Source organism: Magnolia sinica, chromosome 2 (assembly GCF_029962835.1).
Source record: "Magnolia sinica isolate HGM2019 chromosome 2, MsV1, whole genome shotgun sequence".
NCBI classification, from domain to species: domain Eukaryota; kingdom Viridiplantae; phylum Streptophyta; class Magnoliopsida; order Magnoliales; family Magnoliaceae; genus Magnolia; species Magnolia sinica.
Window position 1 is genome coordinate 130,040,872 of NC_080574.1, and position 72,089 is coordinate 130,112,960.

General features: G+C 40.6%; 1 protein-coding gene and 1 long non-coding RNA gene across 2 annotated transcripts; one reads left to right on the forward strand and one right to left on the reverse strand.

Moving 5' to 3' along the window:
- Positions 1-1,137: 1,137 nt before the first annotated feature.
- On the forward strand, positions 1,138-2,440 carry LOC131237644 (uncharacterized). The gene has a single exon (XM_058235534.1). The coding sequence runs from the start codon at positions 1,328-1,330 to the stop codon at positions 2,321-2,323; it is 996 nt and encodes a 331-aa protein (XP_058091517.1). The 5' UTR covers positions 1,138-1,327; the 3' UTR covers positions 2,324-2,440.
- Positions 2,441-44,475: 42,035 nt separating this feature from the next.
- LOC131237646 (uncharacterized) lies at positions 44,476-48,125 on the reverse strand. Its single transcript, XR_009167352.1, has 4 exons — positions 46,747-48,125; positions 46,010-46,386; positions 45,663-45,810; positions 44,476-44,590 (listed from the first exon to the last, which is right to left on the reverse strand). It is a non-coding gene; the product is annotated as an uncharacterized LOC131237646 (long non-coding RNA).
- Positions 48,126-72,089: the final 23,964 nt, after the last annotated feature.

Below are 72,089 nucleotides of genomic sequence, written 5' to 3' on the forward strand. Positions count from 1 at the left end.
TTCCAAGTCTCGGATGGGCCACAAGAACAAAATCATGTTTGAGTGACTAACCGGTGATTTTTAACTGTTAATCTCGGGATTAGCCGGGCGTGCCTAACTGACTGGATATAGGAATCCAGGGATAGAGCAATCCCGTGGATCTCAAGACAATCCACTGACAGCACCATCATTACCTAGAAATCCATGCCATCCATGCTAGTACCATTCAATCCCTTCCAATCCACCCAGCCAAACAGGCCCTTATAGTATCAAACAACCAAGGGATTTGAAATACCCTCAAATCCATGGTGCCAAATGGCCCCTAACTCAACTTGAGTTTCCTAATTGGAAGAGAGAAGTCCCGTGTAACTTATTAGCTTGAGTCATTACAAATGACATGGACCAATAAAAACCGGCAACACTAAAATTTCACGTCCCTCCACTCAAATATAATTTATAATTAACTTATACTGATCAGGCAATTAAGGTCTTACAGGTCAGTGGAGTTGAACCCATCCGACTTTCAACCCTAATTTTTTCACTTCTAAAATGTGTGGCCCATGGTTCGGCAATCCATACCACTTCCTGCTGTGTCATACCTTACGTAGACCACGCCAACAACATCCCCTCCACGCGACAACAATAACAATTTCTGGGAAGCGTCTCCCCATTGTGTAATGCAGTAGAACAATGATCTGGATTACAGAAGCATGGGCCCCACTTGCCCATATTGAAAACCGGTTCAGTTTGTCCAAATGGGACCCATCGAAATAAGACTATATGGTTAACATTTGCGCTGTTTTTGGTTGAAGGTGAACGCTGCTGTGTTTTCTTTCTTTCCCACGTATTGAAGGGTTAGGAATTTTCCATCTGACAGATTTTTAATCCATGGGTCATCCTAATGGGGCCCATCATATCAACGGCTCGGATCACTGAAGAATTGGGCCACGCCATCCGAAGTGAAAAACCAAACAGTTGGAAAACAAACTTTAGGCCGGAGCACCTAAATAAATATCTCTTCGTTAATCGGGCCCTCCATGGTGGGCCCCACCACATGTACGTTCTGGAGAAAAACCACATGATGCACCAAGCCCAGTTCAACGCGACATACCAGAATCCCCCTTCTTTAAAAACCCGACCCATTCTCATCTAGTTCCTTCCTCTCTAAACTTTCCTTCTCTTTCTAGTCATTCTTCTCTGTTGTTTCACCTTTCCACCTTCTAAATCCTCTCTCTCTCTCTCTCTCTCCAAATACTTTCCTTGCAATATCAGCTTAATTTTCATTCCATAACCAGTGGTATTTATACCATACAAGCAAAAACCCCATTCTTTTAATCGCTTCAAAGCCATGGAAATACAACTCATGAATACAATCACCGGATTCGAAGCCGGCATAAACAGCTTAGAAAACCCATCTGTCCTGTCCCGCCTCTCCCCTCTCTCTGCCATCGGAGAATTCTCCAAATTGTACAGCTTCTGGACGTGGGGAGCAATAATTCTCGCCGCCATCGCTACTTTCAGCAGCATATTGCATAAGACGAAGATGTTATTCCTCAGATTGCGCGATTGCAAATCGGTCATTCCGGACACGTTGGTCCGATTCGACGATGACCCATTTGATGAATCTTGCTCATCTTCATCGGAGTCCGACGACGAAGCTGAGCCGTCAACGTTGAAAGGTCGGATCAATGAGAGATCGATGGACGATGAGGATTTTGGAGTAAAGGGTATCTGTAGTTTCGACGAAGATCGGTGCGAAAGCAGTAAATCGAAGTGGTGGTCCAGCAGCGGCGATGAATGGTCTTCCGGTGGTGTTGTTAAATTCTGGGATGAATTAGGTTTTGGATTTGAGAATTCGAGCGGTTTGATTTCGATGTTGGACTTGAACAGAGGAGAGATTATACGGTCGTTTTTGGCCGGAGGGGGTCAGATTCCGGCGATATGTGTGCCCTCTCCGGCTGTCGTCATGTCCGCTGGGGTGGAGAACATGCGGCAGGTAGCGCTGCGTGTTTGGGACGCGCGAGTTGGCGGGCGGGTCCCGTCGGTCGTCGCCGAGTGGCAGCCTCGCCGGAGGCAGGTTGTGGGTATCGATTCCGGTGGGGTGGAGAAGGTGTACGTGAGCGAGGAGGACCGAAGTTCGGTGGTGGTGCGGGACATGAGGAACGCTGGGTCGCCGTTAGAGGAGATGACGGAGTGCGACGGACAGACGTGGTTCGACGCGGATGCGGTGATGGTGGGTGACGACAGCGATGGTGAAGGTTATGACGCCGTTTTAACGGAGGACGAACAAGAGACGTCGGTGGCGACGCGGTGTCGAAACGCTGTACGGTCGTACCTGTTTTAGGTTGTGTCAAAGGTGCAGTTTGCGCGGGACACATTCGACTGTAAATAGATTTTCATTGTCATGCAAGGACTAGTGTTTGGCTGTCACGAGCTATCTTAATTGAATTTTTATCTCCTCGAGGGCCTGTTTGGCCAGTTGCATTGGAAAGGATTGGGTGGGATGGGATTCAAAAAAACATAATTATTACCCCTAGCAGGGATTGTCATCATGGGATAAGCTTAATTCCATGCTTTGTTTGTAATACAGTGGGACATTGAATGGATATATCAACCATCATGAATAACATATGTTTTATATCTAAATTGTTTATTTGTTTTGTAACTTCATTTTATAGCATGGGCTCAAAAATGAGGAAAGAAGTTTCCAACTATAAGTATTCAATGCCGGTTGCTTTCTATGGTAGGGTCCACTTGAGCTTTAGATCTACCTAATTTTTTAGCCATGTTTTAAAATGATCTTGAAAAATGGGTGGATGGTGTGGATATAGCCCACACATCATGGTGGGACCTACACAACTTGCTAACTGTGAGTGAAATTGGCATGGGACCAATGCAATTCCATCTAATCTGCATCCAAGCTTTTCCATTCTTCCCAAACATGGAGTGGAACTGGCACCGGACGAGGACCAATGCAATTCCATCCCACCTAATCCTTCCCAATGCAACTGGCTAAACAGGCCTTAAATTTTGTTGGTTTTAGTTATTTGGTTTTGAGTATGTTTGGCTGCACCGGGTGTCATGAAATGGACGAAATTAGACTGATAAAGATATCATGCATGATACTCTGCTGCAGCCAAACGCAACCTCCGTGGTAAAAAAAAGTGATGTAATGGGGGAATTAGATTGACAGATGATGGTTGGTAGGGCCCACTTGTTTCAAGTGGACCCCATGATGTGAAACGACCGTGAAGGAAGTTCACGTGGGTCGCTGGGGGTTTAAGTGGTCATGGAGATGGGAAGTGGGACTCACTTGATCTGACCTTTGGGAGGTTACTAGGACCAGTGAGTCCCACGTTTGTCACATTGTTTGTCTGTTGCCATTGTTGGACGGTGAGGAGATTTATGCCACATTCATTTTCAAAGAACAATCAACGGTGGAAATCGAAATGCAATGACTTTGCCCAGAAAATACGCCATCTTAAAGGTGTAATTAATACCCATGGAAAATCCGGGTGCCACCACAGACCTTTCAAGCAAAATACTTCAAGAGGTAAAACTCCGACGGCTTCACATGAACCAATTAAATTCTACCATGTTGAGTCACCATTAAGGTAGGTGGTGGCAGAGTCGCCATTCAATCAGCACCTCACAGTACTTATTAGATAGGCACAACTGAGACAAATCGTGTATACTCTCTTGATTTTAATTGCTCTAATTACTAAACTTTTGGTAGGTAGTTGAGAGTAACTTTCATTGATTAAATGTCTATGGTTTTACAACTGCTTCAATTCTTTTATCATGGCACATCCAAGCCGTGCTCTATTGGTTTGACCATCTTGATTGTTAGACGGTCCAGATGGTTTATACACCATGTTTAAGTGTATACTCAATATTGAGACAATAATCATGAAATGGCTGTCCACAGATAAGCCATTGACTGTGTAAACAAGGTTATCAATCATCAATATATTGGATGGAGGAAATCTAGAAGTATTCCCAATCAATGTATTTTAAAGGGATTATATGTTACTCCATCCGAGGCTTGGATCTGGAATAGTCGTGTTTGTTGTTCTGATGAGTGGGGCCCACGATTAAGTAGTTCTGACCATTGGTCTGCTAGATTCCAGCGTACACATACTCCAGCCATAAATAGGTTCAGATGACAATATATAGCAGCCGTAAAAGGTCAGGCTTTAGTGGGCAGGGAAATGGTCCATCCATGGGGAAAACAGCGGTCTAGATTAGGGAACTGTGGGTCCCACTTCTCGAGATTGAAAAGTGGAGTACAATTCATAAAGCCCCTCAGATCGAGGTTGGTGGAATTCCTCTTTATTTATTATTAACTACCGTCAGCCGGCATTGCTGGTCTATGTTGTGTGATGGGTGCGCCCACTTAGCCATTGATAATTTCCATGAAATGGGTGGGTGAGCTACGTTAGGTGCATTGATTGCCATAGTCCAAAAAGGTTTCACTTCTCAGGATGATGCTTCAGTGGTAATTATAAAGAGCTAACCTCAGCTATTCATTGTTTAGTTCTTGTGGGGCCCAGGCTCGATTCAAAAATTTTAATAAATGGTCCAGATTAGATATCAACTGGGAAAATATCTAGGGTTTAAGATTACAAGGTATGGGAGAGAGTTTTTTGGGGTATGCCCACTTGGTGAGGCTCATCAGAACAAAGATCTAGATTGTCAGACAATGGGCCCCACATGTAGGGGGCCCTGCATCTCAGCCAGCTAGACATTCCTTTTCTTCAAGACACCACACACCTAACATTGATTTCTTCTCCACTTATCCTTTTGCCCTATAAGCTAGCTATGATCTAACCCTTGACCTTAAGCTTGCTGCGCTGGCTCCTAAATCACTACGTCATGTTTGTGGGGCCCGCCCAGTTGCCACCCTATTTCTCAACAACTCGATTATGAGTGTGGCCCACTCAATCTGTCATGTGTCAACTTTCAAGTTGATCTCTTTCGTCATCTGTTGTTAGTGGTGATCCAGACCATTCACCCTAGTGAGTTCTATTAGATGGGCCACATGGGCAGATTCCCATTGGTTGGAAATCATCGCCGTCCTGAAGAAGGCATTGAAATGTGGACGTTATTTCTAACCGTCCCTGGTATGGAATATGAAGATCTTTGATCAGTGATAATTTTTGCCACCTGGCCTGTTATAATTGATTTTGCAAGATGAACGTTCTGGATCACAATGTGATGAAGCCATCAGCCACATTGTGAAAATTTCCATCCATCCAATGTCAAGGAGGATCACTTTCTCTAACTCACCTTTGTATGGATAGTAGGGATCTCTGATTAGTAAGGTCTCTGGCTAAGGGGAGGAGGTGTAAAGTCGAGCACAGTCTTTCTTGTAGGGATAACTGTTCCAAATCTAGGGAACTTCTCTAAACTCATATAAATACCTTAAGTGCACGAGGAAAAGAAGAAAATAAAAATAATTTTTAGAAATTCATTAATTGATTGATGATCCAAATAAACGGCTTTACAATCCTTTAAATAGGAATACTAAGCCTTGAAAGAAGTTTCAAAATCACATTATAACAAAAATTCCTACAAATCATGACTTACCATAAATAGTAAACTTACTATTATTATTTATAGCCGGTCATGATTTCTACTGTGCATATGGTTTTTGGCCAAAAATAGTAAGTGTTCAATTTGGTCAAACTATGACGTTCTCCTAATTTCTCTAAAGCACTTTTTTTGTTGGACACAACTCCTAAATCCCAACATAAGAAGAGTTACAATCAAATTGAAATTTAGTAAAGACAGTAAAAATGAAAATAAATAAGAATTTTGATCGTTGATCCAATGGAATCTTGTAAATTTGACCGTGGGCAACTTGGTGTAGTGAGTTGGTTTGTTAAAGTAGCTTGTCGTACTCCAAAAATCATATATGGTACGTCGTCCAGTAACTCATTCTAGTCTATGAGATATGCCTATTTTAAGTTCTGACGGTCCAGATCACCTCCATCTTCGGTCGGGCCTTTTCTGGTTCATCTTGGCAATGAAATTATCCGTGATCCACTCTACATCAATTTCGAACACATGGCCCACATATGGTGGGACTTTCTAGATGAACGGCCTGGATCATCACGTTGTCCTTAACATTTCTATTCATTTTTGTACATTGAATTAAACATATGGTAAAAATTGTCATTTGAGTTTACTGAAAATGTGAGCTTGCTAGCCCCACGCACCTCTCCACACGCACATTTGCATGTAAAGCACGTGCCAACCTAAAGTATGGAGGACATCTGAGTGGCGCATAAGGTGGACCCCACTGGTCAAACATAAAACCGAGCGGGTCCACTCTTCAGGCAGACCACACGCATTCAATATGGACCCTTGGTTAGGGTGTTTTTTTTTTTTTTTTTTTTTTTTTTTAAATAAAATAAAAAAATCTATTATCTGTTTCATTCATTTCGCAGGCCACACTGATGAAATGAGTCCCCCTTTTTTTTCTTACATATGCACTAAACAGATGTATCACACACTTGCTAATTTGGCACGTGTGCTGCGTGTGGATCGGGTGCATGTGGGTCTAGCAGACGTCTGTCATTGGACTCCATGACGTGCATTATTAGTTAACGTAGTGTCCAATCCTCCTACCTTACAAACAGTGACGGAAATGGAAGTAGGCTGGATCACCTGCACCCTTGCAGAATCAGCTTCTTCTACAACTCTTGTTGGTGGGACCACGACCCGTTTTGCACAGCGGTCAAGCCATCTATAAGGGTCACCCTGCCATGAAATTGGGATTTCTCAATCGTTATGCTAATCCAACCCACATGACTAGGAGATATTTTTGAAGTTAGTCCATCTTTTTTAATGGTGTGGACTACCATGTTATTTTTATATATTCGATCCAATCTAACCTGAGATCCTTCATGATAGTAGGATTTTAAAATAATCTTGCCTATGTTAGAATATATGAGGACACATACAACTTTTGGGCTTTCGTGAATGTATTTTTACCTTATGACTTTTCATATTTCAAGAAATGTCTTTTCATCTCTTCTAGAGAATACCTTTCCATATGTCAAGTCTCCTTGTATTTTCTATAATGTATTTATGTATTTGTATTTTGGGAGATGTCTCTTTACATTTAAAGAATGTAAGAATCCATTTCAAGTATAAAAATTTTAAGATTTTTTTTTTTTTTGAATTTTTTAATTAATTAAAGGAGAATGGGTCATGAAATCAATTAGCATTTGATAGATTGGAACAAATCATTTATAAATTTAGAGTCCTTTGTCTCTCTAACTCAACATTACAATTATATGTACCTAGTTTCATTAATGCATTATAGTGAATTAAGGAGAGAAAAGATCAAACCTAATTAATTTTGGCTTTTTATTAATCTAGAGATATTGTGTAGTGAAAATTTAGACCGTTCAAACAATGACTCATCATCATAAAATTTCATCATATAATCTAATAATATAAGGTATGCACTCTTATATATATATAGTTTAATTTTTTGCTGAATGTATCACATTAGGATTCTATTAATTTATATTTTTATAAAACTTCATAATAGCTAATAACCTATACAATTAACATATGGGTCACCTCACATAACAATTTTTTTATTATTTTATTTTATTTTATTTTATTGTAAAAAAAAACAAAAGCAAAACAAAACAAAACCTTGAAATTCCTGTGGTGGCCCACATGATAGTTGGATTCCTCTTATTTTCTACGCAATTGAGCTAACCTTTGGACAGATTTGATGCCCATACATCACAGTGGAAGGCCTCGCACAACTTTTCAGAATAAGCATATTCTAAAAACATTGCGGCCGAAAAGAGGAAATGCATACATGTGATGTGTGTTTTGTGAAAGGACACATGTGAAGGTAACAGCTGATAATGCATTTTAGTGCTGGAGTTTGAATGGTACTTCCACAATGCCTTATCATACACAGCTGGCACTCTATTATGCTGCAAACTAGTTGTGTTGGACATGCGGACAGTCTGATCACTGATCTTGATCGTTCATGGGGCTGATCCCACTCTTAATGGTCCACTTAGCTAAAATTATAGAAATTAGACGGTCGAGTCAGAAAATATATAGTCCATCTTTGGGAGAGCCTCTCTCTCTCTCTCTCTCTCTCTCTCTCTCAAGAATCAGTTTGATCAGACGAACATAACCATACTGCCTGAGGATGAAAACGAACGGTTTTAACAAAAGTACCCCTTGTTGGATGGCTAAAATCATTCACTGGGTGTGAATTTTGAAGAATACCCCATCAAGAGTTTGAAAGGGTAGCCCAGATGGATGTTTTGGACCGGTACAACTCATGCACACCGCTATATGGTACAAACTAAGATATCATAACCCTTTTTTTAACACACGCGCACACACGCGCACACACACCCCACACACTCACGCAATAGTGGGATTTCACCACCTATGGATGCTCGAAACCCTTTAACAGGTGTTGAAACTCCCGAGAGTCTCCCACCGGAGGAAGAGGAAGGATCCATATATCACAATCCCTTCAATAAAGGGAAGTAATTTGATACTCTGGCTGAGTTTGGCGCTTGATGCCAGGGCACTTGGAAATGGTACACATGGCATATATTAACTCAAGGTAGACTGACTAATTTGAAGAACCTAAATCATCTAATTTACAGTCCAAAAATCAAATTGGTTGAATAATCCTCACCTTTGATATGTGGAAACTTGTTAATTTGTTGAAATAAGTACCATTAGATATTTTAATTTTTAGCCATCTAACAAGTATCTATCAATCCACTAATTGGAGAAACAAATAAACATAATTTCCAGTTCATAATATATCTGAACTGGTATACATAATTTGGATGGTTTAATTTATATTATTATATGTGTATATATAATATTTAAGTTATTTCTAAGCGTCTGTGTATCAAGTATCACACTCTTCCAGAGTATTTAAAGTTTTTCTCCTTAACAAAAGATATATGAAAAGTGACACAGGTATCTTTGAAGAGTGGAGAAAGTCATGATTGTGTGGGGTATCAATACCATGCATGTGCAGGTTGTGGTCTGTAGCTTTTCATCTCTGCACCATGCAACTTTTCGGCACCTTTTGGAATTTCAGGGGAAGAGTCACGTGTGGTGGGAGGGAAATTGGATTGCGTACTGAGTAAACTCTGGTGGGCCCACCGTGAATGTATGTGGTTTATCCACACCGTCCATCCATTTTCCTAACTAATTTAAATGGTTGAGACCAAAATTGAAGCAATATAAAGCTGACGTCAACCATACCACAGGAAAAATGTGGGAATAATGATTTCCACCGTTAAAACCTTTCTAGGACCCAAAGTTATGTTTATTTGTCATCCAACCTGTTCATAACATCACATGAACTTTGATGAAGGTAAAAAACAAATATAAGCTTGATCCAAAACTTCTATGGCCCTCAAGAATTTTCCAACCATATTCGTTCAATTTGCACTGTTTTCCGTGGTATGGTCCATTTGAGATTGGATGTAATTTATTTTTGGACTAAGGCCCTAAAATTATATGATAAAATGTATGGAAGGAGGGGATAAAATATATAAATCACAGTAGACCCCACATAGTTTACTCGGTACGCTACTGAGTTACTCACTATGCAATCCGCTTCCGGTGGGAGGTGTTAGGACGCGGATTGCGTACTCACAGCCGTATTAGCGAGGTGGCTACTGACAGTGCTCTGTGGGCCCCACCATAATGTATGTGTTCTATCTGCACCATCCATCCATTTTTCCAGATTATCATAGAGCATGAGCCAAAAAATGAGGGTGATTCAAATTACGAGTTGACTAGACAACAAGAAAATAGTGGTAATTAAATACTCACCGTTAAAAACTTCCCAGGGTTCACTCTAACGTTTATTTGGAAATCGGATTGCATACTGAGTTACTCAGCCTGCTCTTATCGTGTTGAGTAAAATCGATTGGGCCCACTGTGAATGCATGTGGTTTATCCACACCGTCCATCTATTTTTTCAAATCATTTTAGGGGTTAATCCCAAAATTGAAGCATATACAAAACTTAAGTGTACCATACCACAGGAAATAGTGTAATTATTGATTTCCAACGTTGAAACCATTCTAAGGCCCCATTGATGTTTATTTGTCATCCAACCTGTTCATAAGATCAGGCAGACATGAATGAAGGGAAAACACAAATATCAGCTTGATCTAAAACTTCTATGGCTCCCATGAACTTGTCAATCGTACATGTTCAATTCAAAAATTTTCTGTGTGGTCCATTTGAACTTTGGATATGCTTCATTTTTTGTTATAAGCCCTAAAATTATCTGATAAAATGGATGGACAGAGTGGATAAAATGCATGAATTACGGTGGGACCCACAGAGTTTACTCAGTATGCTTAGGGTACCGAGTTACTCAGCACGCAATCCACTTCCGTTTATTTTTCATCTAACCATTTGATTAGGTCACGCACACATGAATGAAGAGAAAATATAAATATCAGCTTAATCCAATACTTTTGTGGCCCTTAAGAAGTTTTTTATGGTGAATAATCAACACTCTTTCCTGTGGTGTGGTCCATATGAAATTTATATCTAACTCATTTTTGGGCTCATGCCATAAAATAGTTTGAAAAAATGGATGGATGGTGTGGATAGGACACATACACCATGATGGGCCCACATAGCACTGTCAATAGCCACCTAGCTACTTAAGCTGCAGTGGCCGTCAGCGTCGGAGATGTTAGACTTTTATTATTTAAAAATTGGTTCGTGATTCAGAGGCGCTCTTAATGTGATGAGGGACGCGGGTTAGCTACTGATGGCCTCAGTAGCTATCTCCCTGCTTAAGTGACGCCATCAAGTTCTGTGAGCCCCACCATAATGTATGTGTTGTATTCACACCATTCATCCATTTAGCGAGATTATTTTAGCATATGAGCCAAATAATGAGGCAGAGCCAAAGCTCAAGTGGACCCCACCATAGAAAACAGTGGGGATTAAATGTCTACCAGTAAAAAGTTCTTAGGGGCCACGGAAGTTTTCGATCAAGCTGATATTTCTATCTCCTTTTCATCAATGTCTGTATGAACTTATGAACAGGTTGGATCTCAAGTAAATATAGTGGTGAGCCCCAGAAAGGTTTCAATGATGTCACTGTCCCCTTGTTTTATGTAATGGGGTCCAGCTTTGGATCTGCCTCAATTTTAAGCTCATGCCCTAAAATGATCTTGCCAAATAGATGAATTGTGTGGAAACAATACATATATCAGATGGCACATTTGTACGAGATCCCCTCACTGTTACCATGCCATGGACAAGAATGATGTTGGTCTGGTCAAACTTGCATTAGAAATATTTTAAACAATTCAGATTTAATGTACATGTGCAGCACACTTGATAAGCTTGTTATTGTGACTTTTGGTACATGGCATGTTCACACAGCTGTGTTTGGCTTGGATCTTTAATGTTGTCGGCTTTCTCACATGCATGGCTTTTTGTGTTAGATTACCATTTTCTAAGGGTCACTTGGGTGGGAGTAAATGAAAGGAATTAGGAGTAAATTAAGTAAAGAGTGTATTTGAATGGGAGTAAATGAAGATAAATGATATTAGGAGTAAATGAATTGGGAGTAAATGGGGCAATGGGGTAAAATGCCTTTTGGCTCCCTTAGAGAATCATATGAATAAACAAAGGTGTCACTACTTGTCTGCCATACATGTAGCACGCAGAAGATACTTTGAAACAATTCAATTAGTAGCTAGATTACTAAAATAACACTAATGGAATCATTCAAAATGTACAAACTTTGGCCATCTAAATGAATGATTAAACAACATTGACAAATTGCTTGTTTGTGATTCTTACATTTGTGGCCCACTCAAGTCTTGGAATTTTCTTGTTTACAGCTAAAGTATAAATTTCAATGAGCCTATTATAATTATTTTGTTGAGTATCACATATGTACTGTAATTTAGGATATTAAAGTTGATTGAGATATCACATATATTCCAATAAATATATTGAAAAATTCAATGCATTTCAATTCCTCCAATTTACTCTCATTTAAACAAAAGACTTCGATTTCAATGCATTTCATTTAATCTAACCCAAACAAAATTGAGTAAGTAGTTGGAATAATTCTGAAACATAAACTCAAAAATAAAAAAAGAAGGAAAAAATGGAACTTTACACTTAGGATAGTTATCATTTTCATAATGAAAACTATTCGCTTTAATGGGCCACATTAAAGTGCATATGAGAAACAAAAAATTAAAGAGAATTTCAAAGGCCTATCAAGGGGCCATCCGAGGTTGGATTCCCTTGCACGTGAGTATATGGAGGCGTGCATAGGTGTTCATACTCTAAAAATTTTTGGGTCAATTTTTCCCACTGAGCTAGAATTGTGCATATACGAGCTTGGGCATAATGTATCACATTCACAGTAGGGTTTAAAAGAGGAATTTTATATACACACAACTCAAATTCCATTTTCATATGATGTGAGATTATTTTTCCCACAAAAGGACAAAAATTAGAAGGGTAACAAGAGAGAAGAGAAAACAACATTTTTTTTTTTTTTCCTTTTTTCTTTTTGAAATATTTTCAACATAATTCACTTACACTTGAAATTGGATAAAATATGAAATGAATTCCATTTAACTCCATTTACAAGCTCCCAAATGACCCTTAATGTGTCTTTGGATACCACCTGTTTGTACGATTCAATCAAACATGAGGCCATATGTGTTAAGAAAGGCCTGTATTCGATTAATGTGTGCGATTAGGATAGTGCAGGCATGCCAGAGTTGTACTCGACTTAAGTTCGATTGAATGTTGGTGACCCTAGCTTTGATATGGACTGATTAAGATTCATTCGTTGGATTGGTTGCCTTCTCAACCATCGATTGCTTCATCAATGAGGCAATTTAAAAGGGTGGAAGTTAGTCATCCTGAATGGATTCTTTTTTCCTTGCATTAAGGACTTTTCTTTCATCGTGATTGCAAGCCTTGTATTTTCTCAATAGCACAATGGTGGATGGACAAAATTAAAACTAGAAAGGCTAACAATGGATATTTTATTTATTTATATTTGAAGCTCAGTACAATCAACAGATAAATGAAATAAACAAAGAAATAAACGAAAGATAAATACATGAGGTTGCCTATATGGACAAACAATCAACGTGGATGGTCAATGGGATGTGACTGTGATTTGATCGTTTAAGTTATGACTTGGTTGATAAAAATTTTGACAACAGTAGGTCACATATATTTATGTTACTCCTAAGTGTATTGTAGCAATGCCGTTGGACGGTAGATATAAGCTAACCTAAACTCTGTCTGTTTTACCGTGTGGCTGGATAGAAGTGGAGGAAGTAGAAACTAAAATAAGAGAGAGAACCACCATAAGTTGACTATTAGGTCTTTGGAACCTAACATGTACAAACCCTAATATTAGAACTCCTGAGATTTAGATGAATACAAAATATTTCTAACCTAACTAGCCTCAAATTGCTAGGAAATTGGAGAACGACACATAAGTATGGTTGAAGAACCTATTACCTATTAGATGAGGGTGAATCCAGCCCAAATCGAAGGTTTCTGCCTCCGAAAAAGACTCCAAATAACTCACACGGCACAAACGTGGAGATAAGCAAACCTGAATCGGCAGACCAACTTCTCCTTCTCACTTTCTCTATTGATTTCTCCTTCTTTCTCTCTCAAACCCTAAGTTTTTGGTGGGTTGCACAAATAAGGGAAAATGTTATTTATACCCTCAAGGGGTTTTCCCTAACTTAGAGTTCACGTATGAGATTTCTGTAACTTAACGTGGCCCATCGGTTGGACTGACAACGATCGATATTTCTATCGATCAAACCGTCAGAACATGGTTTTTACATATTTTCTGTTTGCTCAGGTTGGTCAAACCAACTTATGGGTCAATCGAACCAACAGAGTATTGATATGTCTTCTAACGCAGCCACAACTCTTGGTTTTAAGGGTTGATTTATGTTTTCTACAAGTTATTTTCATGCAAAGTATTGTTGACACTTGCATTTATTATTATTATTATTATTATTTATTTTTATATATTAAGGTTTCACTTACAAATTCTATAATTTCTCGAGTTTTGTACACGTGAGTGTGTCCATGGGCAAACATATACTTTACTCGAAAAACTTTAAGGTAATGCTCGAGGTCATCCAATACTTGAGTATCGGAGGGCTAAGGTGTTACAAAACCCTTGTTGGTCTAAGATCTTTTGTGCTCATGATACGCATTTGTTTATTATTTTTTTTTTATTTTTTATTTTTAAATCATCCCAACCTAGATAAAGAAATCTTTGGAGGTTACGGTTAAAAACCATTTTCAGATCTCTTTGTTAGCATGACTGCAGAGATCTGTGGTTATTGGGAGATCAGTCTCATTGGATTTGGATTCCTTATAGTGTTTTTGATCTTCTTTCACTTTGAGAAGAATCCACTTCTCAAAACGTTGTAATCGCCATGAGAGCAGGGGGATGTCTGATTATGGTAGGATTGTATAAGATGGCTTTGCCAAGCATATGTAATCTGCAATAGGATCCCTATCTCGACGGGTCTTTATATAATTGTCCAGCACACTGACTCGACTACATGTGCCACTCATGTTAGGGCTACGTGTCACTCGTTGCAGTCCTTTACTTGCATAAGTGCATATGACTTTGTTACTTTTGGTTGGTGACATGTCATCGAAGGATGTGGGGTAAAAGATATCTACATTACATGAGTAGGATTTCGTTCATCATTTGGTAGGTAGTGCTAACACATGGTGGCATCTTATTGGTCTACATTTTTATTTTATTTTTGCATATCAACGGGAGCCTAAGGCTATATAGAGCTAGAACTACTTCAGGCTGGGCCTGGGATAAAAAGGGGTGGCCCGCCTATCCTATTAACAAAGGAAAGCAAAAAAATTATACCTTGAGAAGACTAGACCTCCCTTAGGTAGCCCAAACCTACTCTGTCCAGGAACATGTTGCCCTTGATGTTAGTGGGGAGGGACTCCTTAGATCTGAAGATTGTCCCCAATATTTGGGATTCACTCCCTAGCCTGGCTAGCCCATCCGACACCACGTTGGCTTCCCTAGGCGTATGAGAGATCCGAACCTCCAAGGTAAGTCTAAGAGCATCAATCCTTCTGCTCCAGTACCACAAGGCTCAGGACCCGTTCGCTTCCTTGGCGAGGGCCGCAACTGCCGTACTTGAGTTGCTGGATATCTCCACTCTCGAGAACCCAAGGTGGGCACACTGCTCGATGCCATCCAGAATTGCCCTAAATTCTGCCCTCGTATTAGAGCCTCTCCCATACCCAAAAGTGAAAGCAAAGAGGAAATCCCTTACTATCTCTTCCCACTCCATCCCCTCTAGAAAGGCCTAGGTTCCCCTCGCCGATCCATCAACGTTCACTTTTACCCAACCCTGTGGCGGCTTCAACCACTTAACGATAGAAGGAACGAGCTGCTTGGGTGTGGGGATGTTGATCCCAAGCATCTCAAGCGAAAGGCACATAGGTAGAATGAGTGATTTTGTCCTCAGAAGACCCTCGGCTGTGATTTCGACCCATCGGAGAACGTTCCTTATGATCCGCGAGGCAAGCATTCCTTGATTATCAAACCTCGCCTTGTTTCTAGCCATCCACAACTCCCATATGATGAACGGCGGGATCAGCCCTTTGAGAAGGGGGAGAGACCTTGAGGATGGCGAGGATGCCCACCAGCGAGCAACAATGGAAGGAGTAGAGCTTGGCCCCATGGAGCGCACATTACAAGCCCTATTGAAGAAACTCCAAACTTGGATAGCCATTTGACCATTCCCAAAAATGTGATCCACCGATTCCAATTAAGTGCGATGAAAGAGGACAACAAACACACATACATGCAAGGCTGACCCCTTTTTTCTGCATTGTCACCTCAACCGGGACTACCCCATGGAGAATTTTCTAGGATAGGAGGGATATTTTAGGAGGAAGTTTCGCATGCCAAACCCATCTAGCCCAGATTTTCTAATCTGCTCTCGACCTTATGGACCGCCAAGCCTAAGCCACTGTAAGTTCCCTATCGTCTGAATCTAACCATATGCACCTGTCTTTCGTAGGAGATGTACAGAAACCTTCCTTCAAAACATGGTCCACCTCCTGCTAAGGGAGGATACTCCCTACTACGTCCAAGGATATCCAACCAGTGGGGCCGATGAATTCCTTCATCGTAGCAGCAGAACGCGTAGCATGAAGTGGACGCTGACTGAAAGTGCTGAGGGGACCCAACCCCGACCAATCGTCATCCCAGAATTTGATATTACCTCCGCCAATCAACCACCGCAGGAACAGCTCTGCTCACCTGTTTCCAGAATGGTGACGCTGAAACTGGATGGCTGGATTCACTAACAGAGGAGTTGACATCCGCCTTATATTTGACTCTCACAAACTGACACTAGCAACTGTGCACACCCCTAAACCTAACCATCCAACCAAACTTCATCCTGAAGGTCCGAAGCACTGATTTTAGGTTCCTAATTCCCAACGCTCCTTCAAATTTGGGAGGGACAACTTCTTCCAGCTAAGCCAGTGGTATTTCTTCTTATTTCCATCCCAGATTCCCAGAAAAAAAATAAAATCCAAGAATGACCTCTCGAGATCGACCGGAATGCTAGCTGGAATGTCCATGGCTGCTAGCGTATGCACCAGCACACTAGAAAGGACATGATTTATCAATGTAAGCTTGCCTACCTGGGAAATATTCTTGCTCTTCCAGCCAGCGATTTTCTGCTGAATGTTTTCAACCAACCTCTAGAAGTATACTCTCTTCGCCCTTCCTTTGAAGATTGGGATACTGAGATATGTGAACGGAGCTTCGGCCTTGTGATAGCCTAGGATTCTTTTGACAAATCTGATGCGGGCCTTCGATATATATCGACGAAGAAGGAATGAAGAAGCTCTTGTTTATGTTGATTTTTTGGCCTAATTCCTTCTCATAACCCCTGAGAAACTTAGAAGAAGCTCTTATTGATCTGCATGGATGCACTAGGATAGGTGTAAACACCAATCATTTTTATTTCTTATTAAATTTGGAAAAAAAAACTTATTTCTCATTAAATTTGCAAAAAAAAAAAACAAAACATTGTATGTTGAGAAGCTTAATGAGGTTAGTGGAGTGGAAAGAAGGATTAAAAATTAGTGTTGGTATGATGTATTATTCACCACTGATATGGCATTGGATCACCTCCTATCAGGTTGTTTAAGATCAATACAGGCTAATATACAGCTGTATTATTCATGGACGATACTGTATATAATGCACTGGAACATGACCATAATCCAATCCTCGGCGGGGATTGACTTTCTTTTATACACGTTTTTGTTTGTGCCATTGTTATGATATTTGAGGCTCATTTGACATTTGAGTGGGCTATAATTTTAAACAAAAATCCAGCATACGGCGGGGATTGACTTTCTTTTATACACGTTTTTATCTGTGCCATTGTTATGATATTTGAGGTTCATTTGACATTTGAGTGGGCTACAATTTTAAACAAAAATCCAGCTGTTGGTATGCTTCACACAGACAGACATGGAGAAAAATGCGTAAAAATCCATTGTTAATAGCACCCAAACATGCCCTTCTCATAAATCAGTAATTTTCTATGGTAGGATGGGGACTTGGGAAGGGAAATGGATTGGGTCTGCCCCTGGACAATAATCCGTCCAGACAAGGCTCTGCGAGGCTGACCATGATGTATGGGTTTTATCTCAACCATTCATCCATTTTTTCAGATAATTTTAGGTCATGAGCTAAAAACTATGGTAAATATTCTAAGGCCCAAGATTGGGGATTGAATGACCACCATAAAAAACTTCTTGGCAATTGCAAAAGCTCTGTATAACATGATATTTGAGTTTTCCTTTCATGCAGTCTATATAACCTTATGAACAGGTTGGATAGCAAACAAACATCATGGTGTCTCCTAAAAAGGTTTCAGCAGTCGGTTTCATTATCATTACTACTTCCCGCCATGTGGTCCACTTGAGCTTTGGATCCAACTTATTTTTTTGGGCTCATATCCTCAAAATAATATGGAAAAATGGACGGACGGTGTGGATAAAAATCATACATTACCGTGGGCCCACAACGCCCAGGCGGGGGCAGGAAGCAATCCGCTTCCTTGGGGACACGTTTCAAAGGTTTGAAGTGTCTGTTTGTTTGCGTGTTCGGCTCTAAATTAAATGTTTTTCGAATCTAGTAAATGAATAAGCTAAAAGATAATAGGATTGTTGGACATCTTAGTCCATGCTTTCTCCAGTCAGTCTTTTTATTTTATTTTATTTTATTTATTATTATTTTTTAATAGTTTTTATGAATTCGATTGCATTAACGTGTTCAGTAAACTCTTTTCGTCGGAGGTAATGTATGTGGTCTATCTACCAAGTCCATCCTTTTTTCAGGTCATTTTACAGGTAAACTGAAGCATATATAAATTTAAGTAGACCACACGGTCCACACCACAGGAAACCATTAGAATAGTGATTTTCACAGTTGAAACGTTCCCAGGGCCTACATTGATGTTTATTTATCATCCAAAATGCTCATAGGATCACATAGAGGTTCAATTCACACTGCTTCATGTGGTGTGGACCACTTGAGTGTCGAATATTCTTGGTTTTTGGTCCTAAGCCATAAAATGAGGGATAAAATTAATATATTACGATAGACCCGGCAGAGTTTACTTCGTACGCTTAGCGTACTCACCACGCAATCCGCTTCCAGTTTTTACGGGGAGATGTTTGCAACCGACCATGATCCGCTGCAATGTTGCGATAGCCATCAGCTATAGCATCTCAGTTCTTTGGGGCCCACCATAATGTGTTTTTAACCTCTACCTAGTGCATCTGGTGAGACGTCTTATTTTAACCGTACATCCTAAAACTTAGATTGATGCAAAAGTAAGTTGGGCCTTAAACAACATCTGAAACGTGTGTATAGTGTCTTGATTCCCATTATTTCTTATGATGACGTTCACCTGAGTGATATATCTTACTGATTTCTGGTCCCCAAACTTAACATAGATGGTCATACTTGATGGACGGAGTGGATTCAATACAAACAACAGGGTGGGCCCCAAAAATATGAAATGATCAAACACCATGCTATATCACCTAGATCTTGTTGTAGAGGATAATGCCGCCATTCACGTGCATCACGTGTCTCATGCATCACGTGTATCACGCGGTATAACTTTCCCGCCCGTCTCCAGGTGGGAACGGGTAGGAGCTTTCAGCGGCCATGTGATGTATGGGTTTTATCCACACCGTCCATCCATTTCTCTGTGTCATTTAAGAATTTAGTATATATATATATATATATATATATATATATATATAAAAGACACCAGTAGACCACACAATGGGGATTAAAATTTTACCGTCGAAAATTTCTTGGAGGCCACAGAAGTTTTGGATGGAGCTGATATTTGTGTTTTCTCTTCACTCAGGTCCATGTAACTTTATGAATAGGTTGGATGGCAAATAAACATGACAGTAGGCCCAGAAAAGTTTCAACGGTGAGAATCATTATCACTGCTACTTCCTTTGGTGTGGTCCACTTAAGCTTTGGATCTATATCAGTTTCGAGATAATATCCTGAAATGATACGAAAACATGGATGGACCGTGTGGATAGAGAAATCGGATTGCATATTGAGTTACTCAAGTACACCGTCCATCCATTTGTCCTGTTAATTTTAGGGGTCGATCCCAAAATTGAAGTAAATCCAAAGCTTAAGTGGACCATTATACAGTAAACAGTGTGGAATAATTATTTGCTCTGTTGAAAACTTCCTAGGGCCCGTAGTAATGTTTATTTGTCATCCAACCTGGTCATAAGATCACAAGGACACGGATGAAGAGAAACCACAAACATCACCTTGATCCAAAACTTCTGTAGCCAAATCACACTGTTTCCTGTGGTGTGGTCCACTTGAGGTTTGCATATGCTTCCGTTTTCGGCTCAAGCTTTGAAATTATCTATTAATATGTATGAAAAGAGTGGATAAAATAAATAAATAACTGTGGACCCCACAGAGTTAATTTACTCAGTACGCTAATGGTACTAAGTTACTCAGTAGGCAATCCGCTTCCGTGGATAGAACCCATACATCACGGTGGCGGCTGAAAGCTCCCGCCTGTTCCTAGCTAGCTGGAGACGGCCGGGGTTAGGACGCAATCCGCGGTCCTAGGACCGTCCAAATTGCTACTGACAGACTACGTTTGGCTGGTGACCCCAAAACGAGCAAGTTAGCTCGTGTCAAAGTTGTATGAGCCCTACCATCATGTATATGTTTTATCCATGGTGCTTATCCATTTTGCCAGCTTGTAATTTAGGGTATGACCCCAAAAAATGCAGCGGATACAAAGCTTAAGTGGACCAATCTCTCAGGAGAATTGAAATGGAAAGGTTGAGATTGTCAAAGCGGATACAAAGCCAACGTCAATATTTAGGACACATATGGAAAGGTTGAGATTGTGGTAGTTACGAAATTTTAGGGCACAGTACATCCAATATGGGACGCAACAAAATAATTGTCTTGATTACATGATTACAGAACCATGGGACCCACTTGTCATAATTGAAAACCACACGTTTGCGGTAAGAATACGGGGGCTCGTGTATCATCATGGTTCCAGAACCGTAGAAACTTCACCGCGGTGAAGTCTAAGTTACTTCCTCGAAGCTCAATTTCGGTGACTTGCCGGCCAGTTTGAACAGGTTTGCTAATTGCACTCATGTCTAGAGCCGTACACAGCCATGCGTGTCACGTGCTTAAATGTAAAGCACGTGCGTGAGGTCTGACCTCTCCAAAGGGTTGGAAATGATGCTTATCTTATGCCTAAAGAATCAGACAATTTGACTCTTCAGGTGGACCACACTGTACGAAGTAAATTAATGGTTAAGATTTTTTCTAGCTATTCATTTGTTTTGATATGTGACCCAAATCAGTTTGTGAAGTGGCCTGATTTTAATGCCAGAAGATCAAAACAGTGTAGCTCACCTGATGGAAAGCTCAGATCTCACACACTGTCAGATTATGACACGTGCTCAGTTGTGGATGTGGACGGCTCCCACACCCATGTTGAAGTCAGCGAACCTCACACTTTGAATTTACTACCTCACGGGGCAAAGTCTAAAGTGCTGGCAGCCTGTTAGCTGTGTCCACGAGATGTAGGCCTCGTATACCATGGGCGGCCGCGGCCAGAGGACGGATGCACCATAACCCAAAATAAAGTAGAATTTTGTTAAATCGAGTAGCCAGCAAGGGGTTGCAAATGGGTCAGGTCGACTTGACCCATCTAAGAGTCAGATCAGAATTTGGCCCAACTTATCGATATTTGGGTCAGGTTTGAATGGATCTAAGTCAAAAATAGCCAACTAATGCATTTAATAGAATGGTATTATACAGGAAGACCAAGACCCAAGTGGTTTATTATATGGTCAGACATAGGTTTGATTCAGGAAGGGCATGGGTCGAATATAAAGACTACAATTAAGTTTCCATAAAGTGGTGAAGAATAAAATGACCAATATTCTAAATTTCCCAATGGGGACTCAGACTTCCCCATTGGGCCTACATCTAGGACCCACACTGACGCAGGGAAGGACGTGAGGTCGAGCACCATCTTTATTAGGGGGGTAACTATTCCGAATACACGGAACTTCTCTAGACTCCTCACAGAGATTTCTCGAACCCAAGAAAAGAAACAAGAAAATAGAAATAAATTCTAGAAAATTTGTAGTAATTTGATTGATGATGAAAAACAATATTTCACCCCTTTAAATAGGAATACAAAGTTATAGAAGAAGTTTTAGAATCAGATTACAACTAAAACTCATATATTTTGCAACTTACTTTCCTATTTATAGAGGGACGTGATGTCTACGAGTGCGCAAGGTTTTCGACCAAAAATAGTAAGTATCCTATTTGGCTTCACACTCAGTTCTTCTAATTATTTTTCATGCTGGACGCGAACTCCTAAAGCTTAACGGATGAAGAGTTATACTCGAACTAAAATTTATTATAAATAATAAAAACGAAATTAAAACATGAATTTAACCGTCGATCTGATGGTATATATTTTGCAAATTCAGCATGGGCAACCCGACATAGAGGGGTTGGGTGGCTAAAGTAGCTCATCCTACCCCAAAATCATATATGATATGTTTGATGGCTCATTCCGATTTGCGAGATACTTCCGTTTTAAGTTCTGATGGTCTGGATCACTTATGTCGTTAACCGGGCTTTTTTTTTAAAAAAAAAAAAATCCATCTTGGCCATGAAACTGTCCGCAACCCGCTCTACATCACACACTCACTAATTGTCTAAGTTGGGTTGACCCATCTCATCTACACCTATGTGAGTGAGACTCTTGGAGATAAAACACCTAATAGTCGATGGTATATCCACTAACGCCAATCGCACTTCCAATGCAAAAGAAATGATTGACGTGGTGGGCCACTCGGTTGAAGAGGTTAGATGTCAAAGATTACGCTAATCAATCTATCCTAACAACTGTTGGATAACTGAAGATTAGTGGATCCGATGCTGTGAATTTTTAGCCCATGGTCTTTGCTCAACCCATCAGATTGATGGTTCTCATTATCTTGAACATGTGCAGTGTATGTGGTAAAGATGCTGGGAGAGGAGGGCCTGAACTGGGAGCCTTATGGTGGAATTCAAATGGGATTTTGAAATTTTTCATTATGAGTGATTGCAAGGTTGCAGCTAACTACTACCTTTTAATGGTGGAAAATATTGTGTGCACCGACTCTGGCTGGCCAGTGAAGTCATGGTCTACATTTGGAGAGAAGAAGCTATGTCAGAGAGGGATTATAGGCTCTTGATGCGTGATAGTGTTCTGATGCCCTAGTTTTTACATCTAGGGCATGGTTTGCGGATCCCACCATCGATCAGGAGGAATCCATACAGGGTTGGTTATGCAGCGGTCAATGAGTTGGGTTCGGGTCAGGTCCCATGGAGCCGCTGTCACATGATCTCCATAGTATGGTGTTGTCCTCGGGCTGCATGCAAACAGGAGGAACGTGGGAATGGGCAACTCAAGGGTGTCAATGGGCTAGGTTAGGGCCAAGCCAAGCTCAGTCCAAACCCGGTGCATATTTTCAAACCTAGGTCCAAACTTGTCCTGGGCCGTGATAGGCCAAAATAGGTCAGCCCGACTCAGCCCGGAACGATTATAAATGACCCGGTGCAAGGCCGGCCTGAGCCCTAAAAACTAATTTACTTGAGCGTTGCCTCATTTTACAGCATCGCACACACTTAATTTTTATAGAGCCCACCGTTATGTTTACGTGAAATCTACTCCGGCCATCAGATATGTAATGCCATATCGGGCTAATAATATTGAAAACATCAGGTTAACATGTGATTCAAGTGGCCCATACTAAAGGCCCACAGTGACAATTATATATTGTAGACACCCATTTGGATTTTTTTTTTTTTTAAATGGTCGCCCTCCAGCCATTTGTGGGTTCTGGACGCATGTTAGCTGGACTAACCCAATCTGCACACGTTGGCATCTAATGAGTTGGACCCATCCGTTGCTTATATGTTAGTTCGGATCATATGAGCTTCACTTCCACTCAAATTTATGGTTTCGGGTGGTTTCGGTGATGAGCTGAAGCAATCCATGACCGACGTGTTGGTCTGATTCAACAAAAACTTTTATTTTTATTTTTTATTTTTCAAACCAGGAATCTATCATTGATGAACAAGGAGATTACAAAAGGACTGATTTTGGGGTTCCCCAGGAGAAAGAGGACATGGCGAAACCTATCATATCGCTATATAACAAAAGAAATGGGCCAACAAAACCACCACACATGCCGAGGGTGGCCCTGAAACCTCTCTAGGTCTGTCTGATCGTCCCCAGTGCTATCTTGTCAAGAAAAACCAGACCACGGATCTGGGCCGGGAGATCTTCCAGAAGGTCAAACGAGGAAGAGTTCGGAGAGTCACTGCTAGGCGGGCCAATGCGTCTGCTAGGGCGTTCCCTTCCCGAAAGATGTGAGCAAATTCGATTCGACCTCCACTCATCAACGTGTTGATCCATCTTAACCAATAGTTCCACTTCCAACCAGCTTTGTTCTGAGCGTTTAGAACTTTCACAACCTGCATAGAGCCGGATTCAACAATGATCTGCTTGGATCCTCTAGCTAAACATATTCTAAGGCCATCATACACTACCCAGAGTTCCGCGTAGGTGTTTGAAGCACTGCCATAGCTCGAGGAGAATGCAAACAGGAAGTGGCCCTTGTCGCCACGACACACTCCACCTCCACGTGCTGCACCCGGATTCATCCTGGAAGACCTATCAACATTTATCTTTACCCAGTTCCAGCACGGCTTGATCCATTTGACCACCTTAGTAGGCCTAGAGGGGATGGCCCTGGGAATAGAAAAGGAAGGAGGATTCAACACAAACCTCATTTTGATACATGGCCTGTGGCTCATGAGAGATGAGCCTGCCCCTCCAAAATATCTATAAAAGGAGGTTCTCACCTTCAATGCAAGAGAGGAGGGGGATAATTAAGAGTCGAGATAGTCGAGAATCCAAATAGCTGAGAGGCCGAGGAGTCGAGAGGCAGATTCCAGAGAGGAGAGGCATGGTTGAGGCCCTAATTTTTTACTTTTTTTTTTCCCTAATCATTTCTTTCTTTTCTTTCTTTTATACTCTTTCATTATTATAAACTCAGATCTTTATTTCTATTTACATACCAGATACCTATCTTCAATCTATCCTTTTTTGGTTTACATATTTCAACCCCCTACTGAACACCTAAGAAAGTAGGCTCTGTTTTAACATCATGTAAAGTACGCTCTATAGTTGTCTATCTTGAGGATCTTTTGTTTCAGAAAACGTGACTTAATGGATTAATTCAAAACTCCGTGTTCTTTTTCTTTCCTTATTTTTATTGAAAAAAAAATCATTTTTCTACCGTTTTTGTTTCATTTTTAGTTTATCTTTTGTAATTTAAACATTTAAAGCTTAGTATTTTAGTAAAAGTTCTTTGAATTCCCTTTGAAAGTGTACAATCTAGCAAAGTAGAGACCGTGCTTAACACGAGCGGTAAAATGGTGACTAACCTCTTCCTTTTTCGTAACTGAGGCCCTTACCCAGAATCCATGATGCAGACCTATCCAAGAGTCACTTGAGTCAAGAATTGTTTGATTTTCTCGATTTCAAGGTGATCCTACAGATTCTAGCCAACTGTGGATTCTAAAGCCTTTTTCTAGCGAGCGTTGACCCTAAAACATTGCGTAGTGGAGTCATTCTATCCATCTTGTGAAAGGTAGTGTACAAACCATAACCATACCGGGTTGTTGTAAACCGAACCCCCCCCCCCCCCTTTCTACGGGGCTCAACATCCGAGGATACAAGTATGTTGCATGAGAGGTTATGAATGGTATTAGTATAATTATTAGCTTCTCTTCTCAACCTCTTCGTGAGGTTCAGGTATAGAAGTCTTATCTATGGATTCTACTGAATCTGAATAGACTTTAGATCTAGGCATTCATATGTTACTGCCCATATCAACCAAGCATCTAAAAATCATAACCTCTATTCTCAACCCCTCAACGAGGTTCAAGTATGGAGGTCTTAGCTATGTGTTTCACTAGATCTGGATAGACTTCATATCTGAACCTTCTTTCAGTCGCGGCTTAAGGAGGGCGACTGTAATACGAGATTCTTCCACGGTGTTGCCTCCGAGAGAAGTAGGAGAGCAGTCATTTCTAACATCAAATTGGAAGATGGCTCTGTTACGTCTGATCACTCTTCAATCAAATAGGCTGCAGTAGCCTTTTATTCCGCCCTCTTGCAAGCTGATCCAACTCTAGGCCTTGCTTCCCTCCTAGAAGTAATTCCCTCCCTAGTCACAGATGTGGACAACCACTTCCTCCTTGCAGATCCATTCCTCGATGAACTTCTAGGGGGTGGTCAAAGGGGTCCCCATTGATGGTGCGCCAGGCCCAGATGGCCTATCTGGTGCGTTCTTCCTCAACTGTTGGGATACTATCAACCATGACCTCCTTTCAACCATGTGCTCCCTGTTAGGGGTGGACCCATCCCCTGCGCTTTCACATCGATGCTACTCTGCCTCATTCCAAAAACATCATCTTTAGATAAATTCTCTGACCTCCACCCTATCAGTCTTTGCAATTGTGTATGTAAGTTTTTTCCAAATTACTTGCTGATAGATTGGGAAATATTCTACCCAAAATTATATCTATTGAATAGGGAGATTTTGTCCAAGAGAGATCTTTACCGGATAATTGCGCCCTGGCTTAAGAAATCTTCCAAGGACATTGATCGGAAAGTCAGAGGCGGTAACATCCTCATCAAACTGGATATGGAGAAAGCCTATGACTGGCTTGATTGGGGATTGCTCAAGGTCATCCTGCGCAAATTTGGCTTCAATGATAAATGGATCGCCATAGTGGAGCGTTGTTGGTCAAACTCTTGGTTCTCGGTCCTCATCAAAGGGGAACCCGACGGCTTCTTCAAATTGTCTAGAGGCCTCCGCCAAGGCGACCCCATCTCCCCGGCTCTCTTCGTCATCGTGGTGGAGGTTCTTAGTAGAGGTTACAGGCATCTGATTGAAAGAGGATTATGCAGCCCCTTCCTCACCCGCAGAAGTAGTCACCCCATCTCCCACTTACTATTCACAGACGACACAGTGCTTCTGGTTAATGGCAGCAGAGATTCTCTTCGGATGATCAAGAAATTCCTATCTATGTACCAGTCTTCCTCCAGCATGAACATTAACGTCCAAAAGAGTTTTTTCCTTATTTTGGCCAATCAATCGGTCTTGAGAGTGAGATCAATACAACGTATTCTCGGCTTCAACATTGGAACTGACCCATTCACCTACCCGGGCATTCTAATTGTTCGTGGCAGACCTTGTAAGTCCTACTTCCAATCATTCCTCAAGAAAATGGCCCGTCGTATATCCGGTTGGAAGAGCTGCATCTTATATCAAGTGGGCTGCCTTACCCTCATCAATCACGTCCTCTCCAACATCCCTGTCCACATAATGGCGGCAGCAAAGATCCCAGTGGGCCTGTTTGATGTTCTAAAAAAATCTTTTACTGATTTCCTTTAGGGCTGGGAGGGCAACCGCAAACGCCACCACTAGGTCAGCTGGAAGACCATTTGTCGTCCTAAATTTAAAGGTGGCTTAGGGATGAAGAACCTTCGCAGCGTAACGATGGCGCTGAGACTCAAAATGGCCTGGATTGTGAAATGTAAGGGCATTGGGAGTTGCTGGGCTTCTTTCATGAAGGACAAGTACTCCTCTGATATGGGTGACCCTGGCAGAGTCACTCTCTCGGTCTCTCCCCTATGGAAGAAGATTCATGATATCTTCCCTTATATCGATGCTCACACCCACTGGCTTATAGGGCGCGACGATTGCAATTTCTAGAACGTGGATTGGTCTGGCCTGGGACCCTTGTAGAACTGGGCACTTCAGCCAACCTCCCAACAGCCCCAGCGTGTCCGAGACTAGTTGGGCCTAGCAAGTTAGCGTCAAACTCCAACATACAACCTCTCCTTTCCCAAGTTGTGATTGACCACATCTCGAAGGAAGGTTTTTGTACATCCCTCGCTAACGATATGCAAGCCTAGATCCACTCCCCGTCAGGTGAGTTCAGCGTTGCTTCAGCTTGGAGGTGCTCGAGATTGACTGGCCAAGTCTAGTCCTGGTCTAAATGGTTGTGGCACTCCAACCTGCCACTAAAAATCACTCTCCTTACCTGGAAAATCCTCTGTCGTGCTCTCCTTGTGGATTCAAGAACGCAGGCTAGAGGTATATCCCTGACATCAAAATGCAACTGCTGCCCAACCCCAGCGTAACTAGCTATTGAATCTATAGATCACATCTTCTCCTCAGGTGCCTTGGCTTCAAAGATTTGGGAAAGATGTGGATCTTTCTTCCACATCCCCCTGCCTGTGTCCAATCACTTGATGATTGGTAGGGCTTCAATTTGGTGGACGTTAACAGCCTTGGTCGACCGTTTCCACACCCTTAGGGGCCTCACGCCATCCCTGATCTTTTGGAAAACTTGGGTTGCCAGAAATGCAGCTCGCATGGAAGGAATTCAGATAAGTGCAAACCGCTCTTTCTCTAACATTCTTCGCTAGATCAAATCTCTAGCCTTTCTTCTCCCCCTTCCCAAAACAGTCAGCCGCTATGCAGCTGCTGCCCTCTCTGGTTTGGGCTTGGATGGATTGAAGGTACGTTATTCCAAGACTTGGATGATCCATTAGATTTGGCCCCACCTAGGATGGATAAAAATGAATGTGGATGGTTCCTCCTTGGGCAATCTAGGCCCATCTGGGGGTGGCGGAGTCGCTAGGGACAGTTCTGGAGTTTTTATCTTTTCCTTCCATTCTGGATATGGATTTGGCTCTAATGGTTGGGCCGACACCAAGGTGATCTGGGAGGCCCCATCTCATTGCAAAGCCATGGGCTTTAACAAAGTGGAATTAGAGAGTGATTCCAAATATGTTGTAGACTCAATCACCAACAACTCCACCCCTCCGTGGGTCATGAGGTATTGGTGTGTCAGAATTAAATCCCTTATGGATAACATGGATATTTCTATATCATATTCTCCAAGAGAAGCTAACGCCGTGGCGGACGGGTTGACGCGTATAGGCAGTGGAGGCCACCTCCACTCTTTTTTCCGATCCACACCCGAACTTCCCCCGAACATTAGAGGCCTCTTATTTCTTGACAAAGTGGGCTTAGGCTACTTGAGAGAATCCCGATTTTGTGTATCCCCCTAGTGTATGGGCCCGCCTTTTGTTATGAGGTCCATCTCCATCATACTTGTAAACATCCAATTCTTCTCATATATGAAATATATATATATATATATATATATATCTGGAACTTCACATGCTATCGCCTTTATCAACCAAGCATACAATATTCTAGGTTTACAAAAGACGTATGGTTTATGACTTTTCAGGTATCCGGATCCTATTATATTAGAAATCCTTGTAAATTCTAATTCTATATCTATCACCAAACACACACACACACACACACACACACACACACACACACACACACACACACACATCCATCATTCGACTTATATAACCATCAGACGGTCTGACTTTGGATGCCTAGTGGGTAGCCTGGGGGAAAGTTTCCCTAATTGTTCACAAAATGTCGACTTTACTAGGGAGGAGTTCATAGCCAAAGGCCTAACTCAAAATCTGGGATTGTACGTTAAAAATGGGATTCATTTGAACTTTCGGTATCATGCTAATTTGTATCTACTAACATAGTTTACATTCTTATCTTTATATTCCTTTCTTTACATTCACCATTCCAGTCTTGTACTGGTCTATTTATATTCCTATATTTACATTTCTATCTTCACATTAAACATTCTAGTCTCATACTGGTCCATTTACATTCCCTTCTGTACATTCTTTTCTTTTCATTACCATGTTTTCATTCATTTTCAAAAGGAAAAATATATTTTTAAAAAACAAAGGTAAAGGTAACATAACAAGAGGAGGAGAGAAAAGACATAAAGAAGGGCAGGAAGGGAGAGACAGAAGTAGAGGGAGATGCACATGACCTAACTCAACCATCAATAATTAGAAGCTCTGCAAAATCTTACAACCTTTCCTCTCTCCTTTTTATAAATTGTTCCACGCCAGAGCTATTCCCTGACTTTGTTATGTTCTCAATCTCTTTCACTAAAAAGAATAGAAGAGAGATATTCTGAGCATGTTCATGTGAGAGTTAAACCATCCCACAATCATTGTGCCCATACGGTAGCTAAGGGTCTGATGCCCTACAAAGCCAACCTATCGAAGCATCGTTTGAACACGTGCACAAGCTAAAATGTTGGTCCAGGGAGATTTGCCGGATCCTTCCCTCCATACACCCATACAACAAACCTTCCAACCCATGACAGACCCTACAATAGCCAGTCTAACTTCTAGCATGTATTAGATAGAGAACCTAATGATCCTATTTTTCCAACGGTAGCCCAACAATCTTTTCATATATAGTGCACAACAACCTCCTACTCATGTGGATATTTCAAATGCCACCAACCAATTCCAACCCATCCATTCTAAGGGAAATAGGGTTCATTTCCAATATCCTACAACAGTCAAAATCCCACCCATCCGCAGCCAAGTGTGGGCCAACCAGTGCTCCGTCAAGCATACTCTACCTAGTCTCAGTCCAACTAGTTCCAACCACCTTCCCCAATGGGAGCATTGTCCAATTCCAATTTGGACAACCACTCGTACAATCCAATCCAACTTAAGCTTCACCCTCTACACTTGGTTATCCTGAGAGACGGGCTCACCTTGTCGTGGGAAATCCATTCCAAACTCCCCCCCTGTTTGTACCCCATCGGGAAAATCCTCTCGCCAGGGACAACCAAAACACATGAAAGGTAGATCATTATGAATAGGAAGCTTTTCGAGCTTCTTAAGGGGCATGGGCCCCCACTCAACAATCACAAATATCTGAGATCAATGAACTCAAGAGATTTTTAGAGGATTAGCTCAAGGCTATGAGAAATGACCTTCAAAAGTGACATGGAGTAGAAATGCCATCCACATAATTCAAGGACCTATTTCCCTTTTCTGATGCCAAGTTACCTCCTAACTTTGAAATCCCCAACTTTTAATGGTACAAAGGAATGAAATGTCCCACTGCTCATTTAAAAGCTTTTTGAGATAAACTCAATACTATAGCAGGGGTTGATGGTATCCTAATCCGATTGCTCCAAAAATCCCTTAGGGATGATGCACTTAGTTGGTACACAACGCTTGATCACCAAAGAATTATAACTTAGGAAGATCTTTCCAAGCTTTCATCAACTGCTTTGCGTACAACCTAAACGGTGCACCATGAAGGGAATATTTGCCTGGCCTAAAATAGAAAAGCGATGAGATTTTGTTGGCTTACGTTGGATGATGGAGAGCCGTAGCCTTACAAATGAAAATACCTATTAACAAGGAAGAATATATTTCCATGATTCTTCATTCGGCTAATCCAAACATATATGGATATCTGATCTCATATCCATACGTCAACTTCTCTTGACTTATCTGCACAGGAGAACAAGTGGAAGTTGGAATCCGAGTCGGCACAATTTCACTATGGCCCTAGCAGTCCGCCCCTATGCAGAAAGCTAAGTAAGAAGAGAGGTCGTGCAGTTATACTCCTAAAAATAGGGATACTTTCTCCTCATCCAATAGAAACTAACCATTTCACTACTTTCGTGCAAGGGAGGCCAGCGCCTCCTCTGCTGGAACAAAGATGACAACAACAACAACAAGAACCATAAAAACCTAGAAGGAATCTTCAATATTCTAATTAAAATAGACAAACAGGTACGGTGCAGCCTTAAATGAAATTTACTCCTTTGGCCCAATCTTACACCAATACCTTAGCTACGTTGGTTAAGAGACAACTTTTGACCCCCATGCAACCTAGGCTTCTACCAAAAATATTGCCTATGGGCTACAACGAAAATGAATATTGCGCATTTTCACCAAGGCAGGGGGCATGCTATGGAACATTATTTCTCTTTAAAACATGCGATCAAAAACTTGATTGATGAGAAGAAAATCACAATCACACACCTTGGCCAAGCAGTTGTTGGCAACAACAATATATTTCTGAATCTTATGCCATAGCATTCAACTGGTATATGTATATCAGGAACTCCAATAATCAATACCATTCAAGGGGATTGTTCCTTCCAAGCCAAGTAGTTTTAGAATTACTACCTGGAATTCGCCCCTCTTAGCATTCCCAGCTCAAAAGAGGATTCCTGCTCTATCTACTAGTCTACATCCATGTAGCAACAATGTGACCAACCCTTGGTCTTGTAAGGTCGTTTCCCTCCACTATATTCAGGCTACAATTAGGGTCCATCTTAGGACCAGCAACTAGTGCTGCTCATGGGAAGAGCACTAGAAACACCTGATTCACCAACCAATTTAGGTTACAAGGGTCCATCTAAAGATGGGTTACAACCTTATGACTAAAGATGGGTTACGACCGTAACATGATCATGGCGCCAAATGATGAATTCATCTGACTTTGCATAAGACCTCTATGGTTGAAAACATTTGAGGAACAAAGCAACAATAATGCTAAAATTGGCCTAATTTCATGGTGCATTATTCATGTTCGTGTGGAGAAGTGGATAGTTATCACAAACACATGACAACTCAAGAGAAACTCTCGTCCATGTAACAGGGGAAGGATGTGTGCATAGGCAATGACCATCTCATGAAAAATGACTAGCATACGTGGCGTTATTTGATAGGTCATGACTATCTTTCAGATCTATACAATTATTTCCACATTACTAGATAGGAGAAGTGGTTATGAAGATCTATTTTCAACAATTGCTCTAAAATTCTATAAATAGGAGGAAGGTTGAAGAGCTCTAGGATCTTGCCAACCCAAAACATATCAAATCATATTTCTAGTGCAATGTTGGCTATCTTTTATCTTATGTTAGCTTAGTTGAACCGACTTTTAACATTCAAGTAGTGTAATTTCCTTCTATCTACGCCAATCGTTATATCACAAGGAAGAACTTTTCCTTTTATCTTTTCAGTAGTGTAATTTCCTTCCATTCATGCCAAACACTAGATCATAAGGAATTACTTTTCTTTTATTTTTAGTAGTGTAGTTCCCTTTTCTATATCTGAGTTGCTGGACCAAGGAAGGTTTGGATTTAGGGCATCGCCATCTACAACATAGACATTGAATCATCGATGGATTTTATTATAAGCTTTTATTTTATTTCAATTCAATATGATTGAGTTCTTTCTACTCTCACATTACGATAATCAAATTATTTCTGCCATCATGTGAGAAAAAATCTTTTCAACTAAAAGGGAAAAAGAACTCATTAGAAGGGCGACCCCTTCTAACGAGTAGTGTAATTTCCTTCTATTTATGTCAAGCATTAGATCACAAGAACTTTTCCTTTTGTCTTTTCAATAGTGTAATTTCATTCCATCTACACCAAGCACTAGATCGCAAGGAATTAATTTCTTTTTATTTTTAGTAGTGTAATTGTAAGACCTGTATCATAGTCCATACCATTTCGTAGATTCCTGCGATCCTCCCTGTCGAATTCCGGCAACTCGTGACCTGTAACAGGTATTTACGCACTACCCTGAGATACATGCCGTTAACCTGAGTCAACTAAACCCAAGACTTATACCCTAGTGACCGCGCCATCGCCACGGTTCTAATGTCGCGTCTCGTGCGCCGAGGCGATACCCAAGCCAGGAGATGTGGGCCCACATTCAGTTCGAGGGAAACGCCGCGTGTTACAAAACCCAAGAGAATCTCTACCTAAATGTCACATCAATTCCATCAATCCCATCAATGGTCAAGTACATGTCAAGTACACCATCACCTCACACCCCATCCCCAAGCAACCCCATAAGTCAATAAATCCTTACATAACCCATACCCTTCTTACATAATCTACCCCAAAATTCAATAATTTCTTACACAACCCATCCATCTCTCCCATTCATCATTCCATCACCCATCTCTCTCTCTCTCTCCTTACAACCTTCTCTCTCTCATGTCTCAAACCCATTTCCAAGCAACTAAAAATATCCCACGTCCAAGCTTCCTAAGCTCTCATGGAGAAGCTTTAGTGTGGCTCACTTCCTACCCTCTCATCTCCCATCTCAACCATCAAAACTCCATCATTTTCTATTGAGATCGAAGCCAAGGAGCAAAGGAAGCCATAGGAGCCAAGAAGAAGAGATCTAAGGTGGGTGATCCACCGTTAAATTCAATTTGAGGGCCCACTTGTTATGGGACCCACTTGTTGTATGCATGTACAGGGAGGGCCCAATAGTGGCGGGGTCCGTTCCCTTCACGTTCTCTCTCTCTCTCTCTCTTGTGTGGATGCATGATATCATCCGCGCCGTCCACCCATCTTATAGCTGCAAGGTGGTTGCTGTTGGGCCCTACCATGAAATATATGTTTTATTAACCGTCCATCTATGTGCGTTAGACCCACCTCGCACGTGTGACACATGTGAGGGTGGGGCCACCAGATGTATGAGCCTTAGATCTAGATCGTCCGTCCAGGCGTCTAGGGCCTGGACGCTGGACTCTGGACGATTTCAGGCCTTTGGCCATTTAAAGTAAAATAAAATAAAAAATATATAATATAATATATGCTATATACATAGGTGTATAGTACATGTGATGGGTCCACGTGGGATGTGATGAACAGATTGGCTGGTGTGCGCTGGTTGGTAGCCAGCTACCTAGCTGCCGTATGCAGCAACTTCGGTGGGCCCCACACGATGTATGTAGGTCACGTCCACACCGTCCGTCCATTTGGACGGGTCCCACCTGATGTCCTCACCGTCCGTCCATCTAGACAGGTCCCACCGTGATGTGGATTTCATCCACGCCGTGCATCTGTTTTGCAGCACCAACAACAGCTGTTGCTGGCGTCAGCAGGTGGTTTGGACCCTACCATAATGTATGTTTTGTATCACACCGTCCAGATAGCTGGACGGTGGGCCCTTGATGATGAATGTATTACATCCAAACCGTTTACCCCTTTTGGCCAGCTCGTTCCACGGTGGGCCACGTACGTGGACCTCACCCTGATGTATATGTTATATTTAACTGTCCAGATGGTGGGGCCCACTGCTGGACTGACGTCAGCAAGTTCTGTGGGTCACACGTGTGGATGTGCTCCATCCACACCGTCCATCCCTTTGGCGAGCTGTCTTAGGTGGGCCAAGTTCGTGGAACCCACCCTGATGGATGCAGTTTGATGAACCCGTCCATCCATTTGGTGAGCCAGTCCCAAGGCTTGAGACTAAAAAAAAAAGAGGCAGATCTAATATCAAGTGGACCACACTGCAGGAAACAGTGGGATGAACGTCCACCATTGAAACCCCTTGGGTTATAGGAGTTTTGGACTAATATGATATTTGTTTTTCCTCTATATCCAGGCCTCTGTAACCTGATGAACAAACTGGATGGGAAATAATACTATGGTGGGGCCCACGAGAAATTAACAGTGGAAATCATCATCACCACTGTTAGGTGTGGTATGGTCCAGATGATCCTTTGGATATGATTTATTTGTTTGGATAATGCTGTAAAATGATCTCTATAGATGGGTGAATGGTGTAGTTGGTATGGCCCATTTGATGTATTTGGGGTCCACTTGGAAGGGCCCGATGTGATGTATTTAGGCCCCATGGGTTAAGGCCCATAGTGATGTATTTGGAACCCATGAGTTAAGGCCCATTGTGATGTATTTGGAGCCCATGGGTAGAGGCCTATTGTGATATATTTGAGGCCCATGGGATAGAGCCCTTTTGATGTATATTAGGCCCGCGTTAGAGGCCCATTGTGATGTATATGTGGCCCATATGATGTGGCTCACATGATGTATGAGAGGCCCATGGATGTGACCCATCGTGATGTAAGCCCTTATGTGAGGCCATGGGCCCACTATATGTTTGACCCTATATGGGCCACCCCCTTAGGAGCAATATTGGTTGAATGTCTACATTGATAGATAATGATGGTTGGATGTCCATATTGTGACATTCCCTTAGGCCTTATTAGGCTCATTCTTACCGATCCCGATTCTGATTGTCGAGGCCGATTGTTGAAGCCGATTCCGATTCAGATTATCGAGGCCGATTCCGATTGTCGAGGCCGATTATTGAGGCTGATTTCGATTCCGAGTGTTAAGGCCGATTTTAATTCTGATTGTCGAGGCTGATTCCGATTGTCGATTCCGACTCCGATTGTCGAGGCCGATTGTTGAGGCAGATTTTGAACTGATTATCGATTCTGACTCCGATTGTCGAGGCCGATTGTCGATTCCGACTCTGATTGTCGAGGCCGATTGTTGAGGCCGATTCTGATTCTGATTATCGAGACCGATTATCGAGGTCGATTTATGATTGTTGAGGCTGATTATCGATTCCGATTCTGATTATCGAGGCCAATTCCGATTGTCGATACTGATTTTAATTGTCGATGCCGATTCTGATTGTCGAGGCCGATTGTTGAGACTGATTTCGATTCCGATTATTGAGGCCGATTGTTGAGGCCAATTTCGATTTCGAGTGTTGAGGCCAATTGTTGAGGCCGATTCCGATTCTGATTGTTGAGGCCGATTTTGATTGTCGATTCTGACTCCGATTGTCGAGGCCGATTGTTAAGGACCGATTTCGATTTCGATTGTCGAGGCCGATTCCGATTGTCGATACTGATTCCGATTGTCGAGGCCGATTCCAATTTCGATTATTGAGTCCGATTATCAAGGCCGATTATAAGTGTTAAAGCCGATTCCGATTCTGATTGTCGAGGCTGATTATGATTGTCATTCCGACTCCGATTGGCGAGGCTGATTTTTGAGGACCGATTCTGATTCCGATTATCGAAGCTGATTATCGAAGCCGATTCTGATTGTCGAGGCCGATTATCGAGGCCGATTCTGATTGTCGAGGCTGATTGTTGAGGCCGATTCCGATTCCAATTCTGATTATCGAGGCCGATTTCAATTGTTGAGGTCGATTTCGATTATTGAGGCCAATTATCAGGGCCGATTCCAAGTGTTAAGGCCGATTGTTGGGACCAATTCTGATTCTGATTGTTGAGGCCAATTGTTAAGGACCGATTTTGATTCCGACTGTCGAGGCTAATTATCGAGGTCGATTCTGATTGTCGATACCGATTCCAATTGTCGAGGCCGATTCCAATTGTCGAGACTGATTATTGAGGCCGATTCCGATTCTGATTATTGAGGCCGATTCCGATTCTGATTGTTGAGGCCGATTCTGATTATTGAGGCCGATTCCAATTCTGATTGTCAAGGCCCAATAAGATGCATATGCGGCCTGCTTTTGACGCCCGTTGTGATGTGTATTCAGCCTCTGTTTAAGGCCCAATGTGATGTATATGAGGCCTATGTGATGAGGCCCATTGTGATGCATTTGAGGGCCAGGCGATGGAGCTCATTATGGTGTGTATTGGGCCCATGTGAGGGGTCCATCGTGATGTGTATTAAGCTCTTGAGTGAGGTTAGTGGTGTTGTATATTAGGCCCTTATGTGATGCCATGAGTTTACTATATGTTAGGCTCTATGTGGGCCATTCCTTGGGGGCAATATTGGTTAAATGTCTACATCGTCGAGGTTGATTATCGATGCCGGTTATTGATACCGATTATGAGTATGTGACAACATAACATCATGATACATGCTCATACGCATCATATGCATGTTTGTTATGAGATATGATTGACCATTGCATATTGCATAGTGTCGGTAGTTTATGAGACTCCCTGATAGGTGGAGATCATCTCACATGAGCGCACGGTATGCGCGGGATTGATGCATGACTGGATTGTATGATTCATTCATCTTACATTGTGTGTTGTGATTACTGTACGCCCTAGCGACATCAAGGCCGTAGTCTTCACAGGCATATCATGGATGGCCGATGGGACACCAAAAATCTGTTCTACATGGGGTGCTATAAATATCCCTGGGTGAAAGTTCCTAAACCCTCTTGGTTCCAGAGGTTGCTCCAACGTCTAGACCGAGTGGACGCATGAGCGCATGAGGGCCGTATACTGTTATGCCAAGTCTTTCACTGTATTGTGGTTGGTTGGAAGAGGGTACGGCCTTACCTGCCCGAGAGGAGGGGGTAATGCTAGGCTGAGTCTGACCAGCTCAAGGAATGGGTCCGCTATCGACGAGCCGGGCCCGATATTGGCAAGTGGATAGTGAGATCTCTTCCACTCACCTTGTTGCACGCGATGGGGCGATAATCTGGTTTGGAGTGTAATATACCCTGGTGATTTTTCAGAGAGGAACTGTACTGATATGTGGACTTATTGAGCAGGAATTGCATCCTCATTCATTCACTATCCACTCGGGCTGGTGGTGCGTAACTATTTTTTATGTGTACCTTCGCATGGCTAGGATTTCGGTTGGGCGAGCGACTAACCTCAGATCAGGAGTTGACAACATTGAGTCTGACTATCCAAATTTAGGTATGAGACTGGTTTGGATAGAAGTCCCTTGTGATGGACCCCGTAGCCTGTAATATTACGTACTATCATTCCGACCTCACACTCTAGCTTAGTCATTTCATTCGCATCACATATTGCATCCGCAGGCATATGACATTTTGGGTTGTTATGTTTTTTGTACTTATATGGCCTAGACGGACTTAGTAGGATTTACATATTACATTGTATCCTCGACATCTGATATTTGGCTTTCTATGACTCCTCATTTGCATAGCTGATCTGTATTGCGTACTCTGATATCGTATGACTCATGGACTTGTCAATATTTTCGCTTACTCTGTTATCGTATGATTCATGATCTTGCCAATATTTCTGACATTGTATGATTATGACATTATATTGAATACTTGGCACTTATCTTGTGCACATACTTTTACCACCCTCTAAGCTTTCTATAAGCTTATGCATGATAGATGCGTGTAGGTGGCGTTAGGTTGTAGCAGCGTTGAGCTTGGAGCGTGCAACTGTCTTCTGGAGCTTTGATTTTTTATATATGTATTTCCCTTTCATCACTGTATTCAACTATTTATATTAGTGGATATGTGATGATGATGTTGTTCTTGTGATTTGAGTATACTTGTGGTTATGCTTTTAATGAGACAAATGTACGTTGGAAAATCCTCCTTGTAGGATCCCAGGATCAGAAATCTGGCGTATAGGAGCTGGGAGCCGAGAATGGGGTACTACGGAGGCTATGACATCGGATTTGGTGAACGGGAATTTTGTGAGCCCAATTTCCGGGTTTGGGGCGTGACAATAATTCTCTTTTTTACATCCGAGTTACTGGACCAAGGAAGGCTTAGATTTTGGGTATCGCCATCTACAACACAAATGCTGAATTGCTGAGGGATTTTATCATAAACTTTTATTTTATTTCAATTCAATATAATTGAGTTCTTTCTACTCTCACATTGCAAGAATCAAGTTATGTCTACTATCACGGTGAGAAAATGACATTTCAACTAAAAGGCAAGAAGAAATCATTAGAAGGGCAACCCACCACCATAAATTACTAGATTTCATTTACAAGTGGTTGAATAGACAATTGAATTGTCTTAATTCTCTATCATATATAACCATTCACGGTCTCTTTATTTATCTCGACACTTGGGGTCATGAGCATTTTGTTTGGATCGAGTTGTAAAATTCTCTAGCATGCCTGACACCATACACATGTACTAATGACTGAATTTCGAGCCACACACACAGAGACTAGAGATTTAACATGTGCGTGCACATACACATATATGGGTTTTGCTAATGTCCCCATATTTATGGTGACCTTGGCTAAAGTCCATAAACCTTTTGATTGGCATGAGATGCCCCTTCATCAATCCAGGTACTTCAATAGTATAAATGGGAGTAAGTCATGCATGATGCAAAAACTATGCTCATTAGATGATCCTTTTTTTTTTTTTTTTGGGAGAAGCAGGCTATGCTTAGCCAAAGATTCATATCATCAAAAGAAGGATACAGGGACTGTACTTTGGGTTGCCTAAGATCGACAAAAACAAAACTTGGGTCAACCTATCGTAGAAGAAGCTATACAGGATCCTCAAACCAAAAAATCGAAAACCTTGAAGCTATATACAGACAAAACCAGCTAAAATCTATTGGGAGGAGGGCTAAATGGAGGGACTATACGGATGGCACCAAGGCCCACCTTATCAAGGAAAATCAACCCTCTGATCTTAGTTGGGAGATCAGCAGCACGTCGAGTCGAGAATGGCTGCTGGAGGGCTCATTAGATGATCCTAACCCCTTGAATAGGGCCAATTTCTTACTACTATTCATTATTTACGAGCCATAAATTACATGGTAAGAATCATCGAACCAAAGTTCTACTTTGGAATCATAAGCAATACAAAGTCAGATTTATCTATCAAACGTTTCAAGAGGATGATATATAGGAGCTATTTTATTTGTCTTCTCAATCTTGGCTATTAATTTTCCATGCTATCAAGCGACACTTAGGATCATTTGATTTGCGTGAATTTTACACCATGACTTTCTCCTAATCACATGAATGAATGGACCATTTATTGATAGGTCACCTCATTTTCCAATTAAAAGCTTTAGGGACATTGCTAACCTTCCTATGAAGGTGGGGTTTTCAACAAAACCATATATATATATGAACATATGTATATGTATATATCATTACTAATAAAATTAATTGCACTCATGCCTGACACAACCTAAATTGAATTGGCTCCACAACAATAGAACAGAATTGAACTCAACTAGACCTGGTTTTTAACTGGGCCCAAACTATTGTGCCCTAACTCAACCCAATTTTTAAATAGTTTTGTGAAGTTGTATGTGGACACATAAAAATGGGGTTGAGTCCATCGGGACCCATTGAAAGCCCTAGGTGAGGAATGAATAAAAGAAAAAAATTTCTCCAGTTAGAGGTTCCACCTCTTGATTAATCACCTCAGAGATGCTTGAAACACTCAGACATAGTAGCAGTGATGCTTCACGCCAACATCTAAGAATCAAACACTCCATCAATAATATGATTAAAAAAAAAAAGCACCTCTCCAAAATCACAATGATAATATATACAGACCGTGGCAGTTGAAACTCTCCATTACTAGCAACACCTTCGAGTAGCGACATACCATACTGACATCGAGGTAGATTAAGTAGGGAGTACCCAATACGGCATGAAGATACCAACTAGCTACATATGGGTTTCAGAAATAGGGCCAATTCTCGGACATGTCAAAGAGCTAGGCTAGGGAACAATGAATAATGGGCTAGCTAATAAGGGCATCAAGCTACAACACCGATATTGCGTCAAGCATCCAACATCATGGGCTTAGATACAACGCTGTTGATTGTTATACAAAAGCCTCAGCAACTAGTAGTCATCACAAACGAAACCTTTACATGCAGCCATACCCACTACAACATTCAGTCTTTTTGCGACAAGTCAACTTGTCGCTAAAAACTCCAAACTCGTCGCTAAAAACTTTTAGTGATGAGTGTTGCTTATCGCCATGTTTGTTGTAGATACGACGTCACAAATTCTATTTAGCGACGAAAACTTTTTATTCATCGCCAATAACTCAACTATTTGCGATGACCTAATAACTTGTTGCAAAATACAGTTAATTAGCAACGAGTTGGCACGTCGTCATTGCATATCGTAAAATGTCGCTAAATATGTAACTCGTTGCGAATGAAGACGTTTTGCGACGAGTTGACATGTTGTCATTGTATATCATAAAATGTTACTAAATATGAGATTCTTCGCGAATAAAGACATGTTGTGATGAGTCCTCGTCGTCGCTAATAAACCCAAATTTATCACAAAATTTTTTTGCGGTGAGTATGGCTTGTCACTAATTTTATTGCAAATAATAATTATTGGCGACGACTTAATAAATCGGCCCTAAATATAGTTATTTGCGACGATTTTACACGTCACCATTACATATCATAACACGTTGCTAAATATGAAAGTTGTTCCAAATAAAGACTTTTTGCGACAAGTCTTCATCGTCGCTAATAACCTCATACTTGTGGCAAAAGCTTTTTTCTATGAGTGTTGCTTGTCGCCAATTTTATTGCAAATACTAATTATTTATGACGACCTAATAACTTGTCACTAAATATAGCTTGTTTGTCGGATTAACAGCTACGGTCAATATCCGTAACTATTGCCTACATTTAAAAAATAAATTTAATCATTCATACATTCAATTACCATTTACATAATTATTTATTCATTCAATCAATTACAATTACAATAATGCTGAAAATGCAAATCTTGGTAAGTCTGTGTGCACTTGCATATGGCCAGGTGCGTCCTTCATCCACCATAGATAGAAAATGGATGTGAGTATCAGTAGTCCACCTGCACATCCAACAGCTATACCGATAACTTCTCCTGTGCGTCTTCTGTAATTATTCGAGGGTGAACCACGACTAGAGGACTGCAACATAAAAACAAAGAATCAGTTAATTGAAGAATGATGAAAACTAAATGTAAGGAAAACATAGAATTCCCCCGATGTAAACTGAATTAATGCTCCAAACAACATTCCCACAAAATTTGTTTACAGTTAAGCAGTCCAAAGTGGATCAGGGTCACTACCGATCTGGTTTTAAATGGATCATGGTTCTTCTTTCTTTCTTTCTTTCTTTTTTTTACCCATTTAAAATTCAAGTTAGTCAGAGGTCCACAATGTTAGACCTGATTTTTTTTAAGGGTCATGTCAGGTCTCATGTGATAATTTGAATTGGATCAGGTTCAGTTAAGTTGGGTACATCAACGCAAATTAATTAATCCAAATTATGGGACTCAAATATAGATATGTAATAATACCAAAATCATTTTGGTTGAAAAATTCTAACCCTAGATTCATGGATGCTTACTGAAATCATATTGGTGCTAACATATTATAAATCAACATATTGCACATGATAAGTTGAAAATCTTTAAATACCTAATGATGAAATCAATAGTTTTCCGAGTATATCACATGAAGGAATGAAACAATATACATGAATGGTTAAATCCAAATTGCCCTAAACTGGAACAAATCCAAAACCTAACCAAATACAAGGTCCCAAGATAAGAGGGTATCCAAACCCAACTAGATCTAGGTTTAAACACAGTACCTGGAACTGAAAGCAACAACCCAAGCACAACCACTTCATGCAGGTCCAGGTATGAATACACTTGGACCTGACTTGAAACCAACCAGTTGACAGCCTTACTTGAGAGGGAGGGGAATGAGGAAATCATTCCAAATCATGGTCTTAAGACTTGGATCGAGTCCCATGCGACATGTCCGAGTCAACGGACTTGCCTAGACCCAATCTGTTTCAACAACACAAATCACCTCTGACTCTAAGTCGAGATGTCTAGGCTGCTGAGAGTCAACCATTTAAAACAGCAGACCCAGGGTTGGCTTTAGCCTAGACTCTAAACTGGTAGGGCTGAGCCGTCAGGATGGTCTTATTAGTTTGCTTGGTTTGGGCCCGGCTCATTGACAGTCCTACATGTGGTCGCCGAGAATCCAATGATTTCTGTAAAAGAAAACGGTCATTTGTACAAAATACAACCTCAAGTGTATGTTGAAGCGTGGCCCCATGGCATGGGTTGTTGACTCAGGCCATTGAGCTATTTGGCCCTGCCATAGTTGTATCCAGCCCTAAAATCCTCCTTGAGCTGTTTGGTTCCACTTATTTGATTATCTGACTACTGGATTCCAATAAATCAAAGGTTAGGATTGTTCAACCAATCTGATTTTGGGATTGACTTAGTAAACAGTTGAACCCTTGGATAAAGCATCTTTGCCTTTATGCCCAAAATTTGTACCAGATCAATATTATCCTGTGAGACTGTCAATGGGTCAAACCCCAGGCTAAGGAAAACCAAATTTTTTAATAGGGCTGGGCCGGCCGCTGACAGCCCTACAACTGCAAGTGAAATTTCTTCGGCCTGCTAAAAGCCTACGTGTGGAGCTCCGCCCATCCAAATTGCACAGAAGCATGTGTGCAAGATTCGAGCTTTCCATCTAGTTGGGTGTACTAATTAGATCTACATTTAAGAAAGAAAAAAAAAGTGTCACTCATCAGGTGAGCTACAATATTCAAACAAATGAACATTACAACATTCTTTCATCGCCATCCATTTGTTTTGAACATTGGCCAAATGTTGTCATCTGCACTTGCATGTTGTCATCTGTACTTGCATGTATTCCGGGCCAGAGAGAAACAGTCCTATTTTCAAGCCAGAGCTTGTATTCCATGTTGTCATTTGTACTTGCATGTAGATGGGCAAGGCTCAACGCACTATTTTATGTTTTTCTTTAAAGGTATTCAAACACATGACATATCTTAACCTTAACTTCACCTGAAATATTCAACATTGGTCAGTTATTTTTCTCCCATTTGTTCTATTTTTGATTGATAAATTTTGTTACGAAAGCAGGATCATTACATGTTCTTAAGCCATAGCACCTATACGGTGGTGGGGCCCAATTTCTGCCATTAAAGATCTATGCAACTCCTGCACAGTGGACCTGAAAAATATATGTTGCGATTGGGACTATTGATTTGGTGAGCCATATATGGATGGGCCAGAGGCCAAAAATTGCAGTGATCAGATGGTTCTACCCATCTAGTTGTCAGCTCTCCATCACTAACAGCAAGCATTAATGGCTACTGAATTATCCACTATCGATAGCAATGCATACAGATATATATTACAGATATACAAAGAAGTACTAATAATATCAATTCAGAAAGGAAATTATTTGTGTTTTCCGCTTCCAATATTCGATGGCCTCTTTCACCATGCTGACCTTGATCATGAGGATCAAAGGGACAAGAGCACTGACAGTAGAGTAGGGAGCAAGCGGAGTGAAAGTCAAGCATCCTGCAATTAAAAAACCAACTTCAATTCTCCAAATCCACAACCAAAAACACCAAAGGGACCCCAAATTCAGACAAAAGACCCCATCTTTTAAGCTAAAAACCTCTAACTTCAAGTCCCCTTTTTCTAACAAAAACCGAGAAACCAAACACCCCTTCAGACAAAAAAAAAAAAAAAACTCCCAACTTTCAATGCCAAAAGCCTCCACCAACAGAAAACCTCTCAACCAACTCCTCAAAAATCCAATCTTTCCCATGTTCCACTCCCTCAAAGGCTTATAAAACATCAAATAAAGGGACCCAATACTCAAAAAACACAAACAAATTCAATCCCCTTAAGAAATAGCTTCTGTGCATGGAGTCTTTGATCAGACTTTCATTTTTTTTTTAAATTTTTTTTACCATTGACTAGTCACCACAAAGATGAGAAAAAGGCATCTATAGCTTAAAAGGAAAAAACCAAGATGAAAAAATTGCAGGAATTTTTCAAAAAAAAAAAAAAAAAACAAAGACTAGTTCTGAGTAAAAGAGAATCATAGAAGTTGAATTGATGAAGGCCACTTGTTCTTTTGATGTGGCCATTGTCTTTGGAGTATTAGGAAGGACCTTGTGGCTGCACTTCATTCTTATCCATCTATTCTCATTGGTTTTTGATGCAGGAGTTTCTAGATTTCATGTATCAAGGCCATCAATAACAAATCATTAAGTGCATCAAAGAATAAACTAAATTGGAAATAAACAAAGAAACAATAGATTTTATTCTTTCATCCAATATAACCTGCTCCGATCACTCCAACTATCTGCCCCTTGAGTAAATTATCAGCAAACCTATTGAAAACAAGAACCCAATTAATGAATTTATGTTGGCTACATTTGGGATGCATTTGGATGCACTAATTAATTGAATTGCAAAAATCCATAAAAGGGAAATATATTTTCATTCATGACCATTCTCTACATCATGTCCAATCGCCACAGCATTCCTAGTAGATAATCCTATAAAAGCAAGAACATATAAAAAAAATAATCAAATTAAAACCTAAAAATAATGTGATGCTATTTGTGTTAAAACATACCATGAGTAGAACAGAAGCAATGGGCACCATGGTGCATCGGGGTGTGAAAATTGTCTTGGGTCTCTACAAGCAGTGCAGGTGGTAATCCAGACTTGACTTGATGGATCTCGGTGTGGATGGAGCATGCCTGTAGACTTCGATCGACAGCCTATACATAAATGATTGTGTAAAAAATAAAACAAATGCCTAGGAAAAGGACAGATTTGATGGTCAAGAACTTCCATTTAGATTTGACATGTTAAGTCTATGATACAAGTTGGCATGGAGAAACAGGCAAATTCCATTGCTGAGATCACCCCAACTGGTTCTTTCTTAGATTACTATTTACGATTGTGATATGAAATTACCATTTTCATCCAATATGAGCTTCTAACCATGTAGGTACTAGTGCAGGTGAGGCGTCAATCAGTCCTAGAAATGGCGGCAGTGGAAGCGTGAATCAACTTCAAACATATCCAAATGCTTTGGCCCCTCGATGAGATTTCTGTGGACTAAAAAATTTACACTGCCACAACTAAAAAATATACATTAAAGCCAACCATCATATAGAAGGACCAAACAATTCATCAACTCCCACCATTTAATGGCAGCTGGCAGGAATTCATAGGCATTTTGAAATTTGAATTCTTAATACTCAAGTTTGAAATGCATGCTAATATTCCCACCCACAAATTGTTGGATGGTGGGACTTCGAAGATGTGTTTGCACCAACTCTCTGTGCACACTGAACAAACAATCTTATCCAAATTAGCAAGTAAAAAAATATTGAGGCAATTGAGAAGAAACTGAGTAACTTAACAGGAACAAGTTCTATATGTTGCCTCAGCTATGGGAGGAGATTGCAAACTAGAACAATGGCATCAACACTTGCTGACACCAAGCCAACTCATCCAAGTCGACTCAGCTTCGGCCACCACCATTCCGAGTTAAATCCCTTATAAATCATACATGCATGGATTTTGACCATGCTGGAATGTGACATTTAGGATCTGATAGATAGCTGAGTTACTCTCCAAGACAATTTTGATTCCCTGAGTGGAACACCAGGGATCACAAAAAGAGTTTAGTAGAGAGCATAGATTACCTGGGTTGCAATTGAATCAAGCTCATCAAAGAAAAGCACACACGGAGCTGATTGGCGAGCTTTATCAAATATCTCCCTCACATTAGCCTCACTCTGTCCAAACCACATAGTCAACAGCTCAGGTCCCTTGTTGCTTATGAAGTTAGCTTGACACTCATTTGTGAATAATTCATAGCTGGCAGATAATTTGTGAATTACTCAGTAAAATCCTTTTTCCTAAAAAATTTCGTGAATTATCCATGATTGTTTCAGAAGGGCAGAGCACTTTGTATTATAATGCAATTAGAAGAATATCTGTAGCTATTCATAAACAGTGGTGATTCCATGCATGCATTTTTAGAAAAGAAGAATTGTACGATACTGAGGGCAGAGTATGATGGACCATATTGTGCATGAATCCACCTGGAAGATACAGACACGTACTCACTCCAGGCAGTCCAATGTGTGGACCCACTGGGGTGGGTCATTGCCACAAAAACACACTGACTTGACAATCATAATGTCCAATCAATGGACATGCCTATTGAATTCTATCAGTTGGGAATTTCTCATTCTAGCTAGCCAGCTGATTCCCAATGATGGAAGAATTATAATCAATCCAACATACACTCCATTACAGCACTACCATAATTTGGACAGTCGGAGTTGAAACATATCCACAAAAAGCAAAATGCAGACCATGTGCATGGTGGTTACATGAATGATTATCATCCACCATACCCTGCCACAGTATCATCCAAGTCCTCTGTAGCAAACAACAAATGTTGCAGTTCTTGGAGTTTACATATCAATATCAAAGAATATCAAACCAACAAAAAAGAAAAATCAGAACTGCAAAAAGCTTCCAACAACATTCTTTGATGCTGGATACCATTTGCGTGTTGCAATCCATCCACCTTGCAATCTCGTTGGTGCCGAAAAATCAGACCAACCCAAAGCTCTGGTGGGCCAAACCATAGGGGGCAGTTGAGGTGAGGTTGCTCATCATTAAAAACTTTCCACATTATATGTAGAGCCATCGTGTTTCAAATCTGCCATCCAATCCATTTGGAAGATGCACCCAAGCAGGATAGACGGACACACCAAACATCAGTCCATTCCAAGACTAAGGTGGGCCACACCACGTGATTTGAGATGCTTTAGGCATGATTTTACATGGTGGCCCACCTGAGTTTGGATCGACTTAAATTTTTATTTTGGCGTGCTAAGGAGATATTGAGGGGGCTCATATAATGGATGTTATTAAACAGTTTTAACCACATAAACAAAACCCTAAATGGATAAACGAGAGTAAAAACACAGGAAATGCAGCAAATGAGGCAATAAATTCAAAAATCATGACAGAAAGATCCAATTTCTTCACTGATAATAGAGATCTTCGGTCGAGAATTGGAGAAGATTCGCAAAACATGCATAAGGAAATCAATAAACAGAATAGGAGAAATCGCTCACCTTTCCACTTCTGTTGAGATAGAGAGAGAGAGAGAGAGAGAGAGAGAGAGAGAGAGAGAGAGTTGCAAGGGCTTTGAAAATGGGATGAGAGAGAGAGAGGGTTTTGGGCGAAAATAGGGAGATTCAGTTTTGGGCGCGAAGAGAGAGAGAGAGAGAGAGAGAGAGAGAGAGAGAGAGAGAGAGAGAGTTGCAAGGGCTTTGAAAATGGGATGAGAGAGAGAGAGAGGGTTTTGGGCAGAAATAGGGAGATTCAGTTTTGGGCGCAAAGAGAGAGAGAGAGAGAGAGAATTGCAAGGGCTTTGAAAATGGGATGAGAGAGAGAGAGAGAGAGGGTTTTGGGCGAAAATAGGGAGATTCAGTTTTGGGTGCGGAGAGAGAGAGAGAGACGGGTTTTGGGCGCCGTAAATTCATTTGGGCGCGCGACTCTGTTTTGAGAGCGCGCCCAATGATTTTGGGCGTGGATTGGGTACCTACGTGGGGCCCAATATGATGTATATGGTTTATCTATTCTGCCCATTTATTTTTAAAAATATATTTAGGGAAAGATCCCAAAAATGAGGTATATTGAAGGCCCAACTGGACCACACCATAGGAATCATGTGTGATTTAATCTCTATTGTTTCCTACCATGTGGTCCACTTGAGCCTTCAATATACCTCAGTTTTTTGGATGATATACTACAATTATATTTCAAAACAGAGGGACAGATTAGATAGAACATGATGTATGCGTGTTCATCCATTCCGTTCATCTACTTTTAATCATTATTTCAAAGCTTGATCCCAAAATTTAGAGGTATATAAATCTCAGGTGGTCCACACCACATGAAAACAATAGTGATTGGATATCCACCATTAAAATCCTCCTAAGGCCCACTGCACTGTTTATTTGATATCCAATCTGTTGATTCAGTCAGACAGTCCTAGATGAAGGGGAAAATAAAAATCATCTTGATCCAAAGCTTCTATGGCCCCCAAAATGTTGTTAATGGTCGACGCTCATTCAACACTATTTCCTCTAATGTGGTCCACTTGAGATTGGGATATACATCTTTTTGGTCTCATTTTGTAAAATGATCTGTGAAAATAGATAGACAGCATGGATGAAACTCATACATCATGATGGGGCCCACAGAACACTGACCACCAGCCATCGGCTGATGTTAAGGGGAGTAGCTAATCCGTTCCCTTCCAGTGGATCCCATCAGATCAACACAATTGATTACTAAGCAATGAGCCCCACTTATACAAGTCGAAAATCCAAACTTGCACCATAAGTTTTTTGACATATGAACATCTTGTCTAGTGACTCATTAGGTGGGCCTAGCCATTTCCACCCCTAACTGGAGACCTGGCAAGTCATACTTCAAAGCGACAAAATTCTTTAATGAGGTTATAGGGACGGTTGATTTAGTGGCCACAATGCTAAACACATCTTCAACCTACAGACAAAACCATGGTGGATCCCAAAATCGGTTTAGCCCAAAAGTCAAGTTCCGTCAGATCAACACCATAAGAAAACAATAGTGATTAGATATCCACCATTAAAATCCTCCCAAGGCACATTGTACTGTTTATTTGACATCCAATCGGTTGATTAGGTCATACAGACCCAGATGAAGGGAAAAAAAAAAAAAAAACAAAGATCAGCTAGATCCAAAACTTTTATGGCCCCTAAAAATATTTTAATAGTCAAAGTTCATTCAACACTGTTTCCTGTAATGTAGTCCACTTTAGATTGGGATATACCTTATTTTTTCGTCTCATATAATAAAATGATATGGAAAAATATATGGACGACATGGATGAAATACATACATTATGGTGGGGCCCACAGAGCACCGACCGCCAGCCAATGGCTGGTGGTAAGGGGAGCAGCCAATCTGTTTCTGCAAGACTCTTACTGAAGTGATGTCACTAGTTATATGGGTTCTACCATGATGTGTGTTTTGTATCCACACTATCCATCAATTCGGAGAGATATATGAATTGTATCCACACTGTCCATCTATTTTTTCATATCATTTTAGATAATAGTAGATTAAAAAAAATGCATATCTACGTATAAAGTGGACTACACCACAGGAAATAGTGCTAAGGATGGCCACCATTAAAACATTTTTAGGGTCCACCATATTGTTTATTTGCCATCCAACCTGTTGATATGGTCATATACACCTGGATGAAGTGAAAAAGTAACTATCATCTTAAACAAAAACTTTTGTGGCGCGCAAGAAATTTTCAATGGCAGGAATTTAATCCCCACTTTATGGTCCATTTGAGCCTTAAATCTTCGTTATTTTTGGGGTCATACTCTAAAATGATATGTATAAATGGATGGATAGTGTGGATAGAATTCATACATCTTGTTGGCCCCTTAGTGGCCCATCGGAGCCTCATTCATCTCATCCCCCATCCAACCATTGCATCCCCCATCCAACCATTGCATCCCCCATCCAACCATCCATTCATCTCATACAATCATTCAAACATCCATCAATCCATCTATCCAACCATTCCATCCATCTATATATCCAGTCATCCAAACATCCATTCATGCATCCATCCATCCAACCATACTATCCATCCATCCAACATCCAACCATCTTGTTCATACATCTGATCATCCCATAAATCATCAAAACATCCATCCTTCCATCCATGCCTTCTATCCATACAACCACCCCATCCATCCATCCATACATCCATCCAACCATCCCATCCATCCATTCATCCATCTATCCCAGCTATCTATCTAACCAAACATCGAACCAACCCATCCATCCAGTCATTCTATCCAATCATCAAAACATCCATCCATCCATATCATCTATCCATTCAAACAACCACCCATCCATTCTCATCCCAAACATCTAACCATCTATCCATCCCATCCAAACATATATCCATTCCATCTAACCATCCATCCCATCGATCAATCTATCATCCGCCCATCTAACCATCCAACCATTCCATCGATCAATTTATCCATCCGTCCATCCAATCATCAGATCCGTCCATCAAACCATCCAACCATCCCATCCAAACATCCATCCATCCCATCAATCCATCCCAACTATCTCATTCATCTGTCCATCCATCCCATCTATTTACATATTGATCCATCCAACATTCAACCATCCATCTAACCAACCATCCCATCTATCCATCCATCTAACTATTCCATCCAACCGTCCAAATATCCATCCATCCATCCCATCCATCTACCATTCAATCGATGATTGGAGGTTGATCTAATGGTTGAAAGCACTTTGTGTTGTACGATCATTGATTGGGAGGTTGATCTTGTGATTATCGGTGATGTGCAACATCTGATTGTTGATTGAAGACTTAATGAAGTGATGTACGATGATTTCCACCATCCGATAAAGGATTGGAGGTTGATCGGATGGTCAACAACACTTTCTATCGTTCGATTGTTGATTGGAAGTCGATCAAGCGATTATCGATGTGCACTATTCCATCGTCAATAGGGGAATTGATAACAAGATTTATGTAAGTTTGTACTATTCAATCATTAATTGAAGGTTCATTAGATGTTCAACAATACTTCGTGTCATCCGATTGTTGATTAGGAAGTCGATCGAGCGATCATCAATAATGCGCATTGTTCGATCGTCGATCAAGAACTTAATGAGGAAATATATGTTGGTTTCCACTGTTTAATTGATAAGCACACAGATAGATGAAGAAAAACTATTCATAAGAGTACATAGGCTAATAATTTACGATGTTATTGCAAATACTCCATCCTTTCGCAATGAAACGCGTGTCAAAACGTCTTTCCCACCATTTAATTTTTCTAAAAAAAATGGTGGGAAACGTTTTACCAACGATAATTATAACTCGTCGCAAAAATGTTGACTATTTGCAATGATTTACAATGTTGTTGCAAATACTCTAACATTTCGCAATGAAACTACATTCTTCAAAAAAAGTTTCAGTTAGTATTTGTCGTAACGAGTTAGCCTAGTCGTCGCTAAAACAAACTATTTGTAGCGACTTTTGTGTTGTTGCAAAAACTAATGTTTTGCGACGACACTCAATTCGTCGCATAAAGTGGACATTAGGGATGACAATTGAAACGCGTGGCAAAACGTCTTTCCCGTCATGTAATTTTTCTGAAAAAAATTAGTAAGAAACGTTTTAACGACGATAATTATAGTTCGTTGTAAAAACGTCGACTATTTATGATGATTTACAATGTTGTCGCAAATACTCTAACATTTCGCAATGAAATTATATTCGTCGCAAAAACCTTCAATTAGTATTTGTCGCAACGAGTAAACTTAGTTGTCGCTAAAACAAACTATTTGCAGTGACTTTTGTGTCATTGCAAAAACTAACATTTTGCGACGACACTCAATTCGTCGCATAAAGTGGACATTAGCGATGAAAATTGAAACATGTGGCAAAACATCTTTCCCACCATGTAATTTTTTCAAAAAAATTAGTGGAAAACGTTTTATCGATGATAATTATAGCTTGTAGCAAAAACATCGACTATTTATGATGATTTACAATGTTATTGCAAATACTCTAACATTTCGCAATGAAATTACATTCGGGCAAAAAGTTCTAGTTGGTATTTGTCGCAACGAGTTAGCCTAGTTATCGCTAAAATAAACTATTTGCAGCGACTTTTGCGTCGTTGCAAAAACTAATGTTTTGTGACAACATTTGATTCGTCGCATAAAGTGGACATTAGCGATGGCGATTGAAACACGTGGCGAAACGTCTTTGCCACCATATAATTTTTTTTAAAAAAATTAGTAGGAAACGTTTTAGCGACGATAATTATAGCTCGTCGTAAAAACGTTGACTATTTGCGATGATTTACAATGTTGTTGTAAATACTCTAACATTTCGCAATGAAACTACATTCATCGCAAAAAAATTCAGTTGGTATTTGCCGCAATGAGTAAAACTAGTCGTCGCTAAAAAAAACTATTTGCAGTGACTTTTGTGTTGTTGCAAAAACTAACGTTTTGTAATGACACTCAATTTGTCGCATAAAGTGGACATTAGCGATGACGATTGAAACACGTAGTGAAATGTTTTTTCCACCATGTAATTTTTCTGAAAAAATTAGTGGGAAACGTTTTAATGACGATAATTATAGTTCATTGCAAAAACGTTGATTATTTGCGATGATTTATAATGTTGTTGCAAATACTCTACCATTTCACGATGAAAGTACATTAGTTGTAAAAAGTATAATTCAGTATTTTTTGTAATGAGTTTAACTAATCATTGCAAAAAGAGCTGTGGAAAGAAGTCTAATGTTGTATTTTTGCAACGAACTTAACAAGTTGTCGCAAAAGCTACTGTTTGCGACAACTTTTGTGTCGTCGTAAATTTTTTTTTACGACATCTAATTTGTCACAAAAGTGGCTATTAACGACGATTGGTTAAGCTCGTTGTGAAAAATTCATGCGATAATTTTTCGCGACAAGTTTTACGACGACAATTGAAGCTCATCGCAAAAAAGTTAACTATTAGTGACGATTTAAGCTGTGATCATAAATCATTGTAAAAAGTCTAATTTGTTATAGCGACCATATATTAGCATATGCTTCTTACACTGTAACATTTATTATTATCAATATTATTATTATTATTATTTTATTTTTTTAAATAAAAACACTTCATTTATATATCAGAAAGGATTTGGATGTACATCTTACAACTCCAAGAGACTCATTCGGTTCGACCCCGCTACAAAAAGGTCGGGGCGACCTATCGTAAGATGCCACTATACAGGAAAAACTAGCTATGAGTTATATGCAGCGGTCCATATCGTTCTAAGACTGACCTTATCTAGAAAAATCATGCCTTTAACCTGCATCAGAAGGGAAGCCAATTGAACATGCAAGGCTGTCGACTGTGTCTTGCTCCTTACCCGCACCATTCCATCTGCCGGGCCATTGCCTTCGCGGAATATGTGATTGAAAGAAAAGGTTCCCGACTGCTTCAAGATTGTGATCCTTGCTACCCATGGTTATAAGAATATATATATATATATATATATATATATATATATATATATATAATATATATATATATATATATATATATATATATGGATAGCATCACTGAAAGATGTCATTGTAGTGCCCTGAAAATCGGGGGTCGAGTAGGATCCCAACTGTCGAGTTCCAACGCATCACTTATGCAACATAAATAATGATGATTAAATGTTGTCTATATTAGTGCATTAAGCAAGAATGAGATTATGCCGAATCAGAATGTCATGCTCTAGAGACAGTTAAATTGTGCAAGCGGAAGACTATGATATATGTATAAAGCATATAAATGGTTGTAAGCCCCCAGAGTATGAATAGATTACCAGGTTAAATAATTACATGTATAGTTCTAAAATTCACAAAATGATACAATGTAATGTTTAACTAGTTTGTAACCCTGCAATCCTGTCGGCGCAACTCCAGGTCTACATAAACCCGCTATAGAGTTGCATATAGGAGAACTCCTCCTCGTCATCATGGAAGTCCAGCTCCTCCTCACAAGCATCGCCATCATTTGCAGCTAAAACAAAGTCTGATTGGTGTTTTAATACACCGTCCCAGAGTGGGAGTGAATGATCAACTCAGTGGAGCTATAAGGCAAAGGTTAACATGTCATCAATTCATTTAAGCAGTAATGATAAAGCAATATAGCAAACATTCCTAAATACTCTTATTAATGCAATGATGGTATATATTAATGATGCATGCCCTCGCCTGCACTCCCTCTACGACATCATCTCACGATCGCGGCATGTACCCCTTCCTCTGTGCTCAACTCCAATGCTAAAGGCACATGCAAATGCGGTGCATGTACGTGATTAGCCAAGTTCTTAATTAGGCTTATTTATACAACAGGTTTGGGAAGCGAAGATACCTCCCTTTATATCATTATTCCAAACGATGATCCCTCTAGGGTAGTCAATCCTAGTTAATCACATACGATAGGCAAATTATAGGGCAACGTCACCCCTGATTTGAAAAGCAGTGGACAGGCAAGTTCAGGTCACTACGAAGAGGCTCGTCACCATTAGTGTAGGCCTTAGTTTATACTTGAGGTCACTATGGGAAAGGCTTGTCACCTTAGCGCAGGTCGACAGCTTGAATACAGTGTCCCATACCACTATATTTGACTCACGAGTCTGGGTTGCTCACTGGTCACTATGGGGAGGCTCGTCGCCCCAGCGTAGGTCGACAGCTCGAGCACGGTGTCCTATACCACCATGCCTGGCTCATGAGTCTTAGAAGATCGAGGTGCCAAGGTTAAACGGGCTCTTCATTGGTAAGTTTTGTACCTTAGATTCAAGCAGTAGCGTCCATACATGGTGAACATACATTGGGCCAATCGGATTACTTAACAAGCTCAACTAGTACAAGCGTATATTAAATTAATCGACATGGAGTGCGTAAGCACTCCTCGTAGCCTAACCACTGTCGATAATCATCGTATGACTCGAATTCATCGAACGTATCTATCATGGCTAAACAGTTCGACCACCGATCGTAAACTATTACCGATTGCCTGGACTACGTCGTAGCCCCAATCACATTCCAAACAAATATCATTCACAGGTGAGAGTCAAAGACAGCATGTGATGATTAATTTCAGTATCAATCTCATTTAAGCATTTCAACAAACACATAGCATACGTGTTATCATACATAGGCATTTCATCCACATAACATGTAGTGGTAGGATAGGTTACATAAAGGAAACTGTAACTACAGTAAAGGGATTAAGGATCCTACCTCAACACCCTTATTAAATACAGTTTAACAAGCATTTTCTCATTCAGGCATTTTATCAAACACTTAGATTACACGTATCCATATACATGTAATACATTAGTTATAACATATATTATGACAAGTCCCTTCGCAAAGGAGTTGTCACACATACAACCATCATATATTTACAATTAATAATCATGGCAAGCAAAAATCTAAATTTCATATTCATTCAGGCATTTCAACAAACACATAGAATGCATTTAAATTCAACATAGTTTACATGTATGTGTAATATATGGAAAGCATCGTATCTAAGCATATGTGATAGCAATCAAGTCAGACATAAATCATTGCTGACATTGAAAGCCTTGAAAACCATAACCTAAACGTTTATAGTCTGCATCTTTCGCCTGTAGACTCGTAACAAACTCAGTTTAAACACTAAGCCTTTGTCTATGGCACAACAACAACCTATTGCATGAAATAGGTTAGTTATTTCATGACTTTCTCTATTTGAATTCCTAAAATATATTAGGGTTAGGATTTCTTACCTAAGAACGGAGTCAGAATCACTGGAATAGCGATACGGGAAGGCTAGTTCGGCACGTGGAGCGGTGGGATCGAAGGCTAGCAACGATCTCCCACTTTCTCTCTCTTTCCTTCTCTCTTTGCTCTCTTCTCTCTTCTAGGGTTTGAAATTCTTACGGAATGAGAGAGGGGTGGGTTAAGGCACTTATATAGGCCCAGAACTAGTCTCAATGGCCCCAGGGCCATGGTATACTTAGGTTATAGCCAAAGAGCGGCCATTTTGGTCCAACGGAGCACATCTGGGGGCCCCTTTTCTGCATACGGTCCGGAGTAAGTCCCCTGACAATGAATCTACGCCAGGATAAGTTTTCTATCTGATCGGGTTCATGGATCAACCGCGGAGGATTAGTTTCAGTTAAACAATCACCGTTACTCGATCAGGGCCACAAGTACACTGACCTATGTTGGAAATTTTCCCTGATGTGAGGGTGTAGTTGGGTCAGAATCTGACGGTCTGAAACCTTAAATTTGGCACGCAAGCAAACAACCCAATTACTTAAGTTCGAGTTCATTTTCTAAAGATATTTGCGTTTCTCACATACTTTGCTCCGGGCTCAAATTGTGTGTTTAAGGATACTATTAGGACTTGATTTCTGAGATGGTTGTCAAACCTAGTAAGGTGGTCATAACCGTATAGTTTTACGCTAATCGGACTTTCGATGCGCGGTCCAGGTCCGATACGAAGTTTTGTGATGCTCCCAAGAGTAACTGGGTTTGAGATGGATCCTAGGTTTTTAGGTAATGTAGCATTAACGATTCTACTGGTTTTGGGTCTTATAGATCGTGTAGAAAGTGGTTCAAGCTAAACTACCGATTAAAACTATTTAATACTTAATTAAATTTTGTCTAATTTTTAAAGGATTTGGTCCTTAGTGATTTCTGCCTAAGGTGGTACTTGGGTCTTTGTACGGATTTTTTCGAGAGGTTACAATCATCCAAAAAGAATGGGATTGGGAGCTGCTTCCTTGCCGGGCCAAGTAATCTGCCGGTGAGTTTCCTTCCCTCAGAATATGCACAAACTTAATTCGACCCCGCATTCTCAGATGGTTAATCCTGAGAATCCAAGCTTTACATTTCCATCCAGGATTAGACGCTCTATTGAGCATATCTATCACATGCGTAGATCTGATTCGATGATAATTTGGGACATGCCCCTTTGAAGACCATGGGATAAACCATCGTGAACCGCCCAAAGCTCCGCAACAGTGTTCGTTCCAACACCATAACCATCAGAAAAAGTAAAAATGAAATCACCCTTCTCACCTCGACCAATTTCACCCCCACCAGATCTGCCTGGATTTCCACGAGCTGAACCATCAACATTTATTTTAATCCAACTAGGCGGAGGCCTCTACCACCCAGGCTTGACCACCAATATCATTACCGGAATGAGAATTAGGAACTTACTGCCGATACTGCCCACCTAAAGCAGCGTTATGACCATCCATCGATGATCTAGTAATAGAAACAATCCACCACCTGATTTTAGCAATAACTGAAGCCGAGGACACCGCCGTCGTATAAAAAATTGCTGCATTTCGAGCTTTCCATATCTCCCAAATTATGATGCAAGGCGCAAGCATTTAACCAACCGTTTTCCTTGGCTTTGCCGAGGCCACCGCCCACCACTGATGAAGCCGAGCTTCAATCGACATAGCAGCCATGACCAAAATCTGAAAATCCCTACCGATAGCAATCCACACACGCTGCACTAAATTACTAGAAACAAACAAGTGGAGAGCCGATTCCTGAGCATATAAATGGGGGGCTTAAGCACCTTGAAGAGTGCAACAGACGCATCTGGAAATAAGCTGAATGCCGCGAGATTGCACCGCACAGTCGACCGGGACCACTTTTTGTAAGACTCGGCTTACAAGAAGCGACATTTTGGGCGGAAGTTTAGCATGCTAAACCCATCGAGACCAACTCCGACTCGAACTCGAGATTCTACTCATTGCCCAGGCAGATCTAACAGAGAACACCCCATCTGGGGTGAAGGGCCAGATTGGCGTGATCGAGTCCCTGATATGTAACACCCCGTGTTTTCAAAACCCAAGTACGAGACTTGTTCTGGAAACCTGAGAGTTAATAAATCAGAGATCTAGCGGAAGATTAAAATCAGAGTATGATAGCGTAAGCAAGCATGGATTAATATCATATAAGCTCAATTATTTAGCCCACTCAGCTGGGGGCCTTATTACACTTTTTTTTAAAAACAAAAATTATCAATGTATCAAATTAAACATAAGAGCACTACTGCTATTAATTTAAATCGAAACAACTGGCCGCTTCTTGTTGCGGCTCGTCTTCGTAATATCCATTTTTAGGCTCTACCATCGTACCGTCAGGGTCAGTACTATCGTTTTCTCCACCTATACCTGCATACCACCACGATCATCCCTAAGGATGATCTGAACCATCCATTCAGTTAGTTACGCGACAAAACCCAAAACCTCAAAAAATTAAAAGACTCTATACAACTCGTGGCGTGCGCACCAGCCACACAAGGACAGCCGTTTTCCATTGAAACTGGTAGTGGCAATTGTTCTGCTTGAGTTCAGCCAATCATCCGGTTGCGTGAAGGATCCGCACGGGTCCTCATGTCTACAAAAGACCTCCCGTCCCACCAGTATAAGCCACGACAGAAAGAAAAGAAGAAACGTGGGAGAAAGAGAAAGCTGAAAGATTCAGGTAAAACCCCATATCTGAACTCCAATTCCCACCATTATTAGAATTTAGCCATTCTCCCATTTAGTTGGATTCAAATTCTTCTGTTTTGATTTATATTTTAGTTCATGTCATGCAGTTTTCTGTTTTAAAATTTCGATTCCAGTTTCAGTGCGGATCTCTTGAAACCGGTTGCATTTCGGCCACATTAAAAGGTCTGGCTCTAACTTCCTGATTTTAATATATAAATATCTATGTTTTCATCCATTGTTATAAAATCCCTCTCTTATTAGTATTGTTACCAAATAAATCCTAATCTTGCACGCCAGTTGGCCGAAGTTTTCCATCCCACCTGCTGGCTTGGATGGGGTACTACTTCTCTAGTAATTTGAGGGGCCCATATGATCTCTGGTTTGATCACTATACATATATTCCATGTGGAGTGTGGTTAACGTTACCTAGATCTTACCTATATCAATGTTCGACCCGGCTAGGTAATTTAAACCTTAGGTTGAGACCTTAACCTTAAATAGTTTGTAAGCTTGAACATAACTATATAAATTTATAACTCATGATAAGGTTTGATTCTAAGGAAACACGCACTCCCTAGCAACACTGGTAGGCGATTCAAAGTATAAGGTGATGATTTTTCCCCTTAAGCTTTCCATTTCTAAATTGGTTTAAGTTATAGTCTTTATCAAATGTTAAAATTGTTAATTCATAGCATGCGATCTCTTATATGATTTATATATAATTTACGATTGATAATTGTGAAACATGATTGCATGCGATAGTTACTACATGATAGCTTTCATTTTAATTTATAGTTCACATCATGACCTGTCGTGATTATTATGCTTAACATATGCCTGTCATGCTATAGCAGTATATTCTCATAAGAATTGTTGTAAGTCATTATAAACCTATATTTACTACACTTATTAGTGGGTAAACCTTCTAGTGTATGTGAACCCATACTTAAGATGTAACATGATGGAGTGTGGAATCGAATGAACTCTCGATTGGAGGTTATGTAGGACATGAGATTCCCTACTCAATTAATTTGATTGACCACTGATCGATGGGTTTCATTAAGCATCCTAAGGTGGGAGAAATCTCATGAGCCAGGGATGGTGGTAATGGGACACTATGCTCGAGCTGTCGGCCTACGCTGGGTGACGAGCCCCCCATAGTGACCATTGAGTAACTTAAAATGGCTAATTGTAATTGGAATAATAACGGGTTGGCTGATTATGCATCCATAGCATATTGGTGATGACGGGTGGCTAATTCTGGATGTTGTAGCATGTTCCCTTAGGAGCATTAAGGGATTACTTTGCTAACTCCCAGACTACCGACTATCGACCTATTTGTCCGACTGGATACATCCCTAGGTCGATGATTGCATGGGTGACGAGCCCAAGTCCGACTGGATAAACATCCCCAGGTTAATGTGCATTCATGCATCCATGCATATAAAAAGACTGCATCATGTACTATTTTGAATGTTTGTTATTTTTAACTATGCTTAGCTAAGGCGGCGGTGTGTAATCTTGAGGGGAATTCACACTGAGCTGGCCACTCAGTCATCGAATATCCAACCGTACAGAGTATGTAGGTATAGGTGGAGAAAATGATAGTACTGACCCTGACAGTACGATGGTGGAGCCTGAAAACGGATATTACGAAGACGAGCCGCAACAAGAAGCGGCCGGTTGTTTCGATTTAAATTAATAGTTTTTGAGGGTCAAATATTGCATCTCAGACCCCAATTACTGCCTGAATTTACGAACATGATACTGCTTAATGGTCTATTTTAATCGTGTTTATTGTGCAAGGTGAATTCACGAGCATAGGACTGAAAAGGATGTTAAGAGCATGGTTTTGATGCCCTGAAGCTACCAAGGTGAATTCAAGAGCTTGGATTGAAAAGGATGCTAAAAGCATGGATTTAACGCTCAAGAATCGCCAAAGCCAGTTGACAAATCAACCATTAATTTTGGGCTACTTGACCTCTGGATATGCTTCAAATTTTGGACTCGACCCCTCAAATCAGGTAGGAAACCGGATGGACAGAGTAGATTTTCTCAAAACAGCAAGGTGGGCCCCACTTCACGTGGTTGGTGTACACAGCAGGAGTGCACCCGCTGTGTACCGAATCAGCAGATGTGGTCAAACCAACTGCTGACCCGCAAGGATTTAACGATCCTTCCTCCCGCCTGCGAAAATGCAAACAGGGAGTTACGGATGATTGTAGATGGGCCACCATCTTGGCCCAGAAGGCTGATCTGGACCGTCCATCAGGCATTAACAGGCCATTTGATCCAGGCCTAGGAGAGGAATTTATGAAAGAGCAGTAAGATCGATTTTCAATCGTTCAAACGCAAGACGAACGATAGAAAAAAAGATTTCGTGGGCCGCATCAACGGACAACCAAAACCGTCCATCTCCAACCGAAATTCCGAGGCGAATCCAACTGACGTAGTGGATTTCCTCTCCAGCATCTATCATGGGCCCACCAACCATCATAGCGCGGTAAAATTCACAGAAGGCGTGCGAACGGCAATTGCGGACGCCGCATGGGCCACCGCGAGCTATTGGATGATCAAGGTCCTGATCGAGGCCATGATTCGGACCGTCCAAACCCTTGTAAAGATGGTCCTGACTCTGCCTAAGAAGTCAGATTTGAAAATTTTAGACGGTCAGCGAACCAAATTTGGATTGTGCGCAAGTCGGCTTCCGCGGTTTCGCAACGTAAAAACAGAGCTTGCGAAGGTCCGTTTAGCAAGAGATTGGGCGGAGATACCTATAAAGAAGGCATCATCCAGTGCTAAAGGGGGGGACCGGGGATCCAAATTGGGGTGGCTGCACGTGAGCTTGGTGGTGTTCACTCCCCAAGTATAGGGTTGTGATGTAGTAATAAACTCGGTTAGACCGAGGTCGAATCCACAGGGATTGATACCTGTACGTTATCTGAAACCAAGTAGAACTAGAACTAGACTAAGATGTGATCTAAACCAAATAGAATTTAAGGAATAATTGTAGAATAATTATCTAAAACTTTAAGAAATTCAGAGGAAGGAAACTAGGGATTCAGAGGATCCACTTGTAGAGATCAGGGAGATCTTATGCCTGCTTCAAAAATCATGAAAATTAAACTGAACTTCTTCTGTTATAATTTTAAAGAGATGAAAGGTATATGAATTAGAATGGATTCCATCACCACACCATGCCCAGGAGACAAAGTTAACAAAAGAATTAAACTAATTACCAACCAATCAACATGCCATGAAGGTCAGGAAGGGTACCGACATCCAACCATGCCCAGGAGACGATGGCGAACAACAGGGCTTCCTGATGTCATAATCAAAATAAGGAAAAAGAAATACTCATAGCCATTGCAAACCCATTGTAATTTCAGTCACAACAGGCCATCAAAAACTGAAAATATTCCCATAATAAAATTAAATAAAAAATCCATTCAATCTAAACAAAAGGCACAAGCAAATAGTTCTCCCATCACGCTACAAGCTTCACCTCTTAGCCCTAGCTAAGAGGTTTAGCCTAGCATAATTTTGATTAACTAAATCTCAAAAGAAAAGAAAAGGAAAAAAATAAAAACAAAAAAACAAACTCTATCCTGTGCTTCACGCCCAAGCTCCCCGATCCCCTTTCCCTCTCTCACGTCTTTCTTTTATAAGCCAAAAGGACGTCGGCTCGGAGAGAGCGGAAGCTACTTACGCACGTTGCTGGAGTTGGAACCGTCCTTTCTTCGCAGTCCAAATCGTAGCAGGAATAGATTTCTTACGCTGTTTTTCCGGTGGGTCCTGTTCTTGAATTCAGACAGGAGATCCACTCCGCTCACCAGATTCTCCTCGAAATTTCGACCGGAGATGGTCGGTTTGGACTTGCATTCACGTGGCCCATGGGATATTTTACGCCACCGTCCAACCTGCGTTTAAATGGCCGAGAACCCATACTCGCTCCCTTTTGAAATTCCGTCACCTAGTTTTTGGTGAAGATAAACCACGTGAGTCACATGGACGGTCTGGATCAGTGATCAGACTGATGGGCAGGGCCCACTGTAAAAACCCAGTGGATGGCACGTCCGTCACTGGACGTTTCGCATGGCTCTATTTGGAAAGTTTGCAAAAAATATGTGGAGCCCACTTCTGATGGTATTTTCGAAGATCTACTCCGCTCATCATTTTCTTAATAAAGTATAAGCCCATAGGTCAAAGTATAAAGTAGATCCAAACTCTAGGTGGGCCACATAATCAACCTGTGATGAGTCGATACCGAACATTGAAGCAAACCTCTAGCTTACGTGCATGCATGTATATGGATTTCGTCATATTTACAGAATTGCCACTCTGCCTTCTAGAAACGTCCATCATTCGTTCCTCCCTACTGCACTATCCAAAAGAAGTGAAATTTGGCACATATCCACCGTTTTTCATGCTCTTTCCATCAGTTCAGTTTGGGGCCAGATCTCCCAAGGATGTCCAAGATGCTTTCTTAATGGTTATTATCCTCTGATCTCTCTGTTGGGCCACTTCTACAAGGATCTAATGGCTGAAATTTGACGTGTACGGTTAATTTATGGTCCTCAGGCCATGTATGAAGTTTCGAGCCGAGTGGATGGTGGAAACCCTGTGATCTTGCATTCTGACTAACTTTCAGGCCACTTAAGCTTCAGTTTCCCAATTTTCTTGGATCTCTGGCGTGTATATCCATCGATCTCGGTCCCCTGGAGTCCATTCCTTGCTCTGGTGACTTTGGAGTGTTAAATCCATGCTTTTAATACTCTTTTTCAATTAAAGCTCCTTATTACATCCTGCAATAAAAACACGATTAAATTATAATATTAGGCATTATCGTGTATGTAAAATCAGGCAGTAATCGAGGTCTGATATGCAATATTCGACCCTCAACACAACCCCTAACCAGCATTTTGTTAGTCCCGAGCAAAGTATGCGAAAAATAAGTCAAGAATTACTGGACAATCTCTATGAACTCAAGTGATTTTTGAAAAGCAATCTAGATACAAAAATTCTAAGATGCATGACTATTGGGCATTACTTCCTCTTGGAATCAAGCGCACAATAAATTTCATAATCAAGTTTAAAGTATTTATGCATTAATTAGAACAATTCTAAACAATGAGTACCATGAGTGTATAATGAAATCTCGGCTTATCATCATTAAGAAATTCAATAGATAATTTCTATGATAACATTGATAATCAAAAGAGCATTCAGGACACTCAAAACCTAAACCAGAACTTGCCTTACAATTCTTTCTTTTCATTCTTCTCACTTTTGATTTTTCCATCGAGGGAGAGGAGAATCGAATGCGCACCTATAGGGAGCAAACCTATGGTAAAGATCGTACACCCAACCCTTTTCACATATCATCCATGGGGAATTAAATCTACACCTATAAGGAGCAAACCTATGGTAAAGATTATTTGTACAACCCTTTACAAAGGTATCTGTTTTTTTTTCGTAGGTATTTTCTTTTTCTTCAATTGATCATGACGGGCAAATTTTTTAGGCTGGTTCCTTACATGCTTAGTGATTACCAAATTAACCCTTCCATATCAAACTAAAACCTTTATGTGAAAGCAAGATGTGTCTTGTGAAATCATGACTCAATCAATGTTTAAAACCTCTAATCATGGATTAACAATTCAAACTTAACTGTGAAATCTAAAAGATACTGAATCTAAGAGTCATAAATTACCAACATCACTTATCTTGTAATTCTAAATCCAAGATGGCTGTCAAAATCACTTCGAATTCATACGAAATTTCAGAAAAATTTAAAAATTTTCACAATTTCTGCTCAAGACCAAGAAAACACTGATTAGGTAGCCTAATCTCCCACCCCCAACTAAAAATCTACATTGTCCTCAATGTAAAAGAAATAAGTATGCAATGCACATGGGACAACGAAAATATAAGAGGAATGATGGAAAGATAGTACCTGGACGAAAGAATCAAGAGGCTTTCCAAAGATATCTACGTAAGAGCGGGTCAGCATAAGAGAGAAACCAACAGAAGTAAAATAAAAATAACAAAAATAAAATCCTATCTACACCACTTTCGCAGGTGCTCTCGATTGCATTTAGCGTATGCAACAAGCCTTTAAACCCCTAGGTTGCCCCTAGTGGACGAGTTGTAGTCTCGTGAGGGTTTGCGGCAATGTTACCCACAAACATTGAACTAACTAACTAGGAAAATGAAATGGAATGAAAAGCTAGATTGGCTCCCAGGAGCGCTAAGTTTATCGTCTATCCTAAAACAGCATAAAGGAAACTACCATAGTCCTAAGAAAGCAAGGAAAAACTACTGAATCAAGCCGCAAGGTTCCTCTTTCGGCCAGTATCTTGATAAGTTTCTTAGTAAGTTCCTCAATAGGATCATCCAAAAGCCCTTTTTGCAATAGGCTTGGACGCCTTGGAGCATGACCTTCCAGAGAAACTTACGTACCTCATAAGAAATTTTCCGTTGAAGTGCTTGAGGTATCCATAGTATATACGATTCACCTGTGACAGAAGAAGTTTCAACGTTAGTATCCCATAGTGAATCAGAAACTACAGGTAGATAAAGTTTAGAAAACTTCGCAAGAAGTAATGTAGTCTCAAAACATTCCAAAGTATCAGACTTCGGTTCAATTTTCAGCTCCTCCTCCCTTAATGGTAAACATTCAGCATCTGTGGAAGAAGGGGCTTCAGAGTAAGGGTTCTCTCGGTCAATGATGACTACAGAGATGTTGTCTTGCAAGGCATTCACTATGTCTCTTATCATGTGATCATTTGAATCTGCAAAGTGTGCCAAACAATCATCAAAAGAGTTGGGACATTCAGCTTAGGGTGACTCATTTTCCACATTGAAGTTTGTGATGATCTGCTTAAGGAGTCCATCATCTCTAAAAGTAGATGGAGGTATGCTCTCTTGCTCCAACCTTGCACAAACAATTTGAGGGTTAGGAGACGAAGTATTGATGTGAGGACTCTGTTCATTGATACTACTCAGAAGAGGCATTGAATCGTCAACATTCAACAGTTCAGATGGTGGCCTCAACTGGGTGGTTTCAAATTCCCAAGTTATATCAAGTAACTCGTCCATCTCCCGAATCATATCGTCATTCAATTCAGGGGAGTGGTCCAAACGTGTTTCACAAGAGTTAGAAGGGTCGGTTGTAAGGGGCTCATCCTCCACTTGTAAATTAGACATGTTAGGTGAGAGGAGTGGTTCATTTTGACCGTTCTCTTCGTGTACTTCTCGATCATTAACTTGGACCAAAGTTAAGATTGATTCCAGGGGAACTGTGGCTGCACATTCAAGATCGTCATCCCAATACTCATCATATTCTAGTTCAGTGCAGTGCACACTTGGGGTGGGATTGCCTTCCTCACATTCTATTCTTAAATTCGGTTGAGGTTCGAATAAACTAACATCTACCTCATCACTGAGATCCTGTGTGTCATGTAAGGAAGGTGTGTCATCATCATTGTATTTGAAAGATATCCACATCTCTTGACCATTCCTTTGAACCGTCATCGAGATCGACTCATCGGGAAATTGAACCATATGTTCATTAATGGACTCCAACTCATTTGTAATTCCAGAGTTCTTCAAAAGCGAGTTAGGATCACTTTCCTCGCATTGTATTTCTTGAATGAATTGTGGCTGGAATGAATGAGCCTCCTCTGCCTTATTAAGGCGCGAATTAAGCGCTTCTAATGATTTTCTAATTTTCGCAAGACAGGCCATGTTACACTGAAATGAATCTTCTTGGATTGTTTCTGGTTGGGTCTCAAAGGTAGGGTATCTAAGAGAATACTCATTATAACATGTTGTTGGTTCATTTTCCCAATTTTGATGTTTCCACTGGTTATAGTTATACTGATCATACATGGGAGAATATGATGGTTGATAATAATCCTCATTCCCATAATTACGATCATATACGGCCCTATTAACCGATGGAACATAACGTTCTAGTCGGTTCTCAATATCGGTTCTCGATGGAGAGAAATCTTGAGGTATACGTTGAATTCCACAACCCTCAGGCATTCCCCAATATCTCCTATCCATCTCAGCGTATGCATGTACCCACGCTTCCATGGTAGAACCCTAACTCTGAGTCTAATCCTAAAGGAAAATCCTACAGCAATATAAAAAGTAAGTAGAGGAGAAGTTAAAAAGAAGTTACCAGATTGGAGTTCCTATGTTAAAATCCTGCAAAAGGAAATAAAAGAAATTAGTTTCTAAAAATAAAAAAAATAAATTTCTAATCCTAGAAATAAAAAGCTAAGTTAGTTTCTAAAAAGGAAAAAAAATAAATAAATTCTAAAACTAGAAAATAGAAAGTTACTTAAAGGAAGAATCTAAATTTAAAATTAGAAAATAGAAAATTTCTAAAAAAGAAAGCTTATAATTAAAAAAATTTCTAAAAAATAAAACCCTAATTCTAAAAATAGAAAAAGTAGAGAATTTAGAAAGGGATTACCAAATTAGAAGTTTATGTCAGGATCCTACAAGACAGGAAAACATGTTAGTTTCTAAAAATAAAATAAAAAAAACTTTAACCTAAAGTTAGTAAAATCCTAATCTTAACCTAATTCTAAAACTAATTAATTCCAGAAAACGTAACCGTCAGTCCCCGGCAACGGCACCAAAAACTTGTTCACTCCCCAAGTATAGGGTTGTGATGTAGTAATAAACTCGGTAAGACCGAGGTCGAATCCACAGGGACTGATACCTGTACGTTATCTGAAACCAAGTAGAACTAGAACTAGACTAAGATGTGATCTAAACCAAATAGAATTTAAGGAATAATTGTGGAATAATTATCTAAAACTTTAAGAAATTCAGAGGAAGGAAACTAGGGATTCAGAGGATCCACTTGTAGAGATCAGGGAGATCTTATGCCTGCTTCAAAAATCATGAAAATTAAACTGAACTTCTTCTGTTATAATTTTAAAGAGATGAAAGGTATATGAATTAGAATGGATTCCATCACCACACCATGCCCAGAAGACAAAGTTAACAAAAGAATTAAACTAATTACCAACCAATCAACATGCCATGAAGGTCAGGAAGGGTACCGACATCCAACCATGCCCAGGAGACGATGGCGAACAACAGGGCTTCCTGATGTCATAATCAAAATAAGGAAAAAGAAATACTCATAGCCATTGCAAACCCATTGTAATTTCAGTCACAACAGGCCATTAAAAACTGAAAATATTCCCATAATAAAATTAAATCAAAAATCCATTCAATCTAAACAAAAGGCACAAGCAAATAGTTCTCCCATCACGCTACAAGCTTCACCTCTTAGCCCTAGCTAAGAGGTTTAGCCTAGCATAATTTTGATTAACTAAATCTCAAAAGAAAAGAAAAGGAAAAAAATAAAAACAAAAAAACAAACTCTATCCTGTGCTTCACGCCCAAGCTCCCCGATCCCCTTTCCCTCTCTCACGTCTTTCTTTTATAAGCCAAAAGGACGTCGGCTCGGAGAGAGCGGAAGCTACTTACGCACGTTGCTGGAGTTGGAACCGTCCTTTCTTCGCAGTCCAAATCGTAGCAGGAATAGATTTCTTACGCTGTTTTTCCGGTGGGGCCCATTCTTGAATTCAGACAGGAGATCCACTCCGCTCACCAGATTCTCCTCGAAATTTCGACCGGAGATGGTCGGTTTGGACTTGCATTCACGTGGCCCATGGGATATTTTACGCCACCGTCCAACCTGCGTTTAAATGGCCGAGAACCCATACTCGCTCCCTTTTGAAATTCCGTCACCTAGTTTTTGGTGAAGATAAACCACGTGAGTCACATGGACGGTCTGGATCAGTGATCAGACTGATGGGCAGGGCCCACTGTAAAAACCCAGTGAATGGCACGTCCGTCACTGGACGTTTCGCATGGCTCTATTTGGAAAGTTTGCAAAAAATAGGTGGAGCCCACTTCTGATGGTATTTTCAAAGATCTACTCCGCTCATCATTTTCTTAATAAAGTATAAGCCCATAGGTCAAAGTATAAAGTAGATCCAAACTCTAGGTGGGCCACACAATCAACCTGTGTTGAGTCGATACCGAACGTTGAAGCAAACCTCTAGCTTACGTGCATGCATGTATATGGATTTCGTCATATTTACAGAATTGCCACTCTGCCTTCTAGAAACGTCCATCATTCGTTCCTCCCTACTGCACCATCCAAAAGAAGTGAAATTTGGCACATATCCACCGTTTTTCATGCTCTTTCCATCAGTTCAGTTTGGGTCCAGATCTCCCAAGGATGTCCAAGATGCTTTCTTAATGGTTATTATCCTCTGATCTCTCTGTTGGGCCACTTCCACAAGGATCTAATGGCTGAAATTTGACGTGTACGGTTAATTTATGGTCCTCAGGCCATGTATGAAGTTTCGAGCCGAGTGGATGGTGGAAACCCTGTGATCTTGCATTCTGACTAACTTTCAGGCCACTTAAGCTTCAGTTTCCCAATTTTCTCGGATCTCTGGCGTGTATATCCATCGATCTCGGTCCCCTGGAGTCCATTCCTTGCTCTGGTGACTTTGGAGTGTTAAATCCATGCTTTTAATACTCTTTTTCAATTAAAGCTCCTTATTACATCCTGCAATAAAAACACGATTAAATTATAATATTAGGCATTATCGTGTATGTAAAATCAGGCAGTAATCGAGGTCTGATATGCAATATTCGACCCTCAACAGGTGGCAGGCTTGGACGACTGCAAGGGGAAGAGAAGACTTCGGCATGGGAAGACTTTGGCAGGGGTGGACGTAGGGCTGGCTTGGATTGGGCTTGGTTTTCTCTTTTTCTTTTCTTCTTCTTCTCTTGTTTATTTTGAGTTCAGCCTAATCATGTCCATTCTTGGTTAAACCTCTTAGCTAGGGCTAAGAGGTGGAGCTTGTAGTCTAATGGGAGAGATGTTGTTTATGCCTGTTGTTTAGATTGAAGGGGTTTCTGATTTAATTTTATTATGGGAATACTTTTAGTTCTTAATGGCCTGTTGTGACTGAAATTACAATGAGTTTGCAATGGCTTTGAGTATTTCTTTTTCCTTATTTTGATTATGACGTCAGGAAGCCCTGTTGTTCACCATCGTCTCCTGGGTATGGTTGGATGTCGGTACCCTTTCTAATCTTCATAATCATCTAATTGGTTAGTAATTAGTTTAATTCTTTTGTTGACTTTGTCTCCTGGGCATGGTTTGGTGATGGAATCCATTCTAATTCATATACATTTCATCTCTTTAAAATTATATCAGAGGATGTTCAGTTTAATTTCCATGATTCTTAATGCAGGCATAAGATCTCCCTGATCTCTACAAGTGAATCCTCTGAATCCCTAGTTTCCCTTCCCTGAATTATTTAAAGTTTTAGATAATTATTCCACAATTATTCCTTAAATATTATTTGATTTAGATTACATCTTAGTCTAAGTTCTAGTTCTACTTAGTTTTAGATAACGTACAGGTATCAGTCCCTTGGGATTCGACCTCGGTCTCACCGAGTTTATTACTACATCACAACCCTACACTTGGGGAGTGAACAATAGCAGTAGTTCTCTTATGTTTAATTTGATACATTGATAATTTTTGTTTTAAAAAAAGTGTAATAAGGCCCCCAGCTGAGTGGGCTAAATAATTGAACTTATATGATATTAATCCATGCTTGCTTACGCTATCATACTCTGATTTTAATCTTCCGCTAGATCTTTGATTTATTAACTCTCGGGTTTCCAGAACAAGTCTCATACTTGGGTTCTGAAAACACGGGGTGTTACACTGTAATAAAATAGCCGGCCTGAAATATATGGTCAATAACACACTGAGGGAGGAAAAGCCATGCAGAAGAAGGGGGGAGAGGACCGACCGGACTAAGGACATGACACACTTGGAGGTCCAGCAGTCCGTTGGGCACCTCTGCATGAACAAGCTATGAAAGTGGCCTTAAACTAGTCCAATTCTTCTGCCAGAAGTTACAATTACCAGCTCCAATTTCCCAAAACACTCGGGATTCCACCATAGGAATGAGCTCCAACATTCACTTCCACAAAGGAGAGGAGGGGCGCCTTGGCCGGTCCAATATGTGAGGAGATAAATCCTGTTGGTACTTGGCCTCCATGAAAGAGTTCCATACATTCCTTTCCTTCCCAAACCTGATTGTCCATGCCATTTTCAGCCGAAAGGCCGTCATGATATTAGTAAGCCTTCTAAATCCGATGTTACTCTCTTCCTTAGGCGAAGCCAGCACTTTTCAGGTTTTCCAGTGACATTTTTCTTTCCCTTCTGTCCAACCCCAAAAATTTTTGCCAATTGCTTCTCAATTAAGCTCAACACCTTCGCAGGAATGTGAACCGCCGCCATAGTGTGCACCGGAATACTTGTTAGGACATTTTTCACCAAAATCGCTCTCCCAGCCTGCGATAAATTTTGGGCCTTCCACCCATTAATACGCCTCACAATTCTGTCAACCAGAGGATTGAAATCAGAAGATTTGAGCCTTCCTTACACCATAGGCACACCGAGATACGAGAACAACAACGAGGATTTTGCAATCCCAAGGAGTGCCTCGATAGACCTGACTCCATCTCTTGGGAGCTTCGTTGAACAGAAAAAGGAACATTTATGCAGGTTTATACTCTGGCTTGAGGAGACTTGAAAGGAGTCCAAGAATTTCTTAATTGCCTGAAGCGACCTCTTACCCCCATTTGTGAAGATAAGGGTATCATTTGCATATAGCAAATGCAAAACAAAAGGACACCCTCTACGAAACGCAAAAGGCCAGCAAAGCTAATGGTCAATCATGCATTTCAGACCCCTG

Excerpts from the sequence above, each read along its gene's own strand:
- LOC131237644 (XM_058235534.1), top strand. The coding sequence starts at position 1,328 with ATGGAAATACAACTCATGAATACAATCACCGGATTCGAAGCCGGCATA.